At 34.6% G+C, this 72,089-nt stretch overlaps 4 protein-coding genes and 1 pseudogene across 4 annotated transcripts; 3 read left to right on the top strand and 2 right to left on the bottom strand.

The window, feature by feature from the left end:
• Window positions 1-11,492: 11,492 nt before the first annotated feature.
• LOC142608604 (xylan glycosyltransferase MUCI21-like) lies at window positions 11,493-14,266 on the bottom strand. The gene is made up of 3 exons (XM_075780298.1): window positions 13,623-14,266; window positions 13,448-13,513; window positions 11,493-12,982 (listed from the first exon to the last, which is right to left on the bottom strand). Exons 1-3 carry the CDS (start codon window positions 13,849-13,851, stop codon window positions 11,676-11,678), a joined length of 1,602 nt encoding a protein of 533 aa, XP_075636413.1. The 5' UTR covers window positions 13,852-14,266; the 3' UTR covers window positions 11,493-11,675.
• A 19,748-nt stretch (window positions 14,267-34,014) lies between these two features.
• LOC142610324 (transcription initiation factor IIB) lies at window positions 34,015-39,802 on the top strand. Its single transcript, XM_075782129.1, has 7 exons — window positions 34,015-34,698; window positions 37,450-37,474; window positions 38,038-38,167; window positions 38,260-38,390; window positions 38,499-38,587; window positions 39,234-39,310; window positions 39,552-39,802. Exons 1-7 carry the CDS (start codon window positions 34,346-34,348, stop codon window positions 39,683-39,685), a joined length of 939 nt encoding a protein of 312 aa, XP_075638244.1. The 5' UTR covers window positions 34,015-34,345; the 3' UTR covers window positions 39,686-39,802.
• Window positions 39,803-41,803: 2,001 nt separating this feature from the next.
• LOC142609431 (RNA-binding protein Y14B-like) lies at window positions 41,804-45,994 on the top strand. Its single transcript, XM_075781016.1, has 4 exons — window positions 41,804-42,016; window positions 43,248-43,384; window positions 44,534-44,673; window positions 45,672-45,994. Exons 1-4 carry the CDS (start codon window positions 41,911-41,913, stop codon window positions 45,715-45,717), a joined length of 429 nt encoding a protein of 142 aa, XP_075637131.1. The 5' UTR covers window positions 41,804-41,910; the 3' UTR covers window positions 45,718-45,994.
• A 7,518-nt stretch (window positions 45,995-53,512) lies between these two features.
• LOC142609272 (uncharacterized) lies at window positions 53,513-55,000 on the bottom strand. Its single transcript, XM_075780852.1, has 4 exons — window positions 54,817-55,000; window positions 54,159-54,588; window positions 53,877-54,068; window positions 53,513-53,723 (listed from the first exon to the last, which is right to left on the bottom strand). The coding sequence occupies exons 1-4, from the start codon at window positions 54,998-55,000 to the stop codon at window positions 53,513-53,515; spliced, it is 1,017 nt and encodes a 338-aa protein (XP_075636967.1).
• A 3,076-nt stretch (window positions 55,001-58,076) lies between these two features.
• LOC142609794 (zeatin O-glucosyltransferase-like) lies at window positions 58,077-59,459 on the top strand (annotated as a pseudogene).
• Window positions 59,460-72,089: the final 12,630 nt, after the last annotated feature.

The raw sequence follows: 72,089 nt of genomic DNA, 5'->3' as shown, positions 1-72,089 counted from the left end.
AGAATGTGTTTATGCATTAAGAGAGAAGAGAATGATACCTTTGTCAGAAAATGTCCGTCACACTGGACATAGTCTATTGGCATTGTCATGGATTTATTGTGAACTATGTCTCCAAGTATGCAGTCAATTGATGTACCCTGATTGTATAGAATATCATTAGATAGCAACGAAAATGCGAAATACCCATAAACTAAAAATAAACACATAATATTAGAAATTTTAACTATTCAAACATGCAATCACCTTTGTTAACATCAACTGCTCGCATCTCAACAGATCGGCCACCTTGAACAACATCAACAAATGCATCTAAAATTGGGCTTGTCCAATGAAGTTGCACGATGTTCAAAATGTCATCGAGGAGTTCTTTCTGTGAAGTGTTTAGGATATGAAGGAATTTTTTAATTTTTTGAGAAATAGGATACAAAGGATTTTGATATGATATATACGTTTTATCTGTAACAGTTTCTAAAACAAACCAAAAATAAATAGAATGTGATTGGGAGTTTTTAGTGTTATTTATAGTTAATTCTTAAAAACTGTATTTAAAACAAATTGAATTACATGAAAAGTCACGATCTTTGGGTGTTTTATGGGGTAAACATGGCTGCAACTTATGTAGACACGTGGTGCAATGAGGCTTAGTCAACAAAAAATCAAACGTTTCGACTATTAGTTATTATATAGATAAAGATAAAATACAGTGATAATGCTCATTGTTCTTTAATGATTTTAATGAGCCTATATGTGCACCATTCTTCATATGTTGATAACAATACACATATGTCTATATTATAAAAATATCTATGCATTTAAAAAGTGATTTACAATTATTCATATTATGAAAATGGCTGAATGAAGAATAGAGTTTTTCTAGTGGCTTATATAATTATTCATATTATGAAAATGGCTTATATAATTTGTTGCAAGCTTGTTACATATTTATGAATTATGTAATTTTATTATTTTTGAACCACGGATTCAACAATATACAAGGTAGCGGAGGCAAGTGTTGAGAATAGAGAAGAAGGTTTTGCACATCAAAGCAAGTTTTAAGTTGAAACACTTGCACAGTAGAGCAGACCTAAGCTTAATGCAGAGTGTGGATGAACAGGTCAAGCCTCATAAACAGTTCATACATCCCTGGTGATGATATCAGATGGCTAGAGTAGTTAGTTAAGTGATTAGGATCACCAAGCTCCACGTGTACATAGAAGTTAGTTACAACTGTTTTTCCCTCCAAATTCCCATTAAATCAGGGAGGTTGTTATCTTGTTTTTCCTTCTTAGAGCTTGTATATATAGGTGTAATGTTATGTATCAAAACTCAGTTGCTTGTATTTCTCTCTTCCATTCAATAAAATCTGAGTTCTAAATTAGAGAGAGAATGTTTTAAAAATTTACATGGTATCAGAGCTCTAAAGCTTCAAAGCTTCATCAATGGCAACCATTAAAACAACAAATCCCTCTGAGTCTTCGAATGATCAATCTGCACAACCTGTTTCTGATTCCAGCAACAATCCAATTCCTTCCAATCCTTATTTTCTCAGTTCCAATGAGAATCCAGAAAGTATTTTAGTCACTCAACCACTACTAGAGTTGAAGAATTACCATTCTTGGGCTAGAGCTATGGTGTTGGCTCTCATTGCCAAGAAGAAAATTGGATTTGTGAATGGAAAAATACCTATGTCAGATCTTGATTCACCACTGTACGAGGACTGGCAAAGCTGCAACACTATGGTTCTCTCATAGATGATCAATGCCATGCACATAGATGTTTCTAGCAACATCATGTATTGTGAAACTACAAGGGAAATGTGGATTGAATTGAAGAATTTGTTTTCTCAAGGTAATGGTCCTAAGATTTACAATTTACAAAGGGAGATTTTTCATATCTCTCAAAATCAGATGTTAGTGACTGATTACTTCACCAAGTTTAAGCGTTTGTGGGATCAATTTCTCAACTTTGAGCCCCTACCAGAATGTTCTTGTAGAGCTATGAAGATATTGAGTGCAAGTCATGATAAAGCCTATGTCATGAGGTTTCTGATGGGATTGAATGAGAATTTTGACACTCTTCAAAGTCAAACTCTCATGACAGAGCCCTTTCCCTCAATTAGCAAGGTTTATTCTCTTGTTCTTCAAGAAGAGTCACACAAGAGCATTGGTCATGGAGGTTCTTCTCTTAACAATCAGACACAATGGCAATGTATGCCAATTCTAAGGGAAATTCTAGTAATTCCAATTGGAATATAGGCAACAACAAAAAGGAGAGGCCTTTTTGCACTTATTGCTATATGCTTGGGCATACAGTAGAGAAATACTTTAATAGAGAAGCTTTTAGATCCACTGATTGGGTTATTGATACAGGAGTAACTAACCATATGGTACACTCTATTACATATTTTACCTCCATTACTTCTACCTTAAACACTCATGTTAATTTACCTAATGGTGATCTTGTAACCCATATAGGGACTATCAATTTCATAGAAAAACTTGTTCTTCATAATGTTCTTTGTATTCCTACCTTTAACTTCAATCTTGTCTTTGTTAGTCAATTGGCTAAAACCATATATTGTTGCCTCATTTTCATTGGAAACATGTGTTTTATCCAGGACCTTGCTCTCTAGAGCACAATTGGTCAGTGTAAGGAGTTCAATGGCCTTTATATGCTAGAAGAGAGCAAATTAGCTTCAGTTTCTTTTTTCTGCAGTGTTTTTTGTTCATAATGTACAGCCACAAGTATGGCATTCTCATTTGGGGCATCTATCAAATGCCAAGTTAGCTTTGATGTATGAGAATAATGAGCCTCTTTTCACTTCTAATAAAAAATTTCATTGTGAAATTTGTCCTTTAGATAAGCAAAAGAAACTACCTTTTTCATCAAGTTCTCATGTATCCAAAGCATGTTTTGATTTGATTCATTGTGATATCTAGGGTCCTTTCTCTATTTCTACAATTGATGGTTCCAAATACTTCTTGACTATTGTAGATAATTGTTCTAGGTGTACTTGGGTGTATTTGTTAAAACACAAACACAGTCTACTCTAGAACAGTTTGTACAATGGTTGAGACACAATTCAATACTAAAGTGAAATGCATCATAAGTGATAATGGTACTGAATTCATCATGAAGGATTTTTTTGTTAAAAGAGGCATCTTGCATCAACTCAGTTGTGTTGAAACTCCACAACAGAATACTATTGTCGAAAGGAAGCATCAACACATACTGAATGTTGCAAGAGCACTCAAATTTCAATCCAACTTAGCATTACATTTATGGGGTCATTGTATACTCACTACAGTGTATTTGATAAATAGAATTCCTAATTCAGCTTTGTCTCATTAAACACCCTTTGAAATCCTGTTTGGTCATGTTCCTAGCTATTCACACTTGAGAGTTTTTGGCTATTTATGTTATGCCTCTACTCCTTCACACAATAAATCCAAGTTTGCCCCTAGAGCTAAGAAGTGTGTTTTCTTAGGCTATCCCTTTGGTGTTAAGGGTTACAAAGTCTTGAATTTGTCGACAAACACCCTTTTCGTTTCCAGGGATGTTATTTTTCATAAGGAATTTTTTCCTATTTTCTTATGTTCCCACTGTTGAATCTGATCCATTTATACTTGAAGATAATTCTGACTCTACTCCACTAGTTATAAAGGACACATTTGTCACTCCTATTAGTGTTTCTGATGTTTCTAATCCAACTTTGAGTGTTTTTGATGTTTCATTTCCCCATTCAAATGATAATTTCATCACTCCCTCTACTGTTAAACCTTCACCAATTACTTCTAATCAAATTTTAGCTACTACATCCCCTTCTCAACCTTTATCCATTGTTCTTGATGTTCAACCTTTACATGATTCACCCTTGCCTATTGTTGAGCCACCATTTTTTTGTACCAGAAGATCTACCAAGGTCCATAAACAACCTATTTACTTACAAGATTATTCTTGTAATGTTGTTGCTACTACCAGTTCTAGCACACCTTATGACATTGCAATATCACTCACCTATTCACATTTGGAGCCTTCTTATCATTCTTATCTAATGTCCATCAGCTCTAATGCTAAAGGGCCTGAGCATTTCTTCCAAGCTTTTAAGAATCCTGCTTGGAGAAAGGCAATGGATATGGAGATTTGTGTCCTTGAGAAGAACAATACTTGGGTTCTCACTCCTTTACCTCCTGGCAAGACACCCATTGGTTGTAAATAAGTGTATAAAATCAAGCTCAATCCTAATGGCTTAGTTGAGAGATATAAAGCTAGGCTAGTGGCTAAAGAGTACACACAGAGAGAGCGGCTTGATTTCTTAGAAACTTTCTCTCCTGTGGCCAAAACTGTTTCATTTAAGATGTTACTTAAACTTGCTGCAACCAAAGGTTGGTGTAACGACCCAAGGAAAAGTGCTAGTTACATCTGCACTATGCCTCAAAAGGACTAGTCACAATTGAGGCTCCTTGGAATTGTTAATAAAGCTCAGTTCAACCTAGTAAATATCCAATGTGGGACTCATCACACACCCACACACATCACACAATCAATCAAATTGGAGTATCACAATCTCCCCCACTTAAATCCCTAACGTCCTCGTAAGGGCCCACTTTGTAGAGTAGTGTCTCTGAGCCCACACGGGGTTACTGGGTCGGCTTTGATACCATATGTAACGACCCAAGAAAAAGCACTAGCCACATCTACGCTATACCTCAAAAGGACTAGTCACAATTGAGGCTCCTTACAGTTGTTAATAAAGCTCAGTTCGACCTAATAAATACCCGATGTGGGACTCATCACACAATCAATCAAATTGGAGCATCACAGTTGGCCACTGTACCAACTAGACATCAACAATGCCTTCCTTCATGAAAATCTTGATGAAGAGGTGTATATGTCCCTACCACCTACTTTTCACAGTAAGGGGGAGCTTTGTTCTGCCTCATCTTCTGTTCCTTTGGTCTGTAGATTGGTTAAATCCTTATATAGTTTAAGGCAAGCTTCTAGATAGTGGTATGCCAAGCTCTTAGCTATAATCTTGCAGCTTGGGTTTACATAGTCTCAATCAGACCACTCTCTCTTTGTTTATACCAAATGAGCATTGTTCATTGTCTTACTTGTCTATGTAGATAACATGGTCATTACAGGGAATGATCTAGCTTGTGTGGCAACTTTGAAGTCTCTTTTAGATCAGAAATTTGGAATTAAAGATCTTGGTTCACTCAAGTAGTTCTTGGGCTTGGAAATTACTAAAAATGAGAAAGGGATCAGTGTTATCAACGAAAGTATGCCCTTGAAGTCCTAAAAGAAACTAGCATGCTTGGATGTAAACCTACTAAATCTCCCATGGAACAACAATTAAAATTGTCTAAGGGAAGTGGAGAATCGCTTAAAGATGCAAGACAATTTAGGAGGCTTATAAGGAAGTTAATGTACTTAACATTGAGTAGGCTTGATATTACTTATGTTGTCCACAGGCTTAGTCAGTTTTCATCACAACCTAGACTACCACATATGCAAGCAGCCACTAGAATTTTGCAGTATATCAAGGGCACACCAGGACAAGGTGTGTTCTTTCCTACTTAGTCAGATTTGCAGCTTAAAGCCTATTGTGATGCAAATTAGGCAAGGTACCTTGACACTAGGAAGTCACTAACTAGGTATTATGTGTTTCTAGGGGATGCTTTGATTTCTTGGAGGCCAAAAAACCAAAGTGTGGTCTCTAGGTCTTCTGTTGAAGCTGAGTATGGGTCCATGGCAAATACCACTTGTGAAGTGACTCAGTTGCTGTATTTGTTGGAGGACCTTCGTGTTTTGCACAATATGATAACCAAGCAGCTTTGCATATAACTGCTAATCTTGTTTCTCATGAAAGATCTAAACATATTAAGGCTAATTTTCATATAATTAGAAATAGAATTTTGAATGGCACAATCAAGACATTTCATGTGTCAACAAAGAATCAACTAGCTGATATCTTCACCAAGACACTTAGAGTGGATAATTTCTTAAGATTACTAAGAAGATTAAGCATCATCAATGTTTTTGCTCAGACTGTTGTGTATCCAGAATGAGTAACAAAGAAGCAAGTGTCAAAAGCTTGTCCAAAATGTGCAACAAAGAAGCAAGTGTCAAGAGCTTTGCTCTTAAGGGGGAGTGTTGAGAATAAAGAAGAAGGTTTTGCACATCAGAGCAAGCTTCAAGCTGAAACACTTGTACAACAAAGCAGACCTAAGCTTAATGCAGAAAGTGGATGCACAAGTCAAGCCTCACAAGTAGCTTGGGTAGCAAAGACTTAATGAATTTGATTGAAGCCATGCCATTTCATGAACAGTTCATACATCCCTGGTGATGATATCAGATGGCTAGAGTAGTTAGTTAAGTGATTAGAATCACCAAGCTCCACTTGTACATAAAAGTTAGTTACAACTGTTTTTCCCTCCAAATTCCCATTAAATCAGGGAGGTTGTTATTTTGTTTTTCCTTCTTAGATATATAATTGTAATGTTATGTATCAAAACTCAGCTGCTTGTATTTCTCTCTTCCATTCAATAAAATCTGAGTTCTAAATTAGAGAGAGAGAGTGTTCTAGAAATTTACAACAAGTAAAGCGATAGACTCATTGACAAGAGGCACCTCCAAGGATTTTTTGAGCTTTTGGTAGTGTAACAACTTTGCATTTATTGCAATTATAATTTCATGTTCCCTCCAAAAGTTTTTTTTTTGTTAGGATCTTTAGTTGTTGGCTTAATTCCATAACAATTTGGAAGTAATTTCTTCATTGTATCTTGTAAGTGTGTGGATTTAGATTTGTATTGGGTTGGTGAGGTCCAAGTGCAAAAAATTGAAGATCACATCTGCATAATCTGATTCATACAAAAATGAAGCTGTCAGACAAATTGAAGATCGAGTTCACTATTTGAAATTTAGTTGGAACAGAGATTTCACACCTCACTCGGCTCTCTCTCTTACTTACGAAAATCCGTCCTTGAGATAAATCAGTTACAACTTCTTTATTGTACTTGTTTTTAGGGTGTATTTGTAAAAACGGTTGGAAAATTATATTTTGAGTTTAAAATGAGTGTTTGTAAAAAAAAACTATGAAGAGTTATTGTAAAACAGAGTTTTGAATTTTAAAAATGCTCTCTCAAAATGTCTAAAAGCATCCACACCAGCTCCTTCATTTTACACATTCACTTTTACACTAAAAACTCATTTTTTCTATTTTACACATTTAATTTTACAAAACCTCCACATCAGTTCATCTATCCTACCACCCTTTTTAATTAAATAATTAATTTTCTTTAATATTTTATTATTTTCCCCCAACTACCTCTTAAATTACCGCTCTCTCTCTCTTTCCCAGCTCATTTCTTACTTTTGCTCTCTCTCTCTCTAAACCCATCTCTCAGACTCTCCCTCTCCCTCTCCCTCTCCATCAACTACCTCTCCGATCACCAGCTCAGATCACCATCCGCGAGTCCGATTGCGATCTACGAGCTCCGATCGGCGACCTGCGAGCTCCGATCGGTGACCTGCGAGCTCCAATCGGCGATCCGAGAGCTCCGATCGCCATTCGCGAGCTCCGATCGCCGATCGGAGCTGGTCGAGAGCTCCGATCGCCATTCGCGAGCTCCGATCGGCAATCCGAGAGCTCTGATCGCGATCCGCGAGCTCCGATCGCCGATCCGTGAGCTCCTATCGTCGATCCGCCAGCTCCGATCGCCGATCCGCCAACTCCGATCCACGGCAAGACCCACGAGCTCCGACCAGTCAAGCACCGATCCGTGTTTGTTTGTGTATGTCTGTGTTTTTTTTTTTGAGCAAAGTATATCTCTGTATATTCTGTGTTGAGAAAAAGATGAGAGAATGAGTCTGTTGAAAACGGATCAGAGAGAGAAAAAAAAGAGCGAAGGAGAAATGATAAAATATTGTATAAACGAGCTACAGTAACCGTGTAAATATACACGGTACTGTAGCTCGGGGATAATTTTACACTATTTTACCCAGTTTGAGCTCCACTAATGTAGCTCAAAATGTATAAAATTGAAAAAATTTTACATTATACATTATTATCCACCCACTAATGTGGATGCTCTAACAAGATGGACCATTGCCCCCTCTATATAACACCCAGAGATTGAAGGTTAGAGAGTGCTTAAAAATCCAGAGCAAAAACCTACCCAAGAGATCTCTAACTCTAAAATTCAATGAAAATATATTAAATTATTCGGCTCATAAATGCTAATCAGTATTCCGTATGTATGTCAGCTTTTTTAATGCGAATCAAACACTAGATTAATCATAACTGGCTTTCTGGTGCACTTATTTAAGCTTTCCTTGCTTTCTAATTACATTTTTTTTTAAAAAAACAAAATATTAATAGTAACATTTTTTTTTTTTGGCTGAGAATTAATAGTAATAGTAGTCATGTGCATGTTCTGCCTATATATTAATAGTAACATAGTATAGTAGTCATGTGCATGTTCTGCCTATATATTATGTGTTTTCATTATTTCTTCCAAAACTGCACATGGGATCTCTAACTCCAAAGTTTAATGACTGAATATTTGAATGATTCGGCTCATTAGTGTTATCCATTACTGTACAGTCTTGACAAAATTATACTTGAAAATCACATTTGCTCTCAACTTTTGTAGCTATGGGTGCTTAATCTATTATGATGATTTTGTCATGGTTGTTTTGTACATTAGATTACTTTCTATCCTTGCATAGTACACATATTTTGCCGGGTAATTTCACATTTCACAGGAAAGAAACCATGGAAGATCAAATTTTTTTTTGAGTAAGCAATTGAGCTCAAATTAATCTGATTGGTTTGCACGTGTTTGATGGTGTACACCATAGCATTGGGTTGCTAAATTTATCCTTGCCCCTCAAAAAAATTCCATTCTCAATTTTTGTTTGACATGGTTTTATTTATTTTAGCTTTAATATTTCTGTATTCTGTTGCTTTTACTTCATTTAATCTGTTCTTTCAGTTCCATCAAGAACAAATTATTTTTGCATAATTGGTTTTAAAATTCTAATAGAACTGTTGCATAATTGATCGATCGTACTGTCAGTAGTAGTGAGGACTGAGGACTTCATTAATTTATATTATGTTGATAATAATTCATAACCCACACCTGTATTAGTACTTCCAGCGACAAAGCAATTGAACAAAACAGACTTGGTTTGGGCGCGCATTGGGAGCTTGTGTATGTACTAGTAGTACTACAGACAAAACAGTTTTTAAAAACCCCAACCATGTTTCCTCGATTCTATTTCCCTTTCTTAATGTTATATCAATGTAAAAATATCAATAAAAAATTAGGAATGAGTCAGTTTAGAGGGTAAAATATCGAAGGCCTAGTTGTAACAGAAGTCTAGCCCCATAGGTCCGTACATGATCATATTAAGCAAATCCTGATGCATCTAGAATTTGATTGGTTGAGATCTCTATCTTCCCCTACAAAATTGTTACTTCTGTGAAAGATACTGAAGCCAAGAGGTAGCATCTAATCTATTGTTGTTTAAAGATTAGTTCTATTTTTAAAATGCAGAAGGGTTGGATCATTTAAAGACAGCAAGGTATAAAAATGGGAACCTTTAGCTTCAAAAGTGGGAGGCAGTGATAAGGCAGCTGATTTGACATATACTAGGTGATGTGGAAATGAAGCTACCATGGGTTAGCTACTGAGCTTGAAATTGGCTGACTGCCACTAGTTTTTTGAGGAGTTAGGAACCTATCTCATGTAGAAACCAATGATAAATTAGGTCCTACTATCACTTATCTATTGGCAGGGAATTATTCAAGCCTTTTGTATAGTTGTCCTTCCTTTATAAGCCACTATAAAAAGTTGATAGTGAAATGTTTGGCCAAGTACTTACTGGTTAAGCTTTTTCTAATCGACACTTTAGACCATTATTACCTCAAAAAAATACCAATTATAGCATAAGTTCCATAGATTCTTCCATACTCCACCAACATATATAGGACATAGGCCTGTTAACAATTATAGCATATAAGTTCTTTAGTGTCAGTGTCTTGTAAATTCTTTATGAAAAATGTTAATAAATACTGTGCAATGTTTATTAAGATTTTTTTATATATCTTACTTAATAAAAATGACAAAAAGTAATTAAAAAAAATGTGTTAAAAAGGATTTAAAAAATTGTAAAAAAGAACAAAAAACTGCAAAAAGAAAAAAAAATACTACAAAAAACTACAAAAGGGTACTGTTAACGGCCGTTAAGACAACTCATTCTTGATTACCTTGTTGCCTGGGTGCAATGCAATTATCCTTCCACTGTAAAGTCAGTGTCTCTCTTATAGGTACAGGACAAAAATATTTAGCTTATCTAAGACCCAACATAAAGGAGCAACCCTTTTTCATACTTGTGGTTTTTTACAAAAATAATTCTGACACAAACATGTCCACATGGAAACTGATAACATCTTTGTATAATTGTATGAACAGCCTGTAAAAGAAAAATCAATACGTTGTGGACTTGTGCTGATTAAAATAACTAAAAAGAACTTGCACACATGGCAATAATGATAGTATTCTAGATATATTTGGAATACATCTACACCACTTGATTCCAATGATAGTCAAGTTAAAATTTGAATGGATTTGGCTACCATTTTGCTTCAGAAGTTCATCAAAATGAGAATATCGGGTAAAAAGAAATTGCCTATAGCAGGGTAGGCAAAGTGTTAAGGACACAGTTTCGGGAAATGTTAGTCTCACCAGTTCATAATTTAGGAAAAAAGATGGCAGAATTCTATAAGGGAAATCTCAAAATACCAAAGAAGTGCTTATAAACTACAATGCATGCTGAAGCATCTCACATCAAAATTTCAAAAATATCTGCGTTGTTCACACTAATATCAGGTATCCACCAAGAAGCAAAAACAGGGGAAACAGGGTGGATGAAAATCTAATATATTATGAAGAAATTCATAATACACTTGCTTCCTGAAAAGTTTGGAATGAAAAGTTCTGAGTGTCAAGAACTTCCCTTAAATACTGACGATGAGCTGGGGCTCTATATATAAGTTATTAGACTCTCAGTCTTCACAAAAGAACTGCATCCAATTTAAAGTGCATAATTTATATGTTAAAGGAAAGAACCAAAGAGAACAGAGTTGATATGGCTGCTAATGCTGGAAAAAGATAAAGTCATTATATGTAAATTGAATAAATTAGAACATCAAAACACCAAAAATATATCAAATGTTGAGCACAAAAAACCATAACCAAAATATCAAATCATGGTTGATCAGAAGTGTCCATTGCTCCATTGAAAAACAAATAACATGAATGAAGTAGAACCTGAAAGCTCAAGGAAGTCCATCACCAACAAAATTCATAATATAGCAAACTCTTACATTATCAAATTAAGGAAATATATTTCATCTATGAATAAACAGAAATTGAGTAAACACATGTTCGATACATTAAAGTACTCCAAAATTGTACAAAATAGACCAAAAACTGTTTTGTTTTATTATTTACTAGAAAGCTCATTTTGCTGCTGGATGTACAAATTTCACTAATCTTTACAAAGAATTCTTCCTACTTTTCATTTCCTGCTTATCAACAAACTCAATGATAAAGAGTGGGACATACATAAGGACAACAGATTAAACTATGTGAAACAATTGCAAATTACTGCGATTGAAGATGAGCCTGTCGGTTCATTTTAGCAATGCTATAGTCATAAGCACGAACCAGCCGTTTCCTAAATCTTCTGAGGTCTAGTCTTACATTTTGGCCGTCAAGATAGATATTCTTTGTGAATTCCCAACCCTTTTTGTTCACAGTCTCTGGATCTCTTAGAACAATATCATTTTTATCGTATTTTTCGTACAGCGAGCTCTCTTTAGGAACAATTTCATAACCAATATACTTCAAACCAAGCTTCCTTGCAGGTTCTCCATAATATGTCTCCGCCGCCCAATCAGTTCCAAGGGGAACAACTTGAATAAACACAGATCCAGGCCTCATAAAGAGAAAATGAGTCATGGCTGCCCCATGAACCCCAATCATTACATCACTCGCATTAAGAGCCCTATAAATCTTTGCCAATTCTGATGTTCGGTCAGGCCTCAAAACATTGACTTGAAACCCGATCACCTTTGCCATTTTCACCAATAAATTCTCATTAGTTATCGCCCGAGATCCATTTCGCGATAAAATAACTAGTGTAGGCTTCCCTGACCGATCCTCTTGCTCCTCCTTTACAATGTTCAATGATGTTTCTGATGTTGGGGATAAATGAAGCATCTTTTCCAGCTTCTCTTTTGCTTCTCGCTCCTCATCTTGGATCAAACCACTAATCCGAGGCCAATAAGCTTGGTCTAAATGACTTCGAAAATCAACAATGCTCTTATTCCCCTCCATCAATGAAGAATCCACAGTAAGTTCATCGTGGATTCTCAAACCAACAATGGCTTCTGAGAAGCAATGGACTCTCTTGTCCCCGCTAAAATCAATTGCTGGATAATCAGAGAATTGAGAAAGTACATCTCCATACTTCAAAATCCACCAATCATGATATTCAAGAATGACAAACACAACCTTCTTGTTAAAATTCTGGGAAGTAATGAACAAAGGCAGAATCCCATCATTGAATTCATGATAAACGTTGCCCGTATAACCTCCAGTTGAGAAGAACACAGCCGGAACATCATGCCGGACATCACAACGATGATTAACACCAGAATGCTCTTTCTTTGCAATAAGGTCTAATTCATCAATGGTGTCCATAGTACCCTTTTCCCATTTTCGTGTATATGGTCTGACCTTTTCGTGCTGGATTACCTCATCTCCCTCTTCATCACCATAATTAACGAAATCATTTTCGTCTCTTGAGGTGTAAAGGAAGATTGAAGAGGAAGTAGAGTGTGTTCTAACATCGCCTTTCATAACACAAATATCAGAACGAATACTGCTCCTATCACAGCATATTGTTCCTGCATATACATAATAACAAAAAGAAAAATCACTAATTAAAAACCCATACATGTATTACAGAACAGTAACAATAAAATTAGTATCTTTCTAAACTTTAATAACAGTTCATGATTATATTGTAACTATTGTTGGATCCAACTCAATCCAAAAGACAAAAATCAGCCCCTGTTCTGTTGCTGAGGGCTAAAGAGGTGGGGTATGCGAGGGGGTCCCAAATCCCAAAATTTAATTCACCAAACCTTAAACAGTTAAACACACAACCAACATACAGCCATTTAAGATTAAAATTAATTGTTCTCACCTACATATAGAGATTATATTATGAGGGTTCTATAATCACATCATTCACATGGTCAACTGTTTTCCAGTACATCAATACTGTTGGATAAACTTAATTCCAGATTGGGAAATTTAAAAAAACAAAAACAAAAACAAAAACAAAACAGAAAGATAGTATTACTAACCGTTAGAGACTGAAGAACACAGGGGAGTATTTGCACCCATATCAGCAAAGGGGTCTCCAAATGAATCTACAAAAGCCACAAATACACGTCAAGTCTCAAATAAAACAGAGAAAACAGAGAAAAACAAGAACAAACCAAAGGAAGATAAGGGAACCCATGAGAGAGAAAAGCTTACAGAGTAGAGAGAAAGTGGAAACAGAGTTGAAGAAGAGGTGTGGAGCTAGTATAAAGGAACAAGAGAGAAGAGAGATGATGAGGAGAGAGAGAAGCTTAGGCCTTGCTCTCTTGTGAAAATAACCAGAGCTTCCACACTCCATGATGAGGACTTGAGACTCCTCATCTTCTTCAACATGTTTCTGACCTTTTCTGCAGAACTGGTGATGGTACCGATGATAGTGCACCATTTTCTATGTAAAGCTCTGATTTTTTTTCTTTTCTTTCTTTTACTACTACTATTTTTGCTTTATGTGATCAACCTTTTGAACTGGGTTTTGATTTTGAACTTTGAACTGAACCCAAGAAGAGAGAGAGAGAGAGATTTATGTTATTTGAAGGTTTTAAACTGAAACCCTTAAAAAGAAAGAGAAGTGGGTATATACAAGAATAGGGTTTTTGTTGGAGAATAGAAAAAATACAAGTTGATATGTGTAGTATGAATTTTTTAAGGTTATTTATTGGGCTCTACTGTTTGTTCTTGAGAGAGAGAGAGAGAAAAAAAAAAGCTGGTGAAAAATGCTGTGGTGTTGTGCTTTGTGACAGGTTGCTTCTGGGGTTGATGTATTCTCGTTGGGAGAGAGAATCAAATGGTGGAATAGTATTGGAGCTGTCAAACGAGGGTGATACAGCTTTTGAATGACAAACCTGTTTATTATAATTGTTTATAGTCAAATGCGTGTAAAGCGAAACTATTAACTTGAAAAGACTTTCGGATTCTCGATTGGCCCTTTGGCTTATGGGAGGTGGGAAGTGGAAGGAAACACACGTCAAAAGCGACTGCTAAACCTTACGCGCTTTTTGAAGCCTCGTTCAACTTGTCACGAGCGTGTATCCTTAACGAAGAAACTTGCTTCTCCAATCGAATGAAGCGAAGGAAAAAACATTCTCAAAGCAAAAAAAAAGTGATTTTTTTATAGTTTTTTTATATTTATTGTGAATATAATATTAATTTTTTTACAAATTATTTATTAATAAATATTATAAAGATACCAGTTTACTGGATCTCATAAAATGCACTATTTTTTTTAACTTGGTTTAAATTGAAACATTTTAACTAGTTTCAACTTTCAACCATTATTTTAGTAAGTGACATGTTATTTAATGTCAAACCCAACTATTTTCAGTTAAATATTAGGTCAAGAGACTTAGGATGAGTTTGGCATCAACTTTTAGCTTTTATATATAACTTTTTAAAACTTAACTTTTTCCTATCTTTTTTCATTTTTTTCATCAAAAAAAAAATTAAAGATAGAAGTATACTTTAGCATACTTCCAGTAAAAAGTTATATAAAATGTTTTTAAATGGACCATTAATTTTTCGAAACTGCCTTGCCCATTTTTATAGTAGTTTATGTTGAGACCTTGCCCTTTCCAACATCAACAAGGTCGAGATCTTATTATTAGACCATGGAGGTCAATGTCTAGTAGGCTACAAGTAGTAACAAGAAGTCCCATGACCATGGAGATCAAGATCTCTCTTACCTTCATTGCCTTCTGCTACCCTTTTTCTCATTGTCGACACTGGAGAATCCGACCATTGAATCTGGCTATTAATAAAAAAAAATATTCTTAATTAATTTTTTCTTGTGTTTAATAAACTCTTTCTCACATATAGCAAGTTACACTACACACAAATATACTCTCTAAACCAATGTAAGACAATTACTTTTCTTTTCTTTTCTTTTTTTAGAAACAAACACACACAATGAAAGAAAACGGGATTCTAACACGAATGACTCATGATAGGCCCTAAAAAATTTTCTTCGTGATCTTATTATTATCCAGATATATAGATTAATGTTTGAAACCCCATTTGAGCAGCCAAACAATCTCTAGGAAAGTACAGATTCTCCATCCCACAATTAGTTAGGTAGATCCCCCTCCGGCCTCCCCCCATAAATACAAATAGTTGGCTAGAAGATACTAAAAACCGTTGATGTTGTTATATTAAAATGTTGAAAAAATATATACTAATTTTATGATTGGAAGCTATGCTTTGATTGTTATCGAAGTCCATCGCACAGAATAAAGCCCCAAACCATGTTACGCCAACTAATAGCCTTTTTAATGCTGCGGCTGCCCATGGAAACAAGCTGTCAAAGCACACCCTCCACAAAATGATTTTTCAATATAGAATAATAGATTCCTATAACTGTTGCATGGAGATGTTTCATTGTTTCTATACAATTAGGCACTGGTGGTCTCAATTTATGTATTTATTTATTTTTGAAACATTGTGGTCTCAATTTAATTATTAGAATAATATGAAAGTGAGCAATTTGTGTATGATATTTGTACCTGTTCAGCCTAATACAATTAAATGTGACTGCATGGAAATTGTAACATAGCATGGATTTAGTATATTGCTGTAGCACTTTTGGCCAAAAGGGTGGCAAAATTGCACGTGATAATTAATTTTTTATTATGCTACAGTCCCTATATGATCATAGAGCTCAATTCAAATCTGCATGATACATTGGACATATGGTCTGAAAATGACATCTCATGCACCCATTGTTGTATACTTCAGGTGTCTGATCATATATAGTTGATGAAATCCACACATTCTTGAGACTTACATGTGTTGAGACAGCCATGTGTGCATGCATAGGATGCTGGAAATGGTTCTTTCATGTGGCCTAGTTGATTTAAATCTTTTTTCGTAGATTTCATTTAGTTTAATTGATAAAAAATTTTGTCTTCAAGTAAGAAATTTGAGATTCAAATCTTGTTTATGTCAAAAACTAATTGGTGTCTTAAATTAATGATAAAAAAAATAATTATCATTGAACAATGCCATAATTTGAAATATTATCTATAAAAAAAATCTTCTCTCGTTTAATTTTTTTTTCTTATGTCATAATATATTATTTTAAATTAGGAATAAGCAAAAGACAAGCTAGGGTATGATTAAGCCGATAACAGAATGTTTAGGAAAAAACCCCATAAAATATGTATGAAAAAGAGGGAAAAGTGAAAACTAAGAAATGATGTTAATTTTTTTTTTTTAAATCAATTAATTCAGCGCACATGTTGTGAACCTAGACATACTCAAAAAACGAGATGAATATTCATAGTACAATCCAATTGCAATAGTTTAGATATTGTCTAAATTATTTAATTGTCATTGGGTCACAGACTCACTTGAATAATTAGGATATTTTGTATCAATGGCTTATGGCTTGTTGTAAAGTAATGTGAGATATGCAGTTTCTAGCACAGTCCTATATGATACAACTCAATTCAAATGTGATACAGACATGTGGTTAATTTGAAAGGACAACTCATGCATCTTGTTGTATACATGAGAGTCTCTCAATTGAAGGTTGAATATACACATCCAATGCATTGTGCATTGGATGTTGATGTTGGAGAATATTATTTCATGTGGCTTAGTCCATTTAGATTTTCTCATATTTTTAGATTTTTTTTTTTTCATTTGTCATAATCTATCATTTTAGATTATGAATGAAGTCATAAATATAGACAAGTTGGAGTACGATTATTAAGCCCGTAACATAATGTTTTAAAAGAAAAAAAAAACCCATAAAAATGTATTTAAAAGAAGAAAAAAAATACTGAGATATTATGTTAAATAAAAATAAAATAAAATAAAATCAGTCGATTCAGCTCACATGATGTGTCATTCTCAAAAAAAAAAAAAAAAAAAAAAAAAAAAAAAAGCTCACATGATGTGAACATAGATATACTCAAAAAAAGAAAAAGAATATTCACAATACAATCCAAGTTGCAATAGTTTAGAACTTTATATATTGTTTTTAAATTATTTTTATAGTCATTGTCACAGACTCATATGAAAATAATGAATAATTAGGAAATTTCGTATTAATGGACAATGGCTATGGCTTATGGTATGCTATTGCTAGCCCCACGCCAAGTTCTAGGCGCGTGAGAGAACGTGACCTCAGCAGTTTTCCACTGAAGCGTGGTTGGCTTGAACCAAAAAAAGTCTAAAATTGCAGGCATGTAGAATACGTTTGGATTCAGCGTTTTAGCTGCGTTCACGTTTTTTTTTTTTTTTTTTTTCAACGCATGTTTGTTACTGTTCATTAATTATGAACAGTAACTTTTGAAATGAACAGTATTTTTTACTCATTTAAAAATTATTTTGCTATAGTATTTTCAGTTTTCAGCAATAAGTTCTATCCAAACGGACCCGTATTGTCACTATTGTGTCCTAATCTTAATTTATATCCTCTTGAGACTAAAGACCGGTTTAGTTAAAGATTTATAGTATTGTAAAAATATGTGTAGGTTAAAAAATATTATGAAAATATGTATATTTTAGTATTTAAACATTGAAAATTGTTGTTTGAACATATATATCAAACACCCCCTAAGATTCTCAACCGTTTGCACCAAAAATGCATATATATTAATATGAAACAAGAAAATATATCTTTTCCCCCCAAAAAAAAGGGAAAAATACGACCAAAAGTTAAAAGAGGGCGAAAGCAACATATATTTTGTGTTTGGAACTTGGATCAATTTTTTTTTTTTTTGTTCTTTATATTAAAAAAAGTAAAATTATGGTTGTCTAAAACAAATAGTGAAATCATAAAAATATGTACATAATTAAACTAATGATAAAAATAAATTCAATTTTAAATTGAAACAAGCATTCATCATGTGGTACTTGAAGAATTGGAATAATAGATAGGTGATGGTTCATGGTGCATTCCAAAAGTATTGCTCTTTTACCTTCCGATTAGGTTTTGGCTCTTACCCTTATTATTGTCATTTTTTCCTCAATTTCTATGATTACTATACTATGCTTTGAGGAAATTTAGAGCAACTACAATAAAAATGCACTAATAGGTGATGGTTCATGGTGCATTACAAAAGTAATGTTCTTCTTTGACCTTCCCATTAGGTTTGGCTCTTACCTTTATTATGTTTTTCCTCAATTTTTAAGATTACCATCTTATGCTTTAATGGAAATCTAAAGCATTCAATTGGTTTACTCTGTCTAAGGTCTTTCTGCAAAGCACCAATTTGTTTTAACAAAGGTAAGTGTGTAACTACTAATTCATATAGCCATAATCCAATCTACTCAAGGTGCTGATGGGTACAGGAAAAAACAAAAAAACAAAAAAAAAAGAGCAAAACGCCGAATTTCTACTTTGCCAATATTGTAGTATTTTGATTCTTTTAAACAAACTCTCTATTCAAATTTCACAAAACCTAATGATATCCTTTCTAGTGTTTTGTGTATGTGGTTTGAATCTCCTCCTCACCCACTAATTTTTTTTTTTTTAAAGTAATTAACGATCTAAGAAGAGCAAATTATTTAACTCAAGCTCCTAGGAAAATGTATATATGAGTATATATATACAGAATGGTAAACTTTCAAAATAAAAATTTGAGAGAAATTTTAACATGGTTTTTTTTTGGTAAACTTTAAAAATATGGAGTAACAAGTGTAAAAATATCCTAATAATGGAATGACAAACTGACAATTACTTAAACCAAAAAATATGTAGTCAAAAGATATAATCCTATAGGAAAATTATTCCCACTATTTGAAATGTATACATTAATTTAGATTAAATTTAAAAGTATATATAAACTACCACATCATTTAAAATTTTAAAATAACATGGCATTATGCACGCGTTGTTAAATTTTAAAGACCTAAATTTTTAATTGTAAACAAAAAAATAGATGAAATGAAGTGTTCCCATGCCATTATTGTGTGCAGCTAAGGATGAGTAAACACTAAGGAATGAAGCAACCTTATGAATCATTGGGCCCGAACATATACATAAGGGTAAACTTTCAAAATAAAAATTTGAGAGAAATTTTAACATGGTTTTTTGTTGTTGTTAACTTTAATAATATGGGGTAACAGGTGTAAAAATATCCTAATAACAAAATGACAATCTGACAATATTGCTTAAACCAAAAAATAGATAGTCAAAAGATATGTTTCCATAGGAAAATGATTCTTACCATTTGAAATGTATACGTTACTTTAGATTAAAATTTATAAATTTAAAAGCGTATACAAACTAACACGTCATTTAATATTTTAAAATAACGTGGCATGTACGTAGTTAAATCTAAAAGACCTTTTTTCTTTTTTTTTTGAGAATGAAAAGACCTAAATTTTTAATTGTAAAAAAATTTAGATGAAATGAAAAGGACCATGTTCCCATGCTGTAAATATATTATTGTTGAGTATACACATGTGAGTAAAGTCGTAATTGAATAATGATAAGAATAGTGAGTAGTTAATATAACATAATTGAGTACATAGCCATTAAGCTTATGCATTTTAAGTTTAAGTATGTTTTTATATGTTATATTAATTATTCAAAAAAACTTCTCAAACATGTTTATCCCCCTAACAATTATTGTGTGCAGGGAAGGACTAAACGCGAAGGAAATGAAGCAACCTAATGATCATTGGCCCCGAACATATAAGAGGAGAGATGCTAGCTAGATCATAAAGGACGTCCCGTGTGCATTAGGGCTTTGAACTTTGGCCATTGGGGAGGTTAAAAGATATTCAAAAATAGCAGGCAACAACAATGTGCGAATAAACAATACAGGTCAAGGTGTTGATCAGACCAGGACCATCATTGGCGGCGAAATAATGCAATTAGAAATCAAAGGTTTCGCTGCTGCCCTACAACTTTGAGTCATTTGATATTCTAGACGAACCTACCTTAGAACATCTATATATTTCTAAATTATTTTTTTAAGTACTCTCTGTACGGAGTAGGGAAGAAGTGTGAAAGAGTTTTTAGGATTTTACTCCAAGTATTCCTCAAAACTTTTGAGGTCACTTATATATGACGTCCTTTTTACAACGATGATGATTACTTTTTACCACTAAGTTAAAGATATTAATGGATTAATTTCATAATTTCATATTTTAGTCAAGACAGGTTTTATCTAATATCTTTTATTTGATAACATTGAGTTAACTGAAAGTCTGAAACCATACTCTTGAGGTAACTTAATTGTAACCAATTTTCATTCTCTAGCAATGTAAAAGTCTAAGTCCATAAGATCTGAAGGTTTTATTTTTTTTAATTATTTTTGGCCAAATGAAAAAGAAAAGAATTGTAGATGAAGTTTATAGACTCCGAACAATCTTTAAACTTCAATGTAACTTAATATAAGTACTTATATTCTTAGTTTTTACAAAAAGTTCATGGATGCAACATGTTTAAGCTTTTGTCAACAATATCTGCCCCATTTTATATGCACTTGTGAACCAATTTTAAGGAGAACGGTCGTTGCAATACACTAGGAAAGATAATAGTGGTTTTGCTAACAATTGTAATATAGCAATTCTAATTTTATACGTAATATTTAATATTAGCAAATAATTAAGAAAAAAAAAAGGTTGAAAATGGATATATTGTAAATTGATAGATCAAACAAATTTGATTTGGTCAATAGCTTTCTGGCATTTTTTTTTTCCCAGTCTTGATTCTCTTGAATATCCTAGGTACTTGACAACTCATAAGATTAAAATTAAAAAAAAAAAGAATAATAATAATAATAAATGGATTGGTCGATATGGTACAAAAACAGCCACTTCATGGTCCAATAGTCAAACATGAAACAACCAATTTAACTTTGTTTACTAAAGTATAATAATATTAAGATAAAATAAAAATTCACCATTTGGGCAATTCAAAACAGAGAGCACGGGAATGATCAAGAAATATTTAAAATTTTCCTTTATGTATATTCAATATAATGGGATTCCATGCATCTCTCGAGCCTTGAGCATATCTTTTTATTTATTTTACATATTTGGAAAAATAATCATAGTCAAGAGCCCTGTCCATTCAAGGCTAAATTATTTAACATCAATTCAAGGCCAAAGCGTTTGAATCTAAGCACATGTGAACCATGTGTTTAGTGTCAGAACTCAGAAGAGAAACCCATACCTTCTCCTTAGTCCCTTTCCATTTTGTTCCTTTTTAGAAAACCATTAGTGCCATGAGCAGATATATCATTCGAGACATATGATGATGGAGAAGCCAGGGATGATGTGGGGTTCTATGTTCACTTCGAAGTGATTGAATCATTGAACCCCATGAGATGGGACAGATTCTTTACCCCCCTCAAGATAGGAGATAAACTATGTGTCATAGACCTTGATGGAGTTTAACCTATTTTTATTTAGATTAATAAAATTTGTATGAATATAAGATAATCAATATGTTAAATTGTTAAAATTATACACATATACATTAGTACAAGAAAGTGAAAATAATATTTTAAAATGTTTTTCCTTTAGATTTTTTTTTATAATTTTTTTCATATGCATATAGTGCCATTCACAACTTAAAATTCATGTGAAAAAAAATAGTTCTAATAATTCGAATCAAATTTTTTTAAGATATGCCTATACAGAGTTTATAAAATTATTTGAAAATGGTTTCCATTTACTAATATAGTGTTACCAGCTCATGGGAAAATGAGTATCTCATTCTCAGCCAAAAAAAAAGAAAAAAAAGAGGATAATGATTAAAACTTAAAACTTGCCACCACTTCGCTGGAATTGAAAAATGATAATAAAATAATAAAGAAAAATAGGGAGAAATTAAACAAAGTGATTATTATGGTCAATAAAAATTAATAAAGTAACTAAATATCCTCCTCCCCCACTTGTTGACCGTGTTGTAACTTGTAACACTTGAATTATTAAAAAAAAAGAAGTCAGTGAGATATATTTTTTAATAAAAATTTAATCTAATTTAAAGATATTAAGAAATGTAATAACATAAAAGGCTTCATCACCTATAATTTTGCTTCTTCTTTTTTTAAATTGCAAGTCCTTCAACACAATTCATTATTACAGTACAAGACAAGGAAATTGCTCAAAGATCTAAAACTTGAAAGATTAACAAATAAATAAATAAATAATTGTATTCAGATAAATTTATCATTAGCACTATTTTCTTCTGATTTTTTTTTCTTTACTTCTGAGTTATGAATTTTTAAAAATAATGTTGGTCTAAGGATCATAAATATTTAAGATGTATCAGTTTGATATAGAGTAAGGGGTGGAAATTTAAGATGTATCAGTTTGATATAAAGTAAAGGGTGGAAATTTTTGGGGTAGATAACTGCAAATAACACCCTTTAGTGTAGAATATGTGTGCACGCAACGAGATCCATTTATTTGGAGAAAATGACCGTTGAAAAGAAGATGTGTTTAAGAACTCCTTTTTTTATTGTTATAGATAAAATTATGCATTTCAATTTCCTAGCGATTGGACCACTGGGGACTCACGTGAGAATTCTGGACAAGTAGACAATATGCATGATAGCAAATTTATTTAAAAACTATTAACGGCTACGCAATAAATTATAAATATTAAGATATTGATTTATAGCTTCTGCTTTCTTTATAATCCATGGATCCAATATTTAGGAATGACAACAGATCGAATTAGACAAATCAGGTTGGATCGTGATATTTTATTCTCTTTTTTATAGTGAGAATTGAGAAAATCTTAACTCTGTCAATAATGAAATAGAAATAAGAAGGAAAAGGAAGAAGTAAGAGCATTTGCATTCATTATTTCAATTCTATCATATTTTACAATCTCAAAAAGTCACTTTTTCAATCATACAATACCATTTTTCACTACACCTAACATCAAAACTTCTATTTTATTATTCTACTTATTAAAATAATATATTTACACATTAAAATATATAACCAACAAAATGCATCTTAGAGACACCCTGTTCCAAAAAAGAAAAACTCAGAAATCCACCTTGCCACCACCACGCCACCTGCCAGCAACCACCACCACAACCAAACTCACCACCAACAACAACCACAAGAAACAACCACCAAGAGGGAAAGAAACACAAAAAATTGCCAAAAACCACCACTACCAATCGAGAAAATTGCCAAGAAACACAAGCAAAAACACACCAAGAGAAAAACTCACTTCAAACCCACGAGGAAATCACTTCAAACCCACCACGCCGACTTGCCGATCTCCACAAGCCACTGATTAGCAACCCCAAGCCACTAATCAGCAAACTCAAGCCACCAATCAGCAAACCCACACCGCCGATTTGAAACCTAGGCCGTCGAAAATACGCTATCACCTATTTGAAACCGATGCCACCGATTTGATACCCAGGCCGTCGAAAATACACTATCACCAATTAGAAACCCATGTCGCCGATTTGAAACCCATGCCATCACCGATCAACAAACACCATCACCGCCACGCCTTTGTCGGACCTTGCTTCGGCTAGCAGCGAGTCAAAGAGTGAGAAAGGGTAGATGAGAAAACAGGACGAGTGAGTTGAGAAAGAAAGAAGACTTCTCTGCCCAGAGAAAAGAGAAAGAAAAGACAGAGGAGAGAGAGAAAGAATAAAAGTGATTAAAAAATCTATACCATAGTGCTAAGTGCATTCTACTTGTAGAATGACACTGTAGCAATATTGTAAAAAAATTTACAATTGAAACATTTTACAAGTTTCAATGGAGCCACTTTTTTGGATGGAAATGGAAAAAATGGTGCTTGGCATTGGCATTTACCATGATCAATGCGGATGCTCTAATAGTGAGAATCATAACTGTGTGAGAGTCATAAAATTATAAGTAATATATATATATATATATATATATATAATTAAATTATAATATAAATATATTAAACAAAAAATGTATAGCTACTTGACAATATCCCAAGTCAAGTAGTTATACTTATTTTTATAATGTAATAAATAATTAATGTCATTTGTCAAATAAATAATTCAATGTGATAAATTGACAATAAATATAGAATACAATGTGATATACTTATTTTCCGCTTGCCCTTGTTGGTTCATAAAGTGCTAAATTTTGTTTGTGGAATTGAAGATTATTCGTATTCAAAAAAAATGTTTATATACTTTAAGAAGTAAGAACAATAGATATTAAATTACAAAAAGAGTGAACAACTTTTTTAATCTTTAAACTCAGAGTTGTTATTGACAACAGTTTTCAGTATTTAAATAAAGGTTATGCTAACGAGTGTCTTTAGAGCATTAGTTAACGATCTATTTTTGGAAATTTTTAACACCATTTTTATAGAAAATGAAAAAAAACTGTTAAAATATTAATTACTTTTTTTATTTTTCCATAAAAACTTTTCTTAAATAAATTATTAATCAATACCCTAAGAACATTTATTAGCATTTTTTTCAAGTAATAATAACATTTTTAACACTTATTTCTATAATACCCAAACACATATTTTTACAATATTAAAAATTGAATAACAATACTTAAATAACAGTAACCAAGTTATCAGAATTTTATTTTCCTATTTTCTTTTTACAGCAAAAACCATTTTGTCAGAGCTTCTTACAAAGGATGACCCATGATTTCAGCCTTTTTTCTGGGAAGTAAGAAAAAAAGAGAAAAGGACAAGCTCTTGATTGGTGCCAACCCTTTAGGCTTTTATATAAGTGTGGAGATTAAAGTCACACGCGCCTCTGTCTAGGCCATTCCTTAAACTCTCTTTTTTCACATATTGGAAGTTGGAATTCAATTCTTTCCTCAAAAATATGTTTAACCTGGTGCAGTTTTTGTGGAACAGAATCTATCGAAATTTCATTTTCAGACATCCTGTAGATGCACATTATTGATTAATCCAATTCCATTAGCCTCCACTGGATGGAGACAGTTTTGAGTTGAGGCAGGTAAATGACAAAACCTAAACCCAATACCATAATTAAATGTGGGAATTTTCTTATAATTACACACTAGACTAGAATAAGGTTGCAGATGATGATAGCACTGTAAGAGTAAGTAAATTCTCTAGGGTCTTATCATCCTTGTAGACTTATATTGTATTCCATACTATTTGAGTCTGTTCAGATAACATGAAGTTTGATTTTGCTTAGTGGAGGTTTGTGTGTCAGTGTGTGTGTGTGTGTGTGAGAGAGAGGTGCCTATAGTTGTAGACTAATGTCATGTTGATTGAAATTAAGAGGAAAATGTCAAGATGAGCTCATGAATCATGATGGTGTCCCATTCAATGCCATTATCCTCAAGGCAATGGCGGTCATTTAATTTCCTTTAGAGCCTCCAAGGGAATTGAGTTTATTGACCATAAAGGAAAACTATAATTAACCTTGGAAAAAATGGAACCCCACTTGTTCTTTTGGGAAAAAGAAGTGATGACACTGTTAATGCTTCCCATTATCTTTATTATTGTGTAGGTTTGTACACATGTACAGGTACAATTAAAAATAATCACAATTATACAGTTAAAATTATATCTTATTAAATAAAAGATGTTCAAATTATATATAGTATTAGTTTGTATTTTTTTAAAACCATATATATATATATACACGATTTAGAATTTAATTAGTTATAAACTCTTCAAATCTTGCACCCAATAATTCACTCGTCACAAAAATTCAAAACTTAAATAGACACATGACAAAAAATTAAACTCAATTTGAAATCCAATTTAGAATCTACTTAGATTTGAACTTTTCAATTTTTACACTCAATAATTTATTTGGCACAAAATTAAAAATAAAATGGGACATGTGGCACAAAATTGAGAATCCAATTAAAATCTAATTGGACTTTTTCTAAGATTTGGACTATTAATATATATATGACAAAATTTAGGTACAAAATTAGTTGTAACCTAAGGTTACAACTTTACTTAATAAATTAAAAATTATTAGTTGAATTGCATGTTCTTTCGCTCCTATTACACATGTCAAATTTTGTGTCAATTGGATATTCTTTACTTTATAATCTATAAACTTATATTTTATAGATAATTTTAAACTATAAAAACTTGCAATTTATATAATTTATTGATGATATAGATATTGATCTTTAATTTTCTAAAATTTTTGCAAGCATGGAGAATATAGAAAGAAGATGTGATCCAATGGTGGATTTGTCAAAATTCATCTCCAATAAAAAGATATTGAGTAAGGTTATAGCCTAAGACTATAACCAATTTTATTGCTAAACTTTGTCCATATATATTTATAGGTGAGTAAAAAATCCACACTGCTTAAGACATGTTTAGTTTGTATGAATTGAATAGATCTTGTAATAGAATAGTTATTCATGAAAAGTTATAGAATGTCTAAAGAAATTGGTTTAAGAACTATTTTTTGAAAAATTTTTATGATAAAAAAAAATGCAATTAACTTTTTTAATAGCTTTTTATATTTTACATAAAAGTGGTATTAAAGGTTTTCTAAAATGATTTATTAACAAATATCTTAAGGGCACCCGTTAATCAGAAGCTTCATGCTACTTATTTTCACTATTATTTTTTAAATGTGTTGTAACAGATATTACTTATTAGTTATTATGCCTTATATAAGGAAAAAAAAGTATCTAAGGGGAAGAAAAAAAAACACTCTTCATGCATATATAATAATTATAAAAATAAAAAATCCTCAAAATCTCTCTCTCTCTCTCTCTCAAAAAAAAAAAAGTCATAAAAAACGCATAAATTTTATTTGTTCTTCAAATTTTTTCCTAAACACTTTTATAAGTTTATTTTGTTCATATTCTTACCGTAATTAAACAAGTATAAAAAGAGGATATCCATTTTTTATGAGTTTGTGTTTTTGCTATACAGAGGAAAAGTCCTGGCTCAAATATAATTTAGGCTGAGTTTCAGGCTCATATCAATCGGCCCAGCCTGAATAGTATGAGCTTTATTTTCATGCAAAGCTCAGGCCCTACATACTGAGCTACTCCTACTTCGTGAAAGCAAGAGTCTGAGTGTGGTTCAAGCTTCCAAAGCAAGCTTGGATCTAGTCCACGTTGAGCCTAGGCCTCCCTCATCTACTTTTTTCTTATTTTTTTTATTTTGCTTAGTGGAAAGCAAAGCCCAAGCCCAATTTAGCTCTGCTACTGGGCTTCTCCACAGCACCATAGAAGACGGTGAGTAAAGAAAGCAAAAACAAAATATCTTCTTCAAAGCTTTGACATACATTTTCTAGTTATAAATTGTATGATGTGAATAAAGACTGGGCGACCAAATCCCCTACTCTGTTCGAATTCCGGTAAAATCATAACTTTTGTCACAATTTTGACATGATAAGTTATGAATAACTGTTATTTTTACCGTCAACCATAACAAAATTGTGATACAAAAGTTATATTCACAAATTTTATCCTTGAACAAATATCGGTGATTAATGATAATTCCACCTTAGTCTAATTTAAAGACTTTTTTATTTTTTAATAATCTTTTTTTACAATTGACAAAAATGATATATTATGATAGGTTCAATTAATGTATGCTCTTAATATATTAACAATTCATTTAAATTTTTTTTTTTAAGAATTGAAAAAGTTGTTAAAAAATTTGACGGTTTTTTCAATTTTTGATAAATTTTTTTTCTTAAATGGTTTATTATCATATACCCCTAATCGAATGTAACACTAATAAATTCCTATTACAATTAATGTAACACTAATTTTAGTAACTATCCAAATCACAATCACAATCTACCACCATCCACCTTCCCCCCAAAAAAAAAACTGTGGCATTAGTCTTATGACTCTTACTGATGTTGAAACTGAATATAGGTCGTCAGTGTCATAATGACACAGGTCGGTCCTTCTTACAGAAAAAAAAAACGTGTCATTAAATTCCTTTACAGTTACTTCACAAAAACTCAAATCTAAAGCAACAATAAAATCTAAGTTATTAATTTAGGAAACTGAAACTTAAAATAAATCAAATTAATTAACCCAAGCATCTATATTTATAAATGCAGCAATCAAGTCTCAACACAAGAGACCAGTCCAGATTGGCTGTAACTCCAAAAGAATTAGTTGCCACTTTGCCAGTTACCAGTTAACCAATCAAAAACAAAAACCATTCCCTCACATCACTCTCATGTCTCAAAACTGGCAAAAAAAACATGCTCACCGAATGGACGCTGAACAAACCTTATCCCCAATGTCTCAAAATGGAAACAAAAGAAAGAGAAAGCGTTTTGCTTTTTTTTTTTTTTTCTTTCATTGGACTACACCTCTCCCACCTTCCCAACTTGACACGCGTGTCTACGTAATCCAACTTCAGATAAAACGATAATATTGTTTTATTTTTATTTTTATTTTTATTTTTATTTGAGTTCGTAGATAACCCTACTTTAAAGTTATTAAATTTGTAACCGTTCATTGAAAGATTTTGTAGAGGATGGGGGAGCACAAATTAAATTGTATTTATTATAAAACAAATAAAATGTACATATATAAATACCAAGAATGAATTTGTGCACGTGGAACCAATGACATAAATATAAATGAGTATATGGTAAATCAGGTGAAATTATTTCGTGCGATTAGATAACTTACATACATGTGAGTCTCACACATAAAATTATTTATATATATTTATACAAGATAGAATTTATACTCTAACCTCATCTAAGTATACATGTGTGTAAAACTCCCTCCTAGAGACTTGAACCCCAACATTTGCCTTCAACACTCCACAAGTATTTTATATTTGTAGAGTGACCATTGCACCAAAGGTTTGCGGTGGTAAGATTATATTTATATGAGAGAAGAGTGTAGTTTACCCATGTACCAAATAATTTTTCACAAGTAACAACTTATGCATCAACCTAAAGTTGAATTACAACAAAAGTACGACGAATAAAAACATTCAATGATTTAGAAAAATTATGTTCTTTCTTTACAAGCAGTTCTGCCCCACAATTTCCTTTTAGTACAAGTAATAGAAAATGACATAACTCGACCGCCCACCAATAGTTATTGATGAAAGTTGTCAACTTATTTTATTATTCAACTTATTTTTGCTATTATTCATGGGCCGCACTGCACTTTTTGGTACTATTTATGAGTCTCACTGTACTATTTCAGTAAAATAAGCGGATCCTAAATAGACCTTATCTCAATGAAAAATGAGCAAAAAAGAAAAACAAGTATAAATAGGGCAGTTTTTTTTTTTGATAAAATTGATGACATAGTGTTGATGCCCTTTTTGCAAATCCATACGCAAAAGCCCATAAAAGGAAAGCCCAATGAAAAGCAAGGTCTGAAGAAAGAAGTAGCGATCTACAGCTAAATACGAATCTACTGCAGAATACGAATCTGCCGCAGAATGTAGTTTTCTGGCAGGATGGCTTCGGCAGATGAAGATAAATTGGGCCCAAGACCTTTTTGATCCATTCATTATTATTTGGCCCACAAAGGCCCAAATCATTTTGTATAAAAGAGATAGGCGTAAAAACTAATATGGAGAGACACGGTGAAAAGAAACAAGGAGCGGCAGGAAGTGTCAGCAGCAAGAATCAAGTGAAAGAAAGAAAAGTCCAACAAAAAAAAAATGACAAATGCAGTAGGAACGCATGAAGAAATAAAACAAAAAACACGCAGCAGAATGAAACAGAACTAATCTGCTACGGCAGAAACGGCGTGGGAGACAAAAACAGAAGAGGATAGAGCAAGTACAGAAGGGCCGGAGGACCATCAACCTATACCCAACCAATACAAGGGAGGTGGGCCCATAGCCAAGGAGATTCAGAGGGCGTGGTTTGGTGGTGGGGGGAAAAGGGGGTCTATATTTGGTTTCCTACCATAACTTCTTTTGGGAGTATACCTTGCTGGGATGGTATCTTACACAAAAGAAGTAATAGATTGTTGGGACCATCTGATGCATGCCATAGAGCTAAGTAGTGAGATAGCCCAAGAGGTAGAGGTATACAACAAGAACAAGCAAAATGAATTTTGTCGTGAAATGAGAATGGTGCAGCAAACAGAGCAATGGTAGTGGTCAGGGCAACCAATGGGTAGTCTTGAATGGATGCCCTCAACGGACCAAAAACAATTGGTGAAGCCCAAGGGGTAAAAGGGAGAAATCCCATTGAATTTGTTCATTATAAAGGAGGTAGCCATGAATAAGAAAAGGGGACTCGGATGGAGGAAGGGACGGGAATAGGGGGAGACCCAGTGGAGGAAGCACCTAAGGGAAAAGACCTAAGTGAGAAAAATAATTTATGGCAAGAGAGTAGTAAGGAAACTAAGTGTAAAAAAAAGGAACGGAGAGTGGTAAAAAGAAGAGAGAAAACACAGCAGGAATAGGGGCATGCATCAATAGACCATCTTTTCCCTCCCTCTTAGCAAACCCACACTTTGAAGTCTCCAAAAAAATGATAGCTAGTAGCCATTTAGGCCTATTCTCCAAAATACACAACTTTGATGGCAAAAGCTTATGGCAGGAGCCTATAACAAGGTTGTTCAATTTGGGGTTTCGGTTCTTTCTTGGTTTACTTATTCTATGGGAAGACTCAATATTTGATTTTGATCACAAATATATTTGATTTTACTCATTAAAACTTATATCTGCTGTATTTAGTTATCTTGCTGTAGCACATTTTTTATCATGTCTGCCGCATTAGTTATTTTGTTGTGGTATTTTTACTTGCTGTACTAGTTATTCTGCTGTAGCACATTTTTATTGTATTTACCGTGTTATCTATACCCTTCCTGCCGAAGCTTTCTTCTTTGTTTGTTGCTACGTATTTTACTTCTGACCCATTATTCTACTATAAGTATATATATACATATATTTTGTTTCTCACGTTCTGTGAAGACGTATAAGTATATTTATGAATATGTGTATGTATATATTTGAGAATATGCTAACCCATGTAAACTAACACTTACTTGATTGGTATTTTCTTTAGGTTTTAGATTTGTTTATGTGCAGGAAGTACAAAAATATTTCTACAGTAAAAAACAAAGAGTAGTCATTCATGTTTCATAAGGCTTTACTGTACGGCAGGAGGCTTTACTGTACGGCAGGAGGCTTTACAGCAGACAACTTTATTGCACAGTAGGAGACTTTACAGCAGACAGCTTTATTGCACAGCAGGAGGCTTTACAACAGACAGCTTTATTAACACAGCAGAAAGCCTAATTGCACGGTAAACAGCTTTATCAGCACAACAGAAAGCTTAATTGCACGACAGAAAACTTTATCGTGCAGTAGACAGTTTTACAGCATACCAAAAAAGTCAGGGCTGCGGCAGAAACTAGAGAAATGTTCTTTCTGCGGATGAAACAGAGGAATAAGCTCACTTCGCAACGTTTTCCCTGGGACTTGGACTCATCGTTTGCACACAAGCCGGACCAAGGAGGGTTGCTATTGGATCGGTCACTCCCTGATCTAGAAAACTTTGGGCCTAATGCAGTAAGAGGCGGCTCAACCCAACATTTGCAAAAAAGGCCCACACACACATTTAAGTTAGAGATTTAAGAAGTTCAAGGGTGAAAGTAATCTTACATCCAAACACATGCAAATAATCCAATTAAGCATACCATCCACGAAAATATCAAGTGCATTCAATGGATTTCACATTTACATAAAAATAAACCTCACACATGATTTACACACATAAGACTCATATATATGCGAGAGAATTGCGTAGTCCATAGAATTTGAACCGAATGATTTATTGTAATTTGTAACACCTATGCATCCCTAAAGTTGACTTAAAACAAAAGTACAAGTTTCTTTAAAAAAAAAAAAAGTACAGGAAACAAAAACATTCAACGATCTTGATAAATGACGTCTTCCTTTGCAAGCAGGTCGGCACAACAGATGCCCCTTTAGTAAAAGTGGCGCAACCGACGTCGGTTTTGCCAATTAAATAGCATCAACGTAAATTATTGATGAGTATAGTTTCTCTTTAAAAAAAAAAAAACAAAAACAAAAGAAATTATATATATATATATATATTTTTTTTGAGAGAGAGAAATTATATATTTTTGAATTTGTTAATTGAATGCTATTACCTCAACAAAAAAAAGGGGGGAAAAAAAAAGAGTGTGGAGCACATATTAAAGTAATTATTAGAATACAGAATAAAATCACATAAATATTGTGCACAAGGAATCGGAGATTTAATTATTTTTTCATTATTATTTATACAAAGGGAGAAGATAACAATAAATTAAACATCAATAGAAATGTGCATGTGGTAAGTAACGTGAAATTATTTCGTATATATGGTGGATTACGCCCTCCTCTAAGATATAATGTGGACCTCACATGTGTGTCTTGCACATAAAACTCACATTTATTTGAAAGGATTGTATAATTAATTCACCAAGTTTACCGAATACTTTCTAGTAAGTAATAAACTATGTATTAGGCTGAAGATGACTTACAACAAAAATAGAAGGAATTAACAATTTGAACAATCTAGATAATTGTTGCTCACAAGTTAGCTCGTCATGCTATTTGTGTTCTGAATTTGCAGTATGGATGGAGGATGTTCCATCACTTTTAATTTTTATTGTATTGGTTGACATAGCTGGTTTTACTTAATAAAATAAGATACGTTATTCCTAAAAAAAAAGAGATAATTGTTGTTCTTCATTTGCAAGTGCCCAATAGTTTTCTTTTAATCCAAGCAACACAAATGACATGAGTTCAACCACCTAAATAAGTATCGAAATGAATTATTAGCAAATATAGTTTCTCTTTTTTTTTTTTAACATTAATAATTTTATATTTTGACATTATTAACACGCATTACCTAAAAAAAAGAGCAAGTATGATAAGTGAAAATATGATAAGTGAAAATATGATAAGTACTACATTCATAATATTTTTACAACATATTCTAAGTGATAAGTTGTTATTAATTCTAATTTGAACCCATCATTAAAATTTCCTTTTTACCCATCAATAATAACTAGTAATAATATGTCATTTACGATTTGTTGCAAAAATATTATGATTATAGTATTTCTTGTAACAACATAGCTAATTAGGTTAGGACTTAAGAACAAGAAATGACAAGATCTACAATATTTTCACAAAATTTATAGACAATAAAATGTTATTTGTGAGTAAAAAAAAATAGTGTGAGCGATAGACCCAAATTAGAAACCCGTAACAATTTATCAGAATTTGTTGTGTGAAAGATAAAATAATAAATGAAGTTGAAAGAAACTCAAATTAAAATTTCAAATTAGAGTTTCAATTTTGCGTCATGTATCCTAAATTATTTATTCTTAAAGAGTTTTATTTCTTAATTTTAGAATAAAATGTGAGATCATATCATAAATATTCATCTAAGTGAGTTAATATTCATCTAAGTGAGTTATTAAGTATAAAAATTATAGAGTCTAAAATAAATAAATTGTAACAAAAAAAAGTACTCCATAATAAAAAATAAAAAATTTATATTTTATATTTAAAAAAATTATATTATATATTTTATTGTATATTTTTGAGTGGATCCATTCGTATCGTAGCAACAAGAAGCGGACCAAAACAAATCTTACATCCACATGCTAGCGAGCAAGTAGTCCAACTTAGCACACCACCCACGAAACTCCCATGACTTTCCTAACCAAGTCACCTCTATAAATACCCCTTTCTTCTCTTCATTTTTCCACATTCTCCGTTCTTCTCCTCAAGCTCCCATCTTCGAGAGAGAAAGAGATAGAGGAGAAGAACAAACAAAAAACCCAAAAAAAAAAAGAAAAAAAAACCCAAAAAGCCAAAAACATCATCACCACCACCACCATTTGAAATTTCAAATTTGATCCAAAACGAGGTCGTTTCGTTGGTATTTACACAAAAAGATACATAGAGAAGAAGAAAGAAGAAGAAGAAGAAGAAGAAGAAGGTAGAGATGTCAGATGCGTATTGCTCAGACTGTAAGCGGCAGACGGAGGTGGTGTTCGACCACTCGGCCGGCGACACCGTGTGTTCGGAGTGCGGGTTGGTGTTGGAGTCGCACTCGATCGACGAGACCTCCGAGTGGAGGACTTTCGCGAACGAGTCGGGCGATAACGACCCGGTTCGTGTCGGCGGGCCGACCAACCCGCTCTTGGCCGACGGAGGGCTCTCCACCGTCATCGCCAAGCCCAACGGCGCCACCGGAGAGTTCCTCTCCTCCTCCCTCGGCCGATGGCAGAATCGCGGTTCCAATCCCGATCGTGGCCTCATTCTAGCGTTCAAAACGATTGCGACTATGTCCGATAGGTACAATCGAAAATAATCAAAATCGGTTCTTTTTGGTTTTAAGAATGCGTTGGATTTTTATATACAGGGGGGGGGGGTTTTTGGAATTTAGGTTTTAGTTTAGGGTTTGTTTGGATTCTGAGAAAGTGTTGAGCTACTTTTATTAGGTATTGGAATTTGGATCGGTTTGACGTTTTTCCTTGAACTGAAAGTAAGGTGGAGTTTTAGATGAAAATTGGGTTTGGAATTAGGTTTTAGTTGGGGTTTGTTTGGATTCTGAGAAAGTGTAGCTTGTTTGAGCTACTTTTATTAGGTATTGGAATTTGGATCGGCTTGACATTTTTGCTTGAGCTGAAAATAAGGATATTTGAATTGAAGTTTGGATATTTTTAGGTGACAATTGGGTTTGGAATTAGGTTTTAGTTGGGGTTTGTTTGGATTCTGAGAATGTGTAGCTTGTTTGAGCTACTTTTATTAGGTATTGGAATTTGGATTAGCTTGACATTTCTGCTTGAGCTGAATATAAGGATATTTGGATTGAAGTTTGGATTTTTAGATGAAAATTGGGTTTGGAATTAGGTTTTAGTTGGGGTTTGTTTGGATTCTGAGAATGTGTAGCTTGTGTGAGCTACTTTTATTAGGTATTGGAATTTGGATTGGCTTGACATTTTTGCTTGAGCTGAATATAAGGATATTTGGATTGAAGTTTGGATTTTTAGATGAAAATTGGGCTTTTTTTTAGTGCATTGGATTTTGCAGGCTTTTATATTAGTTAGGGTTTGTTTGGAAAAATAAATAAAGGGTATTTAGAATTCGGTTTTGGATTGGCTTGACATTTTTGTTTGAGCTGGTTTGTGTGGATAAAGAGTAAGTGTGGGGGAAACGTGTTGGAATTGGCTTTGATTGAGCTGGTTTTGTAGCAAATTTAGAAATATTGGGAAGTTTGGATTTTTAAACAAAAAAAATTAAGATTTAAGGTGGATCGGCTTAAAAATTTGTTGGTTTGTTTAAATGCTAAAGAAGTGCTACTATATGAGCTGGTTTTGTAGCAACTATGGAGGATTCAGAAATGGGTTTTGGATTTTTTTGAACTTTCTCTGCAGGGGAGGGGGCACTTGGAAGACTTTTGGTGAAGTGGTTTATTGGATAACTAAAGGGTTTCTTGGGGTGCTGAGAAAGTGAGGAAAATTGTTGGAACTACCTAGCTTGAGATAGTTTTGTAAAAACTATAGGGAAATTTGAACTGAATTTTCGATTTTTAGTGAGTTTAAATCTGGATCAGCATAAAGGTTATATTTTTCTGTGAAACTTTGAATGTTAATTCTTTTTTGTTTGGATGCTGAAAAAGTATGGGGAAAGTAAAACATGTTGGAATCAATCTTGCTTGAGCTGGTTTTATAACAAATATAGGGTTATTGGATTTGGGTTTTGGATTTTCTGGCAGATAAGAAAGTATGGGAAGGGCAAAAGAAAAATTGAATATTGGGTTATTCATGGTTTGGGACTGTTGAATGTGGGAAAACGAGTTTTTAGGTTTGGTTGAGATATTGGTAGTATTTGGAAGCTGAAATGACATTAGCATTAGGTTAGATATGGATTTGGTTGAGGAGCAAGTGTTGGTAGATAGAAATTGAAATTTCTGGACTTTGAACTATTCCTCAGTTTATAAACTAAGAATTGTAATCTGCTTTTGATAATTCAACATAAAACCCAGTTTGAAAATTTTCAATGCTGTTGTTCTCATGCTGATTTTGATTGTTTGAGATAATTGTAGTGATTGTAAGCACCTTCAAGTTGGTAATTATTTGATGAGTTTATAATCAGATCTTTGATAGTGAGTAATCCCCAAGGGATACCACAATTGGTTGGGAGCCCTCTTGAAGCGAGGTCAGAATTTGAAACTCCCCTCCCCCATCCTTGGGGCTAAAACTAACTAATAATAAAAAAAAATTCTGTGAGTAAAAAATCCACTAGAACCTCATTATGTTTGAAGAATTTGATAATGAAAATTTCAAAGATTTGATTTTTATACCTCTTTCCTATGCGTCAATTCAGTTTGGTTTACCAAGATTGTGCTTGATTATCTGTCCACCACATATGAGTGATTCTGATCTTTGTAATCATTTTACTTATATTCATAATCTATGGCATTGTAAACAAATTAAGCTTCTTGATAATGGATTGCTAAGGGACTAGGAAGGAACATACCTGCTTTGTTTAGAAGATAAATATACTAATATTGATTGGTCAACTACTTGGCTAACTTTGTTCATAAAGATAATTGAGCTTGAGTCCACACAGGCTCGCTAAAAAGCTCTCTAATAACAACTTGAGCTGGACTGGCACAATTCTTACATCTCAACTTGGCTCACTGGTGGTAGTGATACTCCAACCATGTAACTTAGAGCTTTAGTGGTCCAATCAACTAAATTAACTTGAATTTGTCTGAGTTTGATCTATGATTCAAACTGTGCTTATTTTAAGGTCATAACTTATACACAAACATGAGGACTCTTTCACAACTGCAATATAATTACATTGAGTGTTTAAAATACAGACAGAGTTTGTTAGTTTACCACACTTTAGTTAGATACAATCTCTTTCTTTTCACATTTTATCTGTTCTTTTAATTGCATTAAATTTTTGTTTTGTTTAACAATGTGATATTTCTGTTATTTTAAATGCTTTTGAAATGCTACTCTGCCAAAAGTTGTATTTTCTGGTAAAATGAATACTGAAATATGAAGCTAATGTGGTGACATTATGTTTCAGGTTGGGCCTTGTTGCAACCATTAAGGTAAGCTATTTACTCAATGTTATGATGTTTGATTACGTGATTGTGAATTTTTAGCACACTCATTTGACAATGTCATACCAACACTCTTATCATTGTATTCAAATCCTTGCTATTCTTGAAGTATGTGAAGTATAAAAATTGTTTGTCTATCGTTTTTCTTTTACATTATTTGTGTATTATTGCTGAAGGAATTAGAAATGCGTGACAGCAATTCCCAGAGATATAATAAAAATGGACTTACTATGGAATCAGATCACTATCTATGCTTTCTATCTCCAATGTGAAAAAATGTGATTAAAAACTTGGACCTAAAGGTTATGGTCTCAACCGTGCATTATAAAACTATGTTAGAAAGGGAAATATTGTTTCTGAAAAGACCTAAGGAATTTGGAAAATGAATAACAGAAAATCAGCAGAGAAGTCAGACCTGGTACTCCCTGTTGTTTGCCTTCAGGATTGTTCATGCCTGTTCTCTTTGGTTTACTCTGTTTCAATAGCCATGTGATTTGAGGGTTTTTTTATCCCTCCTTTTCTTTGATGGTGATTTTGTGATGGTTTTAAAGGACCGGGCTAATGAGATATATAAGAGGGTGGAAGATCAGAAGTCTAGTAGAGGAAGAAATCAGGATGCTCTATTGGCTGCTTGTCTGTACATTGCTTGTCGGCAAGAAGACAAGCCACGCACTGTAAAGGGTACAGCCTATGAATTTTTTAACATCTGGATGCTTCCTGATTTTTCTTTCCCTAAGTGAATGAGCTTCCCTGAACATGTGGATTTCAACTAGAAATATGCTCTGTCGCTAATGGAGCCACAAAGAAGGAAATTGGCCGAGCAAAAGAATACATAGTGAAACAACTGGGGTTGGAGAATGGTCAGTCGGTGGAGATGGGAACAATACATGCTGGGGACTTTATGGTGAGGTTTTTTCTCTCTTTGAAGTAGGACATAAATCATAACTTCTTTACAGAATTATTAAATTTATAGGCAGTGACTGACATTATTTAATTTTAACATAATCTATAGAGGCGGTTTTGTTCCAATCTTGGTATGAATAATCAAGCGGTTAAAGCTGCCCAGGAAGCTGTTACAAAATCAGAAGAGTTTGATATAAGGTAGTTCTGGTTTTCTCTTGTATTTTCATGTTTTATGCATTAACTAAAACATACATTCATGAATGAAGTTTTGCCTCTCTTTTTCTATAGAATATATATATTCATTGGAGTTTGATTACAGCAGATTCCTTATGCAACATCAAATAGTTAAATTTTTCTTGTTGAAAAAGGTTTCATGATATGTGAACCAATGATTTGGTGTGCGTGTGAAAAGGATGCATGTGAAAGAAATAACCACAGGAACAATGAAATTTTAATAAAGAGCTTAATGATGTGTACTGTTAGTCTGTTTGCCATATGGAGATTTTGGGTACAGCTCATTTTTGGGAAGAAGAGAAGAGGGGGGGGTGGGGACTTGGGGCATGGGGAGGGCAAACCCATTTTGTTCTCCACTATTGCAGTTTGCGATGGAAAAAATATGGAGCTGATTGATTGTTCTGAAAACATATGATGGAGAATTGGGTGGAGATGCAGTTTTAAACTTTATTGTTCTCAGTATTACCATGTGGATGTTATATATAGTCTTGTATATTGGTCACTTGTGGTTTGCCTAACTATCCTGACATTTTATATAATGGGCTTCTTGATATTATTATTTGGTCAGCAATTGTTTATATCAATGAATCTTCCTTTTCCTAATTTTCAGGAGGAGCCCTATATCAATTGCAGCAGCAGTAATTTATATTATCACTCAGCTATCAGATGACAAGAAACCTCTCAAAGGTTCATTATATCCTTATTTTTTAGCATGCTGTTACTTATATATATTTTTTATAAAATGATTTTAAACTTCGTTATATTGTCAGTTTGAGCTAGATGTGCCAAGTTGTTGAATCATTTTAGTTATATAAATAAACTTCCGAGGCCTGACACAGGCTGTGCCCTTGCAATGAATGCAAAGAATGTGCTGTTTTGGACATCTCATTGTTCAACGTGTTAAATGTTATACCATGTGAAAATGCAGATATTTCAGTTGCCACTGGAGTTGCAGAAGGGACAATAAGAAATTCCTACAAGGATCTTTATCCCCATGTATCAAAGATAATACCAAGCTGGTATGCTAAGGAGGAGGATCTGAAGAATCTTTGCAGCCCTTGAATATAGAGCAAACAATAACGGGAATATTTAGTAACTTGAAGTTAATTTGAGGCGTTTTATCGTATGTATTTTAAACTCTTACATACAAACAATGAAGAAGTCGTCTTCTTTCTTCTCTTTTCCTTGCACTCTACTGTGATATTATTTATTTGTTACTGGGACTGATATAACATATGCATGAACCTGGTGCAAGTTGTGGAAATGCTGAGTGACTTTTTGGCATGATTCGGTGCATTCAGATTGGATCACCAAGTATGATATACTCATATACGTCCTCACAAATTCTTGAGGTGCCTGAATTTGGCTTAATAGTTTGCACTAACTATTCGAAAAGTTATTTATGAATGATTAAGAATGAAAATCGGACAAACTGTTCATATTGTAAGGTACTAAGGTTAGAGAATAGTTAGGAGGGAAGATGATTAATTTATTAGCCCTAAAGTACATGTGCATGATTCATTTCTAAAGAAGGTTCCTCTACTGTCAAGATTCTTGTAGCTTGGTGGCATTTGGTTTTGACTTGTCTTCTTTAACAATTATAAATGACTTCGGTTAATGTATGCTTTCAAGGCATACATTAACAATTTATTTTAGGAAAGTTTTTATCGAAAATTGAAAAACTGTCACAATTTTCTTAAAATGGTTTACTGGAATTTAAATATCATCTCACCTATTTGTAGCAATTTATAAAAAATAAAAAATTTACAAAACATGTACAATGATTAACATGTGGAGGGGCAGCTTACCAAATTGAAGTTTGTAGCAATGACTTCAGCATCTTCTTCTATGGAAAACTCAAATACAAGTGCATAATACAAAGTCTCATTATTAAATTCCCACAAGTAGGGCAGGCTGACTCGCTGTACCGATGGCTCAAGAAATGAAGTAAGTCCAAAAAAATGTACCTGCCCCATCTGTATGATCACCTCAATTGGGATTTCCAAGCACCATCCAAAATCATATTCATCAAAGCCTAAACGGGTCCCAACTAATAAGTACAGTGACACAATCATGGGACAACTGATGCGAAATTGAGATTCAATCTAAACTCTTTTTTATCAAAGTTTTTAAGTCACCTAAGAATTCACTGAGATATTCACCGAAAACCTTTTACTATTTGTATTGTTGTGGGATCCAATACAATCAACAAAATGATTTGGTGATTTTTTCCTGACGTTAATGACATAGTAAACTCTAAGTTTATAAATTTTATATTAGAATTACCGAAAGAAAAGATGATTTTAATGACTTTTTAGAGGTTGAAAAGATATTTTCATTTTTTTTAGCAAGTTTCGTCCGTTTCTTTTGAGAGCTCTTTATTATTAGACCAAAATATTAATCAATTTTTGGTGTAAGTAGGGATTAAACACTCAAATCTCTTATTCAACCATAAAAAAACTTTATCAATTGAGTTAACGGGAAACCATATTAAGGATATTCTCACTTATTTGATCCTAAATCACACTTGCTCTGTGACATTGGTTTTGGTCGGCATATTTATGATCCCACACACATAAAACATGTCTATTATTAGGATTAAGTTGTTATTATTATTATTATTATACTTACAAACCCCTTCATCAGGAATTTTTTTTCAGAGGAAATTAATAAATTTTGTAACTCACTTCTTCCAAATAATATATATATATATACATATAATATTTTTTACTAACAAATTAACTAAAATAAAAAATACGTCATTTTAGAGGTTGCTAAGGTGCAATTTTAACAGAAATTAATGAAATGATTGAATTAAATAAAGTTAAAACTTAAAAAACTAAAAGTTAAGTTAGATGACTAAGCGTGTGTTTGTGTAGAGATGTTTCTGCGTTTTGTGTTTTCTTTTGGTTGATTCCATGACACTGTTCATGGACCAGTTAACACCTGAAAAACGCGTGAACAATATTTTGCCTTTTAAAAAATATTTTGTTATAGTATTTTCAGCAATAAATTTTCAGTTTTCAGCAAAATAAGCAGTATACCCTTAATTTGAATTTGTCAAAATTAGAGGGTTGAATTTGAAATTTAACCTTAAAAAAAAAAATTGAAGTGACCCAGCTGTAACCCCCATGTGACGTGTCCAAGAAACAGTTACGCAGCACTTCAAACAGTCCCAAATCAAAACTGGCGGGAACTCACTCAGCGAAATAAAAAGGCTCAAGCCCGTACCGATACTCAGTAGTCGGTTACAAAAACAGATCACTCAGAGAGAGAGAGAGAGAGAGATGGAATGCTACGATGCCGACGACGACGTTTTGATGGAGATGGAGGAGGCTGAGGTCCAAAGTGCTCACTTCTTCGCTCCCAATCCATCCTACTTTCCTCTACAATGTCAGTCTCTCTCTCTCTCTCTCTCTCTCTCTAGTTTTTGGTTTGTTTTCACGGCTCTGTTTGGCTGCTAAGAAAACGCAAGAAAAAATAGCCTTGCATTTTTTTTCCCTTTTCAATTTCAGTTATTTCGTTTTTTGGACTATGTTTGGTTGCTAAGAATACGCAAGAAATAAGTGCGATGCATTTTTCTTTTTTTTAATTACCACTATTTCTTTTTGTTTTAAAGACTGTGTTTGGTTACCAAGAAAACGCAAGAAATAAGAGCGTTGCATTTTTTTTTAATTACCGATATTTTGTTTTTTTTTTTATTAGACTGTGTTTGGTTGCTAAGAAAACGCAAGAAATAAGAGTGTTGCATTCTTTTTATTTACCGCTATTTCGTTTGTTTTTTAGAACCGTGTTTGGTTGTTAAGAAAACGCAAGAAATAAGAGCGTTGCTTTTTTTCTTTTTTAATAATTATTTTTAATTACCGCTATTTCATTTGTTTTTAAGAATGTTTGGTTTGCTAAGAAATCGCAATAAATAAGAGCGTTGCATTTTTTTTTTAATTACCGCTATTTCGTTTATTTTTTTAGACCGTGTTTGGTTGCTAAGAAAACTCAAGAAAGTGCGAGCATTGCAAATTTTAAATTACCTTTATTTGATTTTTTTTTTAGGATTTGTTGAAGTTAGTTTTCTTTAAATAAAACTATACTTTATTTTCCTTTTGCTTCTCAGGATTTTCGTACCTCTTAGGCTCTGTTTGTTTTCCAGGTAAATTTGGGAATTGGACAAATATTTTGGTGTACTTGGACTCTTAAGATTATTTATTTGTTAAAAATCTGAGAAAATATGGACCTCGACCAAATTCTACCTCCTTTCTTTTCTCAGTAACCAAACAGTGGTTTGGGAATGGGGTTTAGGACTTTAGGGGCCATCATTGGGCTCTGCGTGGTTGCTAAGAGAGTAATAAAAAAGAAAATAGGAAACAAGAAAATTAGAACATGCTTTAGAATCTTTTTCAAAGATTGAAACTTCAACACAGCTTGTTTGCGTGCCTAAAACATTTTAGGTGCTTGTTTGTGTGCATTGATCTCTTAGTTTCTTTTCATATTATAATTGTTATAAAGTGTTTATGATAACCGCAACCCGCGTGCGCGCACGTGCACACACTCTGTTTTATCATTTTAGTGCTTGCGGTGTACTTACCATTTGAAAAGATTGTCTTAAATCTTTAGAGAATATGTGTAGCGGTTGAGGGATGGACTATATTGGTCACTGGAGTTCATCAAGAGGCAGAGGAATGCGATCTTCTTGATCTATTTGGCGAGTTTGGGGAGGTTAAGAGTTTGCATCTGAATCTCAACCATCGCACTGGATATCTTATGGTGAGCAATAAATTCATGTCCATTTTCTTTGAAGAAAGGATGATCTTCATGGTTATTATGAGAAAACATGGTTGATAGAGTTTAATATAGGCTGTTAGGATATTTGTTAAATGATTAAATTTACTACCTACCATTTAAAATTTTAAAAATCCTGAGGAGTTGGGGGAGTGTTAGAATATTGGTTAAATGATTAAATTTGCTATTTCCTAACAATGTAAGCTTTTGTAAGAATTTTTAATTTATCATAGGTGTTGGCTTTTAATATGTTTATCATATACTCATGCATAAATGCCTGCCCTGAAAACAAAGCGATAACATATTTGTTACGATGGTGATCATAAATCTTGCAGTCTTGTTTACAAATGATTTTTCATTCAGAACATAGACATATTGCTTTTTTTTTTTTTTTTTTCCTCTGCTGGTTAATGCTTGAAGGAGTTTTTGAACAAATGTTTTAATTGTGCCAGGCATATAGGCCTATTTTTGTGTTGGCTATTATTGGAAGTGGCCAGGTTATTTATCTGTTAGGAAAAGAATGTCATTGTATGAGGGCTCTTCAGTGCGTTTTTCTTCCTTTTGCATATTAAGTCATATTCCAATTTGTATTTTAGAGTTATTTTTCATTTTTGATTTTGATGCGTACTCCAATTTTTCTTCTTCATAGATGCTGCTTAATAATGTTTAGTTAATTCCAATAGATTTATTGCAATATCTGTCTTCTTGGGCTCCAAAATATGGCATCTACTATTTATCTATCTATCCTCTGGACTTCTATATAACTTTCCCAGGTTTAAGAACCTGCTTTTGCATGGCACTGTCATGTTGTGTATCATGTGTATTGATTTTTTTTTCCTTGTTATTTTTGTGTCTAGTAGTGCAAATGATATTTGTTTTGTCTTGTTCTTTTCATTCCATAGCTTGGAAATTCCTACTTTCAATCTCTATCATGGAATAATCAAGTGGAAACAAGGAAATGTTTTTCATTTTATCAGCTCAAGGACAGTGACAGCCATAGAATTTATTGGATACTTTCTTTATTAAGTAAAGGAAATTTTCTAACATCTTACAAGAAAGGGTGATAAAATTTAGGGTCCAACTGTTGATCTCTAAGTAGTAAATTTTTTTATTTTTATTTTATTTTTTTCCTAGGGGTATGCTCTGATTGAATATGACAACTTTGAGGCAGCTCAGGATGCAATATCCACAATGAATGGGACTGAACTTTTTGATTCTACCATCTCTGTTGATTGGGCTTTCTGTCGTGATCCCTCCAATGCCAGTTATTTGAGGTGGGTTTGTTTTCTTGAATTAGTGCATATCATGCTATTAATGTGTCTTGAATTTTTTCTTTGGCTGTTTGTTGGTATGTTGTTGGACCATCAATTGGTGTTAGTTTCAAGCAGGGCAGATATGCTGGAATTACCCTGAAGCATCATTTGTTAGTTACAAGGCGGAGATACTTAATTTTTTTTTTTGCTAATCCATCAACCAATATCTGCTCTGCTTATTTTTTCGCTAGTTCTGATTTGTGGTTGATCATGCCAACAATCACTTTATATGATTTAAGTTATTCAGTTTGCAACCAAGGTCCAAAATTTTACACAGTTAAGATGAGTACATTACAGCCTTTATTATTTTTCAACTATAACAATCCCTCTACCCCTGTTGTCTCTTTCCATTGCTTCTCTCCCTTTTCTCCCGCCTTTCCAGTTTTCACCTTGCCATTTCTTTTGTACTCTGACACATTTGGGAGATTTTTCTTAGGTTTTATTTGGTAAAGAGGATAGAAATGTGGGACAAAATAAAACACATTCAATTAATCCTTCATTCTCTTCATCCTTTTATATCCTCTCCATTTTCCACCCAACTAACTGCATTCCTAGAGTAGTCAGACTTGCTTGCTTGGCCTGTTCTTGTGCTTAGAAATAGAAAAGAAAAAAAATTAGAAAAAAGCAATTGCATTTAGTGCACTCCAATCTTGCATGATGTTCTATCATTGCAGCAACTGAATTTAATTCTATCATTTAGCTGACCAGATTCTAGGATGGATTTAATCCAATTTTTCCTTCAGCATTTGGAATCCTATTTCAGATTAAATTATATAAACATATCCTTTCAACCATGGCTGTCTAGTTCTCTAGGATAGATAGCATGAAATGGTTTTATCCTTTTTATTCATATTTTTCTCCATATTCACATCTATAAGCATTCAATTCTTTATTAGTTATCTGTTGTTATCATTACCGTTCATTGCATTGCTATAATACCTTTTCCCCTTTATTTGTAGATCCCCACATTCACAACAATCAAGGACTACAATCAAAAGATTCTGATACTGTCCTGGTTTGTTAATTCAATGACAAGGGGTGAGGGGTTTACTTTGTCCAAACTTTTGCATATTGCTTCTTTAGAAGAATCTCTACTTGAAATGTCTTCCAATTGTTTTAAGAAGTTTGAAGGCTGCATGGTCATGTGTTTGACCTATACTCTTTGGAAGTGCAGAATGGTGCTTTCTGACCATTTCCAGTTCACTGGTAGTTTCTTTTCTACACACTGGAGCTTTTATGCTTATGCAAACTGCTTAACAAATACATGGTTGCTGTTTTAAATCATCGTTCTGGGCACATTTATTAATCCTCCATACGATACTTAAACATGATGCTTTAAAAACTCAACATTTTCCCTTTTTAGTGGATATTAGTTCATCCAAAAGAAACTATATGCCTTAGTAGTTAGCTCAAACTCAAAGAAAAAAGAAAAAAAATCTTGCAGTTATGCAAATTATTCCTACTAAAATATGATGATATGATGATGGAAGAAATCTATCAACCTAAAAAAACAGGTACAAGAGACCATATTCAACATAAAAAAAAAAGAAGAAGACTATTTTCATTAGATATGATTTTCAATTATTTTTCAGATCACATGGGTTTGTGATTAATATTTTATTTTTATAAGGTATTCAACTATCTTATGGCCTATTTGGAAGTTTAGAGAGGGAGGAGAGTAGTGGGGAGGAGAGCAGAGGAGAATGGTTATCCTCTACCTTGTTTAGATGTTTTTAAAATTAGTAAGGGGTAAGGGAGTAATTAGCCATTTCTTTTATTTGGATGTTTTAAAAATTAGGATGGAAATGAGAGGAAATGATTTAAATAGAAAAATTTACTCCTATTTGAATTTTATTTATTATTTATTTTTATCTAATTAATAAAGCAATTTTTTTTTTTAATTTGTTCTTTCCTTGTTTGGATGCCAAGAAAAAAGAAAAAAGAAAACTTCGTATGCCTTGTCCATCTAACATCACTCTCTTTTCTTTAATCTTCAAGATTTCAACTCTTAATATTTTTTTCTTCTTTATTAGTAATATATATATTTTTTTCACTACAAGATTTTCAACTACCTACTTATATAGTAATAGCTTGGTAAAAATGGCTTCGCATAGAGAAATGAATTGAACGGCAGAGATCTATTGAATTAGAAACTGCGCAAAGACTTTTTTTTCTAGAACACGATCGGACCTCAGAATTCGAAGAAAGTACAGAAAGAGTTTAGAGAGTTAAAAATGATGTCATTGTGTGGTAAACAGAGAGTGAATTAGAAGCTTCCAAAACCACCGTCAACTTTAGATCGATGAGATTTTTTTTTGGCTTAATCTGTTTTCTCAGCAACCAAACGGGGGATAGGTGTACTAGATTTGTGAATTTTACTCTGTTCGATTGGATTGCTTTGGTTCCTATTCTTGGATTTTGAAAATTGATCAATTTTGTTTTGTTTATATCTTCAATTATGAAGCAGTATGTTGATCAATTAAAAATAATATACAACGACCTGGACCTGGTGCTGTGTTTGATTCCTGAGAATATACTTTGAAAAGTTTTCAAAGTCAAATAATTGATCATCAGTTTGGTTACTAAGGAAAATAATTTTTTAATTAGTAGTTATTGAGGAAAATAGTTTTTTAAGTAGTAATTACTAAGGAAAATAATTTTTTAATTAGTAGTTACTAAGAAAAAGAAAGAAAAGAAGGATTTGTGTTAATTTTTTGGTTTGTAATTTTGTTAATTTAGAAAGAGTAAATTGGGGAATTCATTTGGTCAATAATTTATCTACTCTACTCTCTCTCCAAATCTATTCAATTTGGGGGAATTAAAAATGAGGGGTTAGAGGTAGTTGAAACCCCTCCAAACCCCTCTTTCTCTTTCCTTAAAAAATTTCAACCAAAGTAATTGAATTACTCTCCTTCCATTTACTCTACTCTCTCTCCTTTTTTTAAACATCCAAACAGTCAATTAATTTCTTCAATAAAGTTGGATTTGGGAGGGTTGTAGATTCAAACAACACGTTTAAGTTATTAAAATTTAAAGTTTGTCTAAAAGTCATGCGTGACAATACGAAAGTATTATGTTAATCAATTCTAATCATTTAATTGGTTATGTTTAGCTTGCCCTTTGGAAAATTTTCCTGACTCTACCATTGGCTAATGCTTTTGCCCCCTCCTCACTTGATTAATTTTTTAAAATATATTTTTAAGTAGTATTATAAGAAATTTTAAAATAACAAATTTTCAATTAAATATGTTACAATTCTATTAGTGATAAATCAATTGGATGATTTTTTCTAAAAAAATAGATAATTTAATAATTATCTCTGAAGTTTAATTTTTTTGCTCTTTCCTCATTTAAAAAAAAATTTATATCTTGCTTTTTTTTTTGGATTGATGGCAGATAAGTTGTATTTTTGTGCACTCTTATTCATCCTCAAAACTAAGGTTGTCAAAATTAAGATCCTACGTAAAATCGTTGAAGGTAGGTGGGATCGTAGATCGTAGGATCGGATCATGAATCATAAGATCCTACATATTTTCAGATTTATAGCAAAAAACACATTGATAATGACTTTGTATGTTTAATAATCACGTAAATTATAAATTCATCTATAAAAAAACTAAGATTTCGATTTTCGATTTTATGATGTAAATTCATCTATAATGTCATACCTTGCTAAGTCTATACTAACGAAACAAATATATTTAAGTTCTGACCAAATGTATCTAAAAAGTTCAATAAATGTTTAATTAGCAACTAAATACCAAAATATTTATCAAAACAAATGGAAAATATTTTCTATTTTCTAAGTTCTAAGTTCCAAGTTTGAAATCCAAAATAAGTTAGCAAATGGAAACTAATTAACTACAATATGAAATCCAAAAGCAAGATGAATATTAAGGTAAAGTGAACATTTAATTATTTCTATTCTAAGGTTCTTATAACCACCGTCTTAAATTCCTAATTATCATCATCTACTTCATCATCTATGTAGACATTATATATTTGTATATTAGAGTTGCAAAAGACATCAAGATACAATTTTACACTCAACTATTCAAGTTATACCACTCAGCAACAATTAAAGAGCATGCTCAAAAAAATCAATCAATCAATATAAAAATACTAGCATAATTGATAAAATTCTATATATAAAAAATATTTTAGTAATATTAAAATACAAATTAGTATATTGATCAAAAAAATTTAACAACATTATAGCTTAAAAGGCAGCAAAGCCAACATCAAATTCTTCATTTAGAAATGATGAAGCATTCAATCATTTTGATTACAAGTGAACTAAAAACTAAAAAACATTTGTTTAGGTTAACATAATTTTGTAAAAATAAAATAAAAAGACATACCATCACAACATGACAAAATAAAAACCCTTAAAGTTTCATCAAAACAAAAAATTTATCCCATAAAAAAAACCAAAATTTTTTGTTTTTGGTAGGATCCGATACAATCCTACGATTCCATACGATCTTACTATTTTTACAATTCTAGTGCGATTATTAACGTTTTGATGAGGTGGGATCGTAAAATCGTGTAATCCTACAATTCAGATCGCAATTTTGACAACTATGCTCAAAACTAGTTTAGTGACATATACAATGAAGTCAAACGAAGAGGGAGAAACAAACAGAACATGTCTTAAAGAGAAATGTCAGTAAAGCCAACAGAAGAATAAGTTATATAAACTAGCCTTATTCATTATTAAAAAAAAAAAAAACTAGTCTTATTATTATTATTTTTCCTGCTGGGGAAAGAAACAAGGTTTAGGCATGGACGAAGACAAGTCTGCCTCTTTTTTGGGTGAGGATGACCTTTAAAGCTAGTATGTTTTGTTCTTCTGTTTAATTCGATTGTTACGTTAGGAGCAGTGGGGAACTAAAGGCATCAATAATGTTGACAAATAAAAGAAAAAAAAAACCTTAAAAAAAAAAAAATTGACAACTGTCCGTATCAAACTTTTAAAAGTGAAATCAAACACTGATTATTACCATTATCATCATCACATTCACAATTATTGCCTTTAAAAATCCATCAATACTTAATTAAGGATAGTTATAATTATATTTGATATGACTAATTTAATGTTATACCAATTGTTTATTTAGAGTTATTTTTTTGTTTTCTCAAGATCTTATAAGGGGCTGTTTAGTTGGGAGAATGAAAAAGTAGAATAAAAAAAAATGAGAGACGCTATGTCTACAATATTTTTACAATATTTTCACAACAAATCATAGGTGGTTAGTTGTTATTAGTTTAAATTTGAACCTAACACTAAGATTACTCTTTTGCCCCAACAATAACAATCAGTAACAACTTGCCACTTAGGATTTGTTGTAAAAATATTGTGAAAATGTTGTGGACATATTATTTCTCATAAAAAATAGAGAGGAAATAGAAAAGTGAGTGGAAAGAAAAACTTTAGGTTATGTTTGGTAATAGTTTTTATTTTTTATTTTCAAAAGCTTGTTTTGGGAATATAAAAAAAACAATTTTCTTGTATTTTTGAAATTAAAAACATATTTGGTTAGTTGAATTTTTTAAAAAAAAATTGAAGAAAAAAATAGAAAATACTAAAATATGTTGTTACTAGGATTTAAACTCTAATGCTAACTCATTAAATAAGACAGATTTATTAAATTAAATATGTATTTTCATTGACTTTTGAAAATTAGAAACTGAAAACAATCTTTTATATGTTTTTAGTTTCATTCACAAATTGAATTTTGAGAAAACAGTTTTTGTTTTCTGTCTATTTTGGGTTGTTAAATAAGTTTTTTAGTCTCAAAAATAGAAAATTGTTTTTAGAAATAGAAAACAAGAGAAAAAACAGTTACCAAACATACCCTTAGTTTTTCTCATTGGTGTTTTTTTAGGAGGGTAGAAAGTGGAAGGATAAAATTTTTTTTCGTTTGGTTGAGAAGAAAAATAGAATAATAGAAAATTGAGTTTGTATAAATTTACTTATATGTCCTTATTAAAAAATGATACCCAACTAAAAAAAAGGGCAAACAACCAACCAAAAAAAGGTAATCATCAAAATTTGTTTTAAAAAAAAAAAAGCCTAGTACAAAGAAAAAAAATGTTTAAGAAAAGGAAAAAGAAAGAAGAAAGGCACGTCCAGTAAAACTCAAAAAGGAAAAAAAAAATTGAAAGAAATTAAGAAAGAAGAATCAAACTGAAAAAAACAAAATAAGGTAGCAATACGTGAATTATGCCCAGGAAGAAAAAAGAAAGAAGTAAAAAAAGGAAAGAGAAAAAGAAAAGTAAGAAATAACCAAAACATAGGAGGATAGGTACTACAGTTATTTGACTGCAACTATGGGTTTTTTTTTTTTTTAATTGAGAAGATATCATTTAATTGAGTTCGGATAGAAAACACCTAGCCTTACCAAATTTTTTTTTTCCCCACCAAACACCCACAAAATCTGCTCTCTCCCATCTTTCTCTCTTTTTTTTTTTGTCAATCCCAAAAATCCACCCAACAAAACGAACCATCCCTAGTTACATTGCTTAGTGACAATGGTAAGACGAACTAGAGCAACGATAGAACCTTAAAGGCCACAGTGATGGAGCCATAATTTTAACTATTTGACTCCGTTAAAAGTTACTTTTATCTATTTTATTTTTTTTACTTTACAAAACATCAAACGTAAGTAATTTTAAGATAAATTACGTATTTGGTCCCTATTTTATATGCCATATTCTAATTTGGTTCCTAACTTTTTAATTATGTCAATTTGGTTCCTAATCTTTTTTTACTGTGTCAATTTAATCCTTACAGTTATCTTTTGAATGAAAATTAATGACATGTCTAATGGCCAAAATAAAAAATTAGCTTCTATTGATGTGATAATAAACTAAAATTTTATTTTGGTTATTTACTATGTAAACAATTTTCATCTAATATATAATGACAAAGATTAAATTGACACGACATTAAAAGGTTAAGGACCAAATTGACACAATTGAAAAGTTAAGGACTAAATTAAAATATGATGTAAAGTCTAGGGACTAAATATATAGTTTACCCGTAATTTTAATTTACATTTCAACAGTATAAAATAACTTAAAGAACTCAATAAAAAATATATCATTCAACGTACAAAACATAACCACAACCACCGTCAAAGAGAAATATGAGCAACCCAGATTAGAAAAACCAGAAAAATATGAGCAACCCAGATCGAAACCAAAAAAAAAAAAAAAAAGCAGATCAAAACCAGATCAGAAAAACCATAAAAACAAATAGATCAGAAATATGAGCAAAAATGAGTAGAAAACCAGATCAAAAAAACCAAAAGACCAGAAATATGAACAACCCAGATCGAAACTAACAAATTGAGAACAACCAGCCCGAAACGCAGAGAGAGGTTAAAACCCACACCCGAAACACAAACCGGAAACCCAGCCCGAAATCATGCCGAAACACAAACACAAACGCCGAAACCCATATCGAAACAAAAACACAGCCCAAAACTCAACTCGACATCCACTCCAAAACACAAACACAAACGCCGAAGCCCACACTGAAACAGAATTACAAACACCGAAAAATGGGTCAGTGATGGAGGCTTGGGACTTGGGGCATGGGTCAGCGGCGAGTTGAGGAAGAATGATGGTCGTAGCTTGGCAGGGGAGATGGAGGAAGAGAGAACCAAGAGATTGGGAAACAAAGGGAGTCTGTAACGGGAAGAGAAAAAAAAAAAGAAAAAAAAGAAAAAAGAAAAAAAAAAGAACGTTATTTTAATGGAAGGTAGAATAAAAAATTAATTTTTTTTAGTTTTTAGTTACAGGGTATAGAGCCCGTTTGTTTAGGCGTATTGAGAGAGCTAAACGCCCGTTTATCAAATAGCAGAAATCAGGATATGTTTGGCTGGGCGGAATTTGTGGGATTGCGTTTTTGAATCAGCAAATTTTGTGTTTCAGGAAAGGCAATTTTCCGTTGCGATTTGCAAATCGTAATTCCGCCAATATTTTTTGCTGAAAACCAAAAATAGCCTCCAGTCCTCTCCCTTTACCGTTGCGTCTCCAGTCCACTCCCTTCACCATATATATATATATATATATATCATCAGTCCTCTGCCTCAACGCATCAGTTTCACAAGGATTGGCTCTTTTCTTTGTTTTTGCTCTGCTCTGTTTGTCGTCGTTCTTCATCGCAATTCCAGGTAACTATTCTCCATTACCCATCTTTGAATTTATGATATAGATTTGGGCTTTTGACATGTTGGTTTACTCTATTTGAACTCAAAATATTAGAATTTAGATATTTGTTGTTGTTGTTGTTGTTGCTAGAAAGAGCTCTCTCTGTCTCACAGATAGCCCTCCATGGTTTTGTTGCTATACAGTGTGAAATAATGTCTCTGTTAAGCTATGAAGCACGGGTGCGGGTGTGGGTGCGGGTGCGGGTGCGGGACTCGGCAATTTTTGAAAAAGGTGGGTGCGGGTGCGGCGGGACTCGACGATTAAAAAATTATTATTTATATTTTTAATATATTACTAAGCATACTTTTTCACATTATATAAACATATACCAAATTTAAGAGCAATAGTAGATAATAACTAAAACATGATGTTCATAAATTAAATACAATCCACAAGATTGAAACTAAAACATTCCATGATGTTCAGAAATTAGAATACAACTCATAAGTTTGAAACTAAAACTAAATAAAAGACAATCAACAAGACAATCAAACACCAACATCTTCATCATCAAGATCAATAGATTCACTTCGAACTTCACTTTCACTAGTAGTAGCACTAGTGCTAACATTTCCAATAACTATGGCCTCCAACTCTGGCTCATCAAGAGTAAGGGTTGCACTCTCAAGAATTCCAGCTCCTCCATGTATGTCGCTCTCATTCCAACAGTCTCCTCCAATATCCACATCTTTGTTTCTGTGTGTATGTACTCCTCATTGCGCCTTGACAAGAGTCGAAGATTAGAATGCACATATACCAAATCATCAGCATGTGCAGGAGCCATTTTGTTTCTTTTTAAGGAATGAATGAATTTGTATGTGCTCCAATTCCTCTCAGCACATGAGGATGAACAAGGTTGTCCAAGAAGTTTAAGGGCAAGGGTTTGAAGAGTTGGAAATGCAGTGCCATGGTATTGCCACCAAACCAAAGGTTGTAAAACCCACCTATCTGTCAAGGCAGCTGGTGAAGGAAACCTCCCTCTTGAAAATGCTGCAAACTCAAACTTCACCACACTTAATTCATTCCCATCTTCAAAGTATCGATCTAAACACTTGCTCCTTTCCATAGAAATTTCATAATCTCGATGTGGAGCAATGCGTTTTGGATTCTCCGAAAGCCATTCCATGGAGTAATACCTAGAGTTAAAGATTAAAAAACAAATATAAATGAAAGGTGTGTTTTACTAGAAGGGGGAACTAAAGAAAATAGAAAATAAATGTACTTACTTAGGATTTAAGGAATGAGCCAAGCAATGTAGTGGTGTACAGTTTTTAGTCCATCGATCAATGAGTATATCATACACCACACTCCAAAATGAGCAATGCTGATCATCTTCCAAGCCTTCGTGCCGATATATTACTGCTTTCACCTTCTCTATCATTGAATCCCACATCTCATACATAAGATGAAGACAAGGCTTATCTGTGTCGGCTATTCGTAGCATATCATAAATAGGTGCTGTGAATTCAAGGATATAATCAACATTATCCCACCAAAGATCACTTAGAATCAGATCTTTCACTTTTTGAGCTTTTCCAACATCATCCTCCCTATAAGAAGCCCATTGGTCACTAATAGCCATGGCTTGAAGGCATCTTTTTATCAACTTCAACCTTTTTAGCATTACAACAACCGAAGCAAATCTAGTATCAGCAACTTGGAGCAGTTTTAATGGACAAAATTCATTAAACATTGCCAACCTCATTGAATGGTTCATGATAAAAACACGTATGAAGGATGCATCATCACCAATACGTGTAATTCAATTACATTCCTCATATGTAACTTCATTCTTTTCAGTGTGTTTTGCTGCACAAATATTCTTCAAAGCTAAATTGAGAGTGTGGACAACGCAGGGTGTCCAAAATATTTTAGGATACTCACTTTCAATAAGAGATCCAGCAGCCTTCATCACACTAGCATTATCAGTGATGATTTGGACAACTTTTTCATGTCCAATCTCTTTTATAGCATCATTCAACACCCCAGCAATATAATGTTTGTCTTTGAACTCACCTGACCCATCAATTGCCTTTATAAACACTGGACCCCCATCTGATACTGCCATAATATTAATAAGAGGCCTCCTTTGTGGATCAGACCATCCATTAGAAACTATACTTACACCATTTTCAAGCCAAAAGTCCTTAATTGGTTTCAAAAGTCCTTCAACAGGTTAAGTAACTTTGATGCCATGGAATTTCTGCCATAACTTTTCGTCCTTTTTGAAATGCATGGGATAATGGCCTTGTATTTTGTTTGTCCTTCCTTAATTATGTGGCCGTAGTGATATAAGGTATCGCTAGTCAAACCATACAATAGCCAAATAAAACAAGCTTTTTTATGGTTTTATGTGAATATGTTATTCAGAACATGGGTTAGTCCATAGTATATCAACTTGAAGTGGACAAAGATTGTCTTTTCCTCATGAAACTTCAAATTCTGAACTGTGAAATTGAGTGGAAAAGAGTCTTAAACATGGGACTGATAAATGGGAGTTCTGACGTTTTTGGATAGGTCACATTTTTTTGTACTGAGAGGACCTAATAATGCTAGTTCCTGCAAAGACATAGGAAATAGTTTTGAAGCAAAAAGGTCAATCACACAGTTGACAGTCCATCATTTGATACTCAAGTCACAATGGTATAGTGTTTTGTCTATGAACAGTCTAATATTAATTTGTGCACTTTACACGTATTATTGGGACAAAAGTTACAAAACTAAACCAATAGATTGAATGCTCAATTAAAATTTGCCGAGTCAGGTAAGCACTCAGTTTGGTTTTCTTTAGTATCTGATTGCCTACCTTTCTTTTTAACTGACTATTTCACTAATCTAATTTTTCCTAGACCTAAAATGGCCTATTTGACTGGCCCTTGAACTCCTGAGCATAGTCGATGCTGGCACTACATGCATCGGGGCTGCATCAGGTGCTGCATTGGGGCTGCATCAGGTGCTGCATGGGGTCTTCATCAGGTGCTGCAGAACTTATTGGATCAATACAATCCATTTTCTCATAAATAAATAGAGAAAATAGCACTTCATAATGAAGTTATTATAGAATTTGTTACTTCTGCTGCACTTGGACTACCAACAAAGGGTTAGTTTGAAACAAGCCAAATTTTAAGATGTGAGCTAGTTCGAATAGAGTTACCGTGAGTTACATAGTTTTTAGGTTGTTATAAGTCCATATGGTTTGCAATCTCCCTGGCCTGATGTTAACTAGTATTTTTACTATTGTACTCTATCAGGGATCATACAAAGTTTTTCCTAGGTAATAAAAACAGTGATCCTTTAATTGACAAATGCTAGTTTTTCTGTTGTTTCTTTGCTTGACATACAAAATTGCTTTGCACTTTAAAAAGTCTATTAGTGTGTTCTTTTTAAAAAGTCTTTTGTATTATACCTATAAAAAATGCTTTACTATTATTAGTTTGTCATGTGACATTGAATCACCTTACATGTAAATTTTGATGCTGTTTGTTTGGTTGATACTGTTTTGGTTCTGCTGCATCACTACCTAATGTTGTTATAGAAAGGTTGTTTCCCAAATGTTGATATTTGGTGACACATTGTTAATTGTGTTCTGGAAACAACTTGTTTATATGTTGTTTATTTATTTTCCACCCTTCTACTCGTCTAATGCCATTATTTCAGAATGCACAACTACCATCACTGCACTGATCCCTGTTCATTCTCTCGCTCCATCTATTCAAAATTTGTCACAATGTTAGGCGTTACCTGGTTCATACTCTCATATGTGTGTTATTGCAGCTACTCATCAAGAAATTTGCCTTTTTTTTAAGTAACAAGAAACTTGCAGTTCTGTAAAGGAAACTGACATTTTTCCAACTTTATTGATTAGTATTTTTCTTGAATGGTTGTGCTACCATCCTCACAGGTCGTCCATAATAATTTTGACTATTATATTTTGACTAATATATATAAGTTTGACTAATAATTTTGACTAATATAATTTTGTCAATAGTTTTCATTTGGGATCAATTGGGCACTGGGAGACTATAGCACCCTATTGCATATGATCATTGATTGAACCTCTCAATCCATTCTCCTGTCAAATTTGTTTGGATGGCCATTTAACATATTAATGATATATATATATATATATATATATATATACATATATATATATATATATATATATATATATATAAAATAATCCATTCTTTGGATCCACTAGGGGTTGTGTTAGGCATTTGTGCTTAAGTTATGTGATTCAACCCACAATTGCAGTACAGTTTAGTCACTACACACTCAGACGCACCTTCATGCTACTTGTGTTTTGCATAATTTTATTAGAAAACATGATAGGGAAGATGAGAGATTCAATTGGGATGAGCATGGCTTGGACAAACCAAGAAGCAATAGTAGTGGAGAAGGTAGTAGCAGACAGGAAAATGTTGAAAATGTACAAGATGAGGAGATGAAATTTGTTCGTGACAAAATAGCTCGATCCATTTGCGGGTTATAAACAATATTTTTATTATTTCTGTTTTGGTGTTTTGGTTTTTAATTTTTCGGATAAGAACTTTTTTGTTATTATAATGTATTGTCTAGTATTGATATTGTTGGCAATTAACATTTTAATATAATTATTTTCCTAATTAGTTTAATATCTTTTTCTTGATGTGTTATTTTTTAATATTTTTCAAAAAATAGTTAAGCCATTTTTTGGAATTTACACTTAAAACAACTATTTTTAAAACAGCTTATTCAAATGCTTAATATGGCTTTAAAAATAGAAAACGCATATTTTCACATTTTTACCAAACACTTATCTATGGTTTTTAAAATGGAGTTTTCAAAACGCACATTTTGAAACAGCTTATCGAAATAGGCCCATAGTCATAGATAGCTGTGCACTATAGAAATGTAGGTAAAAAATTTACCTATACTACCACCTTTGTAGTACCCTTTTTGCATATGGTGGTGCTAAAAATAGTTTTTTTTAGCTTTTTAGTACCACCAGTGTGGATGCTCTTACCTTGGAGGAAAAATGTGAAAATCTCAATGTCTTTTGCCAATGAAAACCCAAACCCAAACCCAAACACAAATCCAAATCTCCAATCCCCCAAATCCCCGAGACCCAATCTACAAAAGTAAGTATTTTTCAACTTTCATCAATGGCTAAACAACAACAAAATCAAAACCATGGCCTAAATAAAACAAAGGTGGCAGTGATCATGGTACCCTTTCCTGCATAAGGCCATCTCAACCAACTCCTTCACCTCTCGTTTCTTATCTTAGCCTACAATATCCCAGTTCACTATGCTTGTATTGCCACTCACAACCGTCAAGCCATGCTTCGAGTCCATGGTTGGGACACAAATTCAGTTTCAGACATCCATTTCCGTGACCTCAAAATCCCAGCTTTTCTCACCCCATCACCAAATCCCAATGCACCAAACAAGTTCCCTTCACATCTCCAACCATTGCTTAATGCTTCCTTACATCTTTGTGACCCCATGGCTTCACTTTTACGTGAACTTTCATCCAAAGCAACAAGAATCATTGTCATCAACGATTCATTGATGGGCTCAATGGTGCAAGACTTGGTTACTATCCCTAATGCCGAGTCATACACTTTCCATAGTATATCAACTTTTACTTGCTTTTTTCATTTGTGGGAAGCAATGGGAAAAGTTGTAGAATTAGATCTGTACTCCAAGATAATCACAAGAGACCTTCCATCTCTTGAAGGTTGTTTCACAACCGAGTTCCAAAAGTTAAGCTCCAGGTACCTTTACAATACATGCAGGGTCATAGAGGGTGCATATATGGACTTATGGAAAAGATAAAGGGAGACAAGAAGCATTGGGCTATTGGACCATTCAACCCTTTAAGAAATATAGGTTCAAATAAAAGGTACAAGTGCTTGGAGTTGCTGGATAAAGAGTCGCCAAACTTGGGGATATATATGTCTTTTGGGACAACAACTACCATGGAAGACCAGTAATTAAAGGAGCTAGCAATTGGGTTGGAAAAAAGTGAGCAAAAGTTCATCTGGGTATTAAGGGATGCTGATAAAGGTGATATTTTTATTAATGGAGAGCTTAGAAAGGCTGAGATTCCCAAAGGGTTTGAAGAGAGAGTTAAAGGCGGGGGGGGGGGGGGGGGTGGTAGTAAGAGATTGGGCAGGTCAATTGGAAATTCTAAGTCACCTATCAACTGGTGCATTTATTAGTCACTATGGATGGAATTCTTGCATAGAAAGTATCACTATGGGGGTGCCAATGGCAGCATGGCCAATGGCCTTTGATTAGCCGAGGAACATTGTTTTGATAACAAAATTGCTCAAAGTTGGTATTGTTGTGAAGGACTGGTCATGTAGAGATGAGTTAGTGACATCATCCATTGTAGAAAAGGCTATGAAATTGTTGATGGCATCAGAAGAAGGGGATGAGATAAGGAAGAGGACAGTGGATTTGGGAGGTGCTATTGGGCAATCCATTGAAGAAGGTGGAGTTTCACTCATGGAGTTGGATTCTTTCATTACTCATATTTAGGTAGAGAGTACGAGGAAAGTTTAAACTTATTAATTTATGTTCTGAAATAATAAGGGAAGTTTATGCAATGAATGTATTTGAGAGTTTTTGAAAGTTGTATAATAAACATAAGGAAAGTTATGGTTGTATGTGGGTTATATATAATTATAAATCCAAAAAGAAGAGAAATACAAGTATTAGAGAGTTCTCTAACTCTTCCCTCCTTTGTGTACTTAGTGAGTGAGTTACCTTCTTTGAGTAGTGTGTGAGTGTTTGGATGTGCAAGTGAGGAAAGACCCACTAATTTCCAACAAATCAAGTGGTATAATAGCTATAATCGTTTAGCAGTAAGAATGGCTTTTGCCAACTGTTAGGGTCATATTTTCTATATAATTGATTAATCCTTTGACAAATTTCACTTTACTTGTTGATGGGACCGACGAGCTTTCCTACCTAGACGACCTCATTAAGAACGTTTGTCCACCCCGCCACGACATGGACAAACACAAGCAAATCATTAAGAATAAGTTTTAATACCTCAATCAGTTACCAACCAGCTGTCATACCGTTGGAAGCTCATCAACACCTACATTAATAAGCCCTGAAGCGTTACAAAAATGGACACTAAAGCCACAATTAAAGCCCCCAACGGCTAGAAACAGTGAAGATATATATAGAAGTCCATTAGGACTGGACCAGGTACATACACACAAATGAATTACATTCTACCTTACCTCATTTTGATATTCTTGGCTCTCTTATTTCCTAAAAGGCTTCTATTACTGACTTTATCATCGGAGGTCCTGTGGCAGGCACCACACAGGTGACCACTTAAGGAGAGCTTTCATCTCACATCTTGCAGGCTTAGTGACGAGGATTGACGCTGTCTGAACGAACCTACACAGCTGACGATTTTGGCATCATCACTTGTAATTGGGTAGATCTAAGTTGGGTTTGATATATTAAGAAGTATGTTGTTCAAATATATCAAGTGGTATCATTAAAGGCATGAAGGCTGATCCAAGAAACAAGTGAAGAAAAACTATTTCATTAAGTCTCGACAAAGGCTTGACAGATTTTGCTATCGAAGTTTAATAGGGAAGCTCGACACAAGTTCGACACAAGCTTAATCTATCGAGATATACGATTTTAAAATTTCTAGATCTAAAATTCGGCCTGTGATGACTTGGATGATTATGGTTTCTTTCGTCATAACCCTAGTCATATATAAGGCTTATTTTAAAAGTCATCAACTACGAAAACATAAACCTAGAACTCATATACTTTATATGAAGCTACTGCGTTTGTACGTCTTAGGGTTTTGTAACCAAGTGCTTCCCGATCTTCGTCATTTATGAAGTAAAGAGCTTTGCAGCCAACAACAATCAATCAAGTTGCTGAAGTTGTCATGTACTAATATCTGTGCAAAGGAGTTAGTCACAGATTGAAGATTTGTGCAACAAAGGAAAGAAGGCTACTACAATATTAAGTCCAATTAGGTATTAGAGCAAATGTACAACTGTAAGTTAGTATTTTGGGATAGGCCAGAGTATTGGTAAGATTCTTCATACTTGTAATTGCTTGATTATTGATTAGTGGATTCCTGGGAGTGATGACCTTAATCACCCGGTGGGGTTTTTGCCTTGTGAAATGTTTTCTCCATCCATCAACAAATTACTGTGTCAATTTTACTTCCATTGTACTTAATTTATTTGGTGATTTGTTGGTGTCTCCACGATTTACATGTAATTTGACCTAATTAATCAACTTGGGTAATTGAATTAATTAACTAGGGTCAATTTAGGGGCGTAGCCAGGATTTTTAACTTGGGGGGACCGAGTTATAGTATTTATATAATAATCATAATTCATAAATATATTGAATACAAAGTTATCAACTCTAATTTATCCATAAATTGTCTAATTCACTATAGACATACATAATATCCAAAAAAAAAAAAAAAAAAATTTGCACGACGATAATCTTTCATAGAATAAAATTAATCTATTATCATCAAATTATGAATTCTAAATGTTGCTACAGGCATCTTAAATTTAGCCACCATCATCAAATCATTAAAGAAGAACATTTTGCATTTTAAAAAAAAACATTTATTGCTACAAGTGTCCTAAATTTTAAATTACTTATATCTTTGATATGACTCAAGAATTAAACTAAAAACAACCTTAATTTTTTTTCTCAATTATATAGATGTTACTCACATTAAAGAAAAACAAATTCCACTATTATTTTAAGCAACATCCACTTTATCATTCATATTATTTGTTTTTAAAATATTTTAATGAATTATCCCCCAACACAAACCCACATCCTCACACACTTCCAAGTTCACTACTTTACTAGAGCAGCAATGAGATGGAAAAAAAAGGAATAGATTTTTTTTTACTAGCTGTGAGGGTTTTCAAGTTTGTGTTGAGATGAGCATTGTTTTGTTAATATTAACTAAACAATGAGGCTGGCAGCAATATTGAGGAGAAAAAAGCAAAAGGCACGTAGCAATATTGAGGATGAGAATGAAGAGGAAAAGGTAAAAGCTTTGTTTTGAAATGGGCTAGAATCTATCTATTCTATTTGTAGAGAGTAGGTCACTGTCCACTAGATTAATTACAAGTCTTTGGATAATTGGGGAGCTCAACTATTCTTTTATTTAAGGAGAAGTTTTACCTGTTAGAGAAAGTTTAAGTCTTCTGAACAATGGGGGGGGGGGGGGGGTGCGGTTATAATTTTTTGAGGGGGCCTACATCTTTTTGCTATATATGCTATTGAGAAAATTTAAAATTGGGGGGGGGGGGGGGGGGGGGCATGCAACGTGGCTCGGCCCCTAGGTCAATCTATCTTAACCCAACACCAACGGGATATGATGCCATTCCAATTTCCATACTTACCAAACAAAATTTTAATAATTGGATTTTTCAAATGAAGATGTTACGTGGATCCTAAGATGTGTAGGAGATTGTGGAGAGAGGTTATAAGGAGTCATAAGAAGAAATATCTTTGACTCCAAATCAAAAGGAAGCCTCGCCAAAGAATTATAAGAAAGATTAACAAGCTTTTACCTTAATCTATCAAGGTTTGGATGAAACCATGTTTGAGAAAGTTGCAAATGCAAATTCATCCAATAAGCAAGTGTTGAGATTCTTAAAAACTCTCTAGGAAGTTGATAAGGTGAAGAAAGTTCGCAAGATTCGGGTTTGAAAGCTTACACATGAAAGAATCCGAATATGTTTTGGATTATTTTTCAAGGGTGTTGGCCATTAGAAATCAATTAAAAAGATATGGTGAAAACTTGGATGATGCTCAAGTAGTGTCTGTTTAGCTAGCTTATTTTTTGCCAACTTATTTTACTATTCAACTTATTTTTGCTATTATTTATGAGTCCCGCTAAACTTTTTGCTACTATTCAAAGGTCTCACTGTACTATTTCAACTAACATTTACCTTTATCTACAGTACTTTTAGTAAAAAATGTTCAGTTTTAGCAAAACAAGCGGATCCCAAACAGATTTGTAGTAGAAAAAAAAATCCTCTAGTCATTAAAATTTAAGTTTGACTATATTGTTGTGGCGATTGAGAAATTGAAATACTTAGAGTTAATGACCATTGACTAGCTCATGGAACCTTTACAAGCCCATAAAAAATGCTCAACAAAAAGAAGCATTTCTTGATAATCAATCATCATTAAACTAGTCTTATGCTATCTTACCCCTTAACTTATCAATTAAAAATAAGATGTTAACAAACCTTGATTATAAAAATATAAAAAGTGATTTGCAACTAAAAAAAATAGAAGTAATGAATTCTAAATAAAAATTTATAATATAAAACTTAGAGTTATGAACTGCATTAGAGTTTGTAATGATTCAGTTAGCCAATCAAATATTCTCCAACGGTGAAAAATTAGTAGTTTAGCATTAACATCTAACTTATCTAAGCGATATATAAATAGAACTTGTTTGTATTTGGTTAGCTAAATAGTTTAAGTAAGAAAAAGAGAGAGCCTTTTTCTTTGTCTTTTTTAAAAAAAAAAAATTTATTTATTTATTATTATTATTTTTATGAGTGTTGAAGATTAACATACCCTCAATTGATTTGCACGCGCTATCTTGAGCATTCTTCATAGATTTTGTGGCTTTTTTTTTTCTCTGTCAATTAAAAAAAAAAAAGCATATTTGGTAGAAGAGTTCAGTTTTTATTATTATTTTTTTCATTATTTTTGAATGTTGTGAGTTAAGGTTGCGTTAATTATTTGAACATGATCAGTTAGTGAGAGGTGTGAATGAAGGAAACTTTTAGAAACTGTTCTATTTAAAGTTTATCACATTTTTAAAAAAATTTAATTCTTTTTTTAGATTAATTTTTAAAAAAACCATGCTTGATTTTGATAGGAGAGTTTTCTCTTCTTCTTTCTCTTTTTTATTTTTATTTTTGTTTTGTTTTCCTTTAATGTAACCACACGTAATTCCCTTTAAAAAAATGTTACCAAAGATAATTGAGAGTAGTTGAATTCAAAATAGAAAACAAACTTTTCAAATAGAGAACAGATGGTACGTAGTTGAGGGGATTTGAATTCTAACATGTGGTGAGATGAACGTGGGTTAGTGGGTTCAGGGTGGTTTAAATAATGCTTTTAACCTTTTTGTTGTCTTTCATAGCAAATAAAATTAAATTGGAAGGGTTTATAATTTTAGAATTTGTGTGATCATATTTTTGAACTACCGAAATGTCTATCACAAACAGAGGAAGTCTTTTAAATAATAGTACAAACATATAGATAATATCAGAGTAAGAGGTTTTGAGTTAAATTCCTTTTGTCCAACTTACCTCCCATTTAATAAAATTTCTACGTGTTGGGGCTCCACTCAATGGCAGCTCACGTGGCCACAAACTTTTGGGAGAATCAGTTTTTTAACAAAGAGATAGAATAAGAAGAAAATTGCAATCTCCTGTGTCTACCTTCCTATTTAAATTTTCATTTGTTGGGTCCCCACTCAATGGCAGCTCATGTGGCTCACAAGCTTTTTGGAGAATCGGTAGTTTCACAAAGAGAGAGAAGAAGAAGAAAATTGCAATCCTTTGTGTCCACCTTACCTCTTATTTAAATTTTCATGTATTGGGCCCCCCACTTAATGGCAGCTCCTATATTTCATAAGTTTTTGAGAGAATTGATAATTTCAGAAAAAGAGAGAAGAAGAAGAAAATTACACCACTAGCGCATGGGTCATGATGCAAATCAGTTAGCAAAGTTATAAATTTTTAATAACACAATAGAAATCCACTAAAGATTCCATTTTCAATTTGTTAAAGATCAATCAGGCTGTTTAGAGAGAAATCCCTTTACATATATGTTGATGACGTTGAGCTTTGCTTCCAGCTATCATTTTAGTCTCTCATAATCATCTTCCTTTTCATTTTACGTAATTAAATAATTTTTTGTCATTGTTTTCCAACTTTCACATTTACTTTATTTTGACAATGAGTTGTGACCTCATTACCAACCGAGGATGATGTGCTTCATGAGGTTTTGGGCTAGGCCGATGAGAAAGTGCAAAAATAATTTTAAAGGTAAATTTAAGACCTTCTCGTTTCTTTATGTGTGTGATAGTGACGTTATTTTAAGTGACGGCACATTAAGAAGCTGACGGGAATACCCAACCCGTCAGCTAATCTCATTAGGATGCCGCCTTTTCTGGCATTCAGGGCTATATCCCTTACGTAGCGACAATAAGCTGACGGATCACGTGGACGAGACATGGCTGACGACCTTGGCTGTAAGGCCCTTGGCTGACGTCCTTTTCTGACGGATCACGTTGATGTACATAAGCTGACGACAGTGTAGGAGGTACACGTGGGCTGACGACCTTGGCAGACGAAAGCTGAAGGAGTAATCCAACTTTCATTTTTAGCCTATCTTGACTTCTGCTTATGTGAATATAAGGAAAGTTCTTGCGCCTCACGTTCGACTTTAGTCAAGAAGATTCCTATAAGGAAAGGGCTCAATACAATAGGCAAAGATCCGCGAATTGCTCTTCTAAAAGGAAAGTACTTCCTCGCCAAGGCGTTTATTTCGGCTCTACACCACTATATAAACCCCAAAAACCCTCATGACAAAAGGTACGCATTATTACCTCAACTCTGGCACTCTAGGGTTGTTTCAAAGACTCTAACTTGATCGTCGGAGGGTCTTTGGCCGGCACCACACCGGTGCTCTCTGTCGATCACCTACTTTCTCTTCGCAGGTGTTGCTTTAATCGGAGGGGTACTCGCAGCTCACTGGTGATTTCTTCGGCATCATCAGTTGGCGCCGTCTGTGGGAAGAAGGTTGCCCCCACTCCTGGGGACGGGTCATCTCTAAGGCCGTCACCTCCTAGGTCTGCTCATGGGGCAGGCAAGGGACCGATGACCTCGTCAGGGCCTATTGTCCAAGGATCCGTGCGCCGTCTGTTGACCCACAAGGACTACGCTGTAGAGGTGACGGAGTCCATTTTGAAGGACGAGGAAATGGACCCTTGCGCCGAGCAGGCTGTTGACGAGATAAAGGCGTCAGGACTTTTTGACCTTACCAAAGTAAGCTTCGCTTTCTACTTTGGTGTCCGACCTATTTTTGTACCCTGACGTTGTCTTATCCCCTTTTTCTTCCAGGCCATGGTTCGCATGAAGGCTCTGTCACGCAGGTGCTCTGCCAAGGAAGGGGTGATTACCCGTCTGCAAGAGCGTGTCAAGAACCTAACTGACGGCCAGATGCAGTACAGGGATGCGAACCGCATATTGGGCGAGGAGCTGAAGGGCTTCAAGGAAAAACTGGCGGAGGAAAGCCGTCGTCGTGAGCGGGAAGAAGAGGCTAAGCTGACGGCGGAGAGAGAGTTGAAGTCCATCCTAGTCCAGGTGGAAACGGCTAGGAATGACGCGGTGACGGAGTTCAAGGACTCGTCATCTTTCATTGACGCTTGTGCTGCCTATTACGGGGACGGGTTTGAGGATTGCTTGAAGCAGGTGAAATCTATTTATCCTGACTTGGACTTGTCGAAGATTTCTATGGACGAATCTATCCCGTCAACCCCTGCAGGAGACACCGTCAATGAGGAAGGTGACGACGCTAATCGGAGGGACGATAGTGTTGTCCTTGCTCAGCCGGCCGTAGACCAGCCCGTCAACTTTACTTCCACAAATCCTTCTAGCGACGATCTCTGTACCGTCAGCCCCTCCGTTCAGCCTTTTGTTGTTAATGATGACGGAAGCCCTCAAGATCCCCCGACTTCATGAACTTGAGCATTTTTTCTTTTTCTTTTTTTTTTTTTTTTTTTTTAAAGGGAAGTGTAGACGATCTTTAATGCTTGACGCCCGCTTTTTTGGGCTTTTGTAAAGACTATGTTTATGTTAATCTTAATATTTTGCCTTATGTTCAAAGCATGTTTCTTCCTTATCATAATGATCCCGTCGCTTCTAGACGACGGCGTTGTTTTAATTATTTCATGCCAGAGAAAACAACGTCAGCATGTCCACTATCTTAAAAATTTTCGCTTATCAATCTTTTGACGGCGTCGATCATTACTGCCCCGTCTGACTCGGACTTTGAGCCGCTCTATCAAACCGTCAGCTTCATGAGCGACGGTATTGATTAATGTTTGCCATGTATCCGTCGTATTTTTTATTATAAGTCAAAGTTATGCCCGCGATGAGCTCGTCAGCTTAAGGGTGATGGGTTTTTTTCTTTCAATTCAATTTTTGAACTGATGACGGCGTCAGCTTCTTTTCCATGAAAACTTGGGGTCGTTTTTATCACTCCGTCAGTTTTATGGGCGACGTCGTTGGACAACTTGGCTATGCTTGTTAATTTCTTAACGGCGTCAGCCTTTTTCCTTCAGCTAACTTTGGACATAACACCGTCACCTTGTTGCATCATGGCAAGGTGACGTGCTCAAGAGGGAATATATCAGCATTTTATTGCTCTTGTACATCTTATGCGCTTGGTGGTAAGGCCTTCTAGTAATGAGGCCGTCCACCTTGTTGTCCTTAGATTGGGATCGTCCACTTTGTGGATTTTAGGTGCAAGATTGTCCATTTTGTGGACTTATTTATGACGTCGTCCACTAGGTGGACTCAGCAACGGGATCGTCCACTTTTTGGACTTAGGAGCAGGTCGTCCACTTTGTGGACTTTGGAATAGGTCGTCCATTTTGTGGGCTCAGATGTAGATCGTCCCCTTTGTGGACTTGGATGTAGGCCGTCCACTTCGTGGACTTAGATGTAGACCGTCCACTTTTTGGACTTATAAGCAGGTCGTCCACTTTGTGGACTTGGATGTAGGCCGTCCACTTTGTGGACTTGGATGTAGGCCGTCCACTTTGTGGACTTATAAGCAGGTCGTCCACTTTGTGGACTTGGATGTAGATCGTCCCCTTTGTGGACTTGGATGTAGGCCGTCCACTTCGTGGACTTAGATGTAGACCGTCCACTTTTTGGACTTATAAGCAGGTCGTCCACTTTGTGGACTTGGATGTAGGCCGTCCACTTTGTGGACTTATAAGCAGGTCGTCCACTTTGTGGACTTGGATGTAGGCCGTCCACTTTGTGGACTTATAAGCAGGTCGTCCACTTTGTGGACTTGGATGTAGGCCGTCCACTTTGTGGACTTAGATGTAGAGGACCTGTTGTTTTCTTCAAGACATCAAAAATTCACTAGTCGTTTCTGAATGAACCTCCTCTTATTATGATGAATGCATAAGTAAAATTTTGTTCAAAAATAGGAAAGATAAGTTTTCAGCCCTTTGGACTTAACATATACTGTAGACAAGAATAAGCTAAGACAAATAATTAAGGATCATAAACTGGTTAATGAGGAGTAACGTTCTGCTTGCTATCTTCTACTGGTAGTACTTTCTGAGGTGCTCGGCGTTCCATGGGTGTCGCAGTTTCTGCCCGTCAAGAGTCTCTAGGTGATAGGTGCCCTTTCTTCGCCATGATACGATCTTGTAGGGTCCCTCCCAGTTCGGGCCGAGCTTTCCTTGTGTGGGATCTCTGGCTGCGCCCATTACTTTCCTCAAAACAAGATCTCCGATTTTGAAGTCTCGGTGCTTGACTCGGGAGTTGTAGTGCTTGCTTACGAGGTCCTGGTATCGCGCGAGTCTCTGCTCAGCCGCCGCCCTTACTTCGTCAATTAGATCCAGTTGTAAACGAAGCTCTTGATCATTTCTTTCCTCGTCGTGGTTGGCCACCCTATAACTTGTGAGTCCTATCTCGGCTGGAATGACCGCTTCACTTCCGTATGTCAGTTGGAAAGGGGTTTCTCCTGTAGGGGTTCGTATTGTCGTTCTGTATGCCCATAGCACGCTGGGCAGCATCTCAGGCCATACGCCCTTTGCCCCCTCGAGCCGAGTCTTGATGATTCGGAGCAAGGATCGGTTGGTGACTTCTACTTGTCCGTTTGCCTGAGGATGGGCTGGGGAGGAATAATGGTTCTTGATTCCTAACTCTGAACAGAAGGCTCGGAAGGAGTCGTTGTCAAATTGTTTACCGTTGTCCGAAATTAAGACTCTTGGAATTCCATACCTGCAGACAATGTTTCTCCATACAAAACCCCTTATATTCTTTTCAGTGATTGTGGCTAGGGCTTCAGCTTCAACCCATTTGGTGAAGTAATCGATGCCGACGACGAGGAACTTCAGCTGTCTTGCTGCCATCGGGAATGGTCCCATGATATCCAACCCCCACTGGGCGAACGGCCATGGGGCAGTTATGGGGGTCAATTCTTCCGCCGGTTGCCGAGTGATGTTGCTGAACCTTTGACACTTGTCGCAAGCTCTCACATAAACCTGGGCGTCATTTTGCATTGTTGGCCAATAGTACCCGGCCCGAATCAGCTTTTGTACCAACGACCGTGATCCAGAGTGGTTGCCGCATATCCCCTCGTGTACTTCTCTCATAACATAGTCTGCTTCTTCGGGGCCTACGCACCTTAGGTATGGTCGAGAAAAGCCCCTTTTGTAGAGAACGTCCTTTATCAAGACAAACCGTGCAGACCGGACCTTCAGCTTCCTGGCAGCCTCCTTTTCATCAGGCAACGTGCCATCTTTTAGGTAGGAGATCAAGGGCGTGGTCCAACTGTTTTCGGAACCAATTTCCAGTATGCAGACAACGTCAATTAATGGTGAGGGTTGAATGAAAGAAAGTACCTTGTCGATGGGGGTCATAGTTTCCGCAGATGCGGCTTTGGAAAGTCGGTTGGCATGTTCGTTTTCTCCTCTCGGAATTTGGACTATCTTGGCTTGCAGCCCGTCCATCCTCTTTTTTGCTTGTTCCCAGTACCTCTTCATTCTTTCACCCTTGCACTTGTACTCGCCGTTTACCTGGCTTGTGACGACTTGGGAGTCGCAATGAACAACCACGTTCGTGGCCCCTACAACTTGAGCAAGGTCTAGACCTGCTATCAGGGCTTCATACTCAGCTTCATTGTTAGTTGTAGGAAAATCGAGGCGAATCATACATTTGAGCTCGTCGCCTTCCGGAGAGTTAAGCACGACCCCTACCCCGCCAGCCTTCTTGTTGGATGACTCGTCAGTGAAAATGCCCCATTGGGGAATCTTTTCCTCTTCGCCTTGCGCGCTGGTGAACTCAGCAATGAAGTCGGCCACCGCTTGTCCCTTGATGGCGACGCGGGGGCGATATTGTATATCAAATTCACTTAGTTCTACGGACCACAACGCCATCCGTCCGGCAGCCGCAGGGCTGCCCATTGCTCGCCGCAAAGGTTTGTCAGTTAGGACGACTATTGTATGGGCTTGAAAATATGGTTTGAGCTTACGGGCCGCTGTAACCAAAGCGAAGGCAAGTTTCTCCATGGGGGGATATCTCTCTTCTGCACCGTGCAATGCCTTGCTCGCATAGTACACAGGTCATTGGACCTTATCGTCTTCTCTAATTAAGGCCGCGCTGACGGCTGCTGGGGAAACGGCCAGATAGAGGAACAGTTCTTCTCCTGGTTGCGAGGGGCTTAGCAATGGCGGGGAAGAGAGGTAGGCCTTTAAATCTTCGAATGCTTGTTGACACTCGGCAGTCCATTCAAAGGATTTTTTCAATGTTCGGAAAAAAGGTAGACATCTATCTGCAGCCTTCGACACAAATCTGCTAAGCGCGGCGACCCTACCGTTGAGGCTTTGCACTTCCTTAATATTTTTAAGAGGGGCCATCCCCATAATGGCCTGAATCTTGTCTGGGTTGGCCTCGATCCCTCTTTGGGATACCATGTACCCCAAGAATTTTCCTGCCGTCACTCCAAACGCACACTTGCTTGGGTTGAGTTTCATGCTGTAGGAGCGAAGAGTATCAAATGTTTCCTTAAGATCCTCCAGATGAGCTTCTTCTTCTTGGCTTTTGACCAGCATGTCGTCGACATACACCTGGACGTTCCTTCCAATCTGCCGTGCAAACATCTTGTTCATGAGCCTCTGATAGGTCGCGCCAGCGTTTTTCAGGCCAAAGGGCATGACCTTGTAGCAAAAAAGGCCTTGGCTTGTTACGAACGAAGTCTTCTCTTGATCAGCCTCATCCATTCGGATCTGGTTATACCCGGAGAATGCATCCATGAAGCTTAGCAACTGATGTTTGGCTGTAGAATCCACCAGGACGTCAACCCGCGGGAGGGGGTAGCTATCTTTGGGGCATGCTTTGTTTAAGTCCGTGAAGTCGACGCACATCCTCCATTTCCCGTTGTTCTTTTTGACCATTACGACGTTCGCCAACCAATCGGGGTAATACACTTCCCTGATGAATCCCGCTCCTTGCAGTTTGCGGACTTCTTCTGCTATTGCTTGGTCTCTTTCTTGGGCAAAGGTTCTTTTCTTCTGTCGGACGGGCGGAAAAGATGGCGACACGTTCAACCTGTGCACCATGACCGACGGGTCGATTCCCGGCATGTCTTCGTGGCTCCATGCGAATACATCTTTGTTTTCTTTCAAAAAAGTTGCGAGTTTCTGACGTACCGCCGGGTCGGCCAGGGTTCCGACTTTTGTCGTTCGCTCCGGGTGGGCTTCGTCGAGATGTACGTCTTCGAGCCTCTCGACGGGTTCTGTCGCCACCCGACGTTCTTCTATGCTCATGGCTTGAATGTGACTGTCCATCTCCATCATGGCCACGTAACATTCTCGTGCGGATACCAAATTTCCTCTCAATTCTCCAATTCCATGATCAGTAGGGAATTTTATCATTAAATGGTATGTCGAGGTTACGGCTTTCCACGAGTTGAGGGTTGGACGCCCTATGATGGCATTGTAAGCCGACGAGCAATCGACTACCAGGAATGTTATGTTCCGGGTGACTTGCTGTGGGTAGTCTCCAACGGTTACCGCTAAAGTGACGGTGCCAAGTGGATGTACCCTCGCCCCTCCAAAGCCAATGAGTGGGGCATTAATCGGAATTAGTCGCTCCCTTTCAATTTGCATCTGTTGGAAAGCGGGATAGTAGAGGATGTCTGCTGAGCTACCATTGTCTACGAGAACTCGGTGTATGTTGTAATCCCCTGCCCGTATGGTGACGACCAAAGCGTCGTCATGGGGATGGTGAAGGCGCTGGGCGTCCGCTTCCGAGAATTCAATGGGGGGATTTCCAATCCGTGACCTTCCAAGCGCAGGACTTGCCG

This window comes from Castanea sativa, chromosome 9, assembly GCF_040712315.1.
Source record: "Castanea sativa cultivar Marrone di Chiusa Pesio chromosome 9, ASM4071231v1".
Classification (NCBI taxonomy): domain Eukaryota; kingdom Viridiplantae; phylum Streptophyta; class Magnoliopsida; order Fagales; family Fagaceae; genus Castanea; species Castanea sativa.
This window is presented reverse-complemented; position numbering and strand designations above follow the sequence as displayed.

Excerpts from the sequence above, each read along its gene's own strand:
- LOC142609272 (XM_075780852.1), bottom strand. The coding sequence starts at position 55,000 with ATGGCAGTATCAGATGGGGGTCCAGTGTTTATAAAGGCAATTGATGGG. Across the intron at positions 54,069-54,158 it reads GCTCATTCCTTAAATCCTAA|GTATTACTCCATGGAATGGC; the intron begins GTAAGTACATTT and ends CTTTAACTCTAG. Across the intron at positions 53,724-53,876 it reads CCAGCTGCCTTGACAGATAG|AAACAAAATGGCTCCTGCAC; the intron begins GTGGGTTTTACA and ends TTCCTTAAAAAG.
- LOC142609431 (XM_075781016.1), top strand. The coding sequence starts at position 41,911 with ATGGAATGCTACGATGCCGACGACGACGTTTTGATGGAGATGGAGGAG. Across the intron at positions 43,385-44,533 it reads ATCGCACTGGATATCTTATG|GGGTATGCTCTGATTGAATA; the intron begins GTGAGCAATAAA and ends TTTTTTTCCTAG. Across the intron at positions 44,674-45,671 it reads TCCAATGCCAGTTATTTGAG|ATCCCCACATTCACAACAAT; the intron begins GTGGGTTTGTTT and ends CTTTATTTGTAG.
- LOC142610324 (XM_075782129.1), top strand. The coding sequence starts at position 34,346 with ATGTCAGATGCGTATTGCTCAGACTGTAAGCGGCAGACGGAGGTGGTG. Across the intron at positions 38,168-38,259 it reads CAAGCCACGCACTGTAAAGG|AAATATGCTCTGTCGCTAAT; the intron begins GTACAGCCTATG and ends GATTTCAACTAG. Across the intron at positions 39,311-39,551 it reads TGACAAGAAACCTCTCAAAG|ATATTTCAGTTGCCACTGGA; the intron begins GTTCATTATATC and ends GTGAAAATGCAG.
- LOC142608604 (XM_075780298.1), bottom strand. The coding sequence starts at position 13,851 with ATGGTGCACTATCATCGGTACCATCACCAGTTCTGCAGAAAAGGTCAG. Across the intron at positions 13,514-13,622 it reads TTCCACTTTCTCTCTACTCT|ATTCATTTGGAGACCCCTTT; the intron begins GTAAGCTTTTCT and ends TGGCTTTTGTAG. Across the intron at positions 12,983-13,447 it reads GTGTTCTTCAGTCTCTAACG|GAACAATATGCTGTGATAGG; the intron begins GTTAGTAATACT and ends ATGTATATGCAG.